Here is a 72,089-nt window from a genome sequence, read left to right as displayed (position 1 = left end):
TCCTTGGTGAAAGCCCTACTCTGCGTCTATCTATAGGCCATTCAGGAAACACAATCCGATTCAGGCTTTAGATTCCAGGAAAGAAGGAAGATGCCAGACTCTCATCACCAAGGAGCCACCCTCTTCAAAGCCCATCTCTCAAATTATCATCTTTGAGAAAAGCCATTGTTCTGAAAGCAAAAATATATATATAATGTTTTTTCTTGCAAAATTCTTTAAAAATGGTTACATTGGCAATATTGAGGCTCCTGGAAAAGACCTTTAAAGCAGCACATTTTTATATCTGGATCTTGGAAATCATTTAGACCAACACCTTAGTTTCACAGTTGAAGGAACTGGGGCCACACAGGGAGGTTAAGACACTTGCTCAAGGTCACAGAGCTGGGTCAGAAAGTTGTACAAGCTCTGCCTTTCAGCCCGAATCCCCAGCAGGTATGTGAACAGTTGCTTCCATTTAATTTCTTCATCTAATTAAGAAAAGGTATTCATGTGTGTCAGTAATGCAGAAACAAAGGAGAGAGGAGGCTGGTTCCAGAAATGATTGCCTCACGTGACTTTTCCAGTCTTAAAGGAAAGAGCCTTCAACTTAGTTCTCGGGTCTCCAAGGTAGGAAACTACCCAAGGGAATACGGGGAGGGTCCATCTTCCATAGAAGCATTCCATTCTACTCACAGCCCCATGGCTGCCTCTCATCTTCCACACCCCAGGGATCCAGGGGAGGTCCTTATTGGCCAGATGCGCCGGAAGAGTCTGGGGGGCTCCAGACCACCAGACCCCAGGGCAGCTGACACGTCTTCATCCTCCCAGTTCTGGGGTGGAACAGGAGAAAGAACAGCAGACCGTCGGGAGAGCTGATGCCAGGCCCAGGCCAGCCATGGCCCTCTGTGTCGCTGGGGCCCCTGACCTCCCCCCTCCAGTCCACAGTGTCCTCCGTCACAGTGGGCCGGCTGGCCTGGTGACCTGTGCTGACCAGCGAGCTCCGTGATGCTCTGTCTGCGGGGACAGACTTCCCCTGTCTCTACACCAGAGAGAAAGGCTCTCAAGAAGGAGAAGTGTGCACAAAAGAAGGCAGTGGGGACAAATTATGAACCACAGTGGGAAAAACAGGCAACGTGGCTCCCGGCGTCTGGCCCTGCCGCCGTCTGGCCTAGCGGCACGTTCACCCGCTAAACGCCAGCAGCTTCAACTGAAGTGTGGGCAGTCCCTTCCAAGTCCAAAACCACATCGAGTCCACAAGCCAAGCCCTGAACTCAGGTGAAGACCTGGATGCAGGGATTACACTCGATCAAAGTAAGGGCACCGGAACACGCTTCTAAAACACAGGGATTGGTAAGTGCTCTTGCAGGTTTCAGTACCCCCATCTTCACGGTCCATGGGCGCCCATACCATCATCGGCCGGCTGAAGCTCTGCCCCCCACACTTGGGTTCTCCCTTCAACAGCTCCTCTTCCAAGCAGCCTGACACTTGAATCAGAGCTTCTTTAAACAAACTCCCAAACCCCAGTGGTGCTGGATCTGGAAAAGGCCCCTCCCATTAAAATTAGGTCATCTGCACCTTGTTTTCTCCTGAGGTTCTGAATCCATGCCTGACCTTTCGTAAGGGGCAAGGGCACAGGTGGGAGCCCACGCTGGGGACTAAAGGCGACACATCACACACTGGACAGTAAGGTGCGGTCCCCATCCTTCAACCCCGCCTTCACCACTCTAAATCCGGGCCCAGCTCACTCTCCAAAAGCATCAGTGGCTCCCACTGCCACAGGATCAAGGCCAAAGGAGGCCTGGAATTCAGAATTTCACGATCTACCCTCATCTGACCACTCTAGGCATAATTCCTTTGCACTCTCTAAAAAATAATAAAAGCAAAAATTAAAAAGGTGCCGGAAAACTGCACAAGACCAGGTCCTGAGTCTCAGTACCAGGAAAGGGAACACTTGGGCTGCAGGCCTGTGGGAAAGTTCGAGGGTCACACTTTGTGTTCCTTCCCCCTTCCTCCGCTGGGCAGTTCCTTCTGGCCTGGGGCCCTTCCTGTCACCTAGAACCTGCCCCTCCTTCAAGCTCTGACCCAGTACCAGGCTCCCCAGCAGCTGGGACCCTCCTCCCCCTGCCTCTACCTCCTGGGCACTCACAGAGCTCACAGCTCTTCAGGCAGGTGTCCACACACAGCACTTTCCTTCTCACACTTTACTATCCGCACAGCTTATCTGCCAGCTGCCCCCGGCCAGATTCACTGGAATGTGTCCTTATCAGATCCCCAGGCCCGCTCCTAGAAAAAGGCTTTCCTCCCACAACAGTTCAAAGCAAGATGTGAGGTCCGTTTTTAGTTCAGGGACCAGAGCTCCCTCCCCCCGCAGGGCAGCAGGACCCTCTGGGGATACTCCCCTGGGGCTCCCTCACCCCGCCTGCCTTAGGCCTGGCACAAGGCCAGCATGGGATACTTGTTGAGCGAGATTTTTATTATTATTATAATTGTTCACTGGGAAAAAGGGCAGGCAGAGAGAACTTCTGGAGTGCCCATCCAGAGGTCTGCCTATGGAGATCAAAGGGTGCACGAGGCACCCGTTCCTCCCCGCGACCCTGAGCCTCCAGGCTCGCAGGAGCGCCCAGAGCTGGGTGCCCAGGACAGTACGGGGAAGCTGGGGAGCCACCGCCGGAGGGTGGGGTGGGGAGACCCACAGGGAACTTTCCGCGCGCCCCTGGGGAGGGGACGGCTTGGAGGAGCGAGGCTGGCGGCCGCGGGCATCGGGCGCCGGGATGTGCCCCGCGGAGGACGCGGCGCCGGCCCACTCTGGCCGGGCTGAACCTTCCCGACGCCCCCACCCCGCCCCGCGCCCCGGCGGCTCGCCCTCGCCAGACCCCGTCCACCGCTGTCGTCCGTCCCGCGGCCCCCAACCCAGGGCCGCTCCGGGACCGGCCGGAGCGCGGGGACGCGGCGCTGCAGACCCGGCGGACCGGGGAGGCGGGCGGGGTCCCGAAGGGGCCGCGGCACTGGAGCCACCGAGGGGCAGGGCCAGGGTGGCGCCCTGGGCGCGGACCGGCCCTCGCCCCTGCCCGATCCCGGCGCCCGAGGCCAGCTCGGCACGGCCACCTCTCTCGGGCCCCTCGGCCGCGCCCGGCTCCCGCGAGGCCGACACAAAGGGGACGCGCGTCACCCACCTGGTCCCGCGCGGCAGGGGCCCCGGGGCCGCCGCTCCTGCTCGGCCACAGGCGGGGCTCCGCGCGCCGTGCCTAGGTCCGCGGTCCGGGGCCGGGTGTCCGCGCTGCGCGTCCGCCGCCCCGCCCGGAGTTGCCCTTTATTCCCGTCCGCCCTCCAGCCGGGGCGCACGGCCCGCGGGGGGAGAGTGGGCGGCGGCGCCGAGTGGCACAAAGACGCGGGGAGCACAGGCTCGGCCCGAGCGCCCCCGCCCGGCGCGCAGCGCCCCCTGCCGCCCGCCCGCCGCGCCCCGCCCTGGGCCGCGCAGGCCCGCAGGGAAACCCGGTGCCCGAGGACCACCCGGACCTCACGCCGCCAAGAGGCACACAGGGCATGTCGTCCGGCGGCAGCCAGAAGACTGCCCCAGATGCCGATGCGCCGGGAAGAAACGATCAGCAAGACAGGAGAGAAATGGGTGATCCCAAAACACTCTTAGCGCGGGTGATACAAAGAGCACTGCCTCAGAGCAGATCGGGGCTCCCAGAACCTGGGCTCGATGCCCCGGCGTGTGGGGACATTGAGATGAAGGCTGAGGGCCTTTCCACGCCAGCGTCACGTGAAATGTCTTTGCATCCCACTACCTGATTGCTTGGACGGACGGAGAACTGGAGGCAACTTGTCTGGTCCTTCCTTCTGGGGATTCCCGAGATCCAGGCACAGCAGTTTACTTCCTATGCTTAAGGGTTTCTAGCTTGTTAGAGCCAAAGATCTTTGAAGGTAGAATTTTCCTGTAAGATTTCTCTTTGCCACTCCCTCTAGTAGCTGGAAGTTGCACCAGTGCTAAATTATATGTCTCAGGCATGCGTATCTGAACAAAACCTATTGGTGCGTATGAAAGAATGCCTCCTTCAATAGACAGACTCTTTTCTCCAGAAGTATGGGAAAACCCACCACCATAGCTTTCTTCAACACGAATTCTAATGCCATCACCTACGGGCCCAGTGACCTTAAGCAAGTTACTTAACTTCTCTGTGCTTTGATTTTCTTATCTGAAAAATACAGATGGTCATCGAGATCTTGGCAGGGGTTAATAAGGCAAATATGCATAAAGCAATCTCAACATAACTGGAAAATTGTAAGGATTCCATAATCCTTAGCTGTTATTTGTCTCATTTTCCCCCAAACTACAAGATTCTTAACTATCTTGACACCGCATCATTTGTCTTCCTCTACTACATAACCGTCTTTTTAAAAATCATAATCATAATAAATCTTCTCATCTACATTGAGAAGTTATTCCAGTAAATATTTTTCCTCCCCAAACATGAATGAGCACTTCTGATGTCTTTGTCTAATTCTTTGTACAAATGTCATCTTTCAAGGAAAAGGCACAATGGGAAGAATTCTAACAACGCTTGGTTACTCCAGCCTCTCACCAGAAGATGAAAATGATTCTGCATAAAGGCCTGAGCTTCACAGAAAATAGATTCACCCCTTCTATACACTGGTTGTGGTACCAGGAATGTACTGGTGCAATACTGCTTATGAATGAATGATTAAATGAATGAAAGGATGACAGCAAATAGCAGGAAGGAGGATGAATGGGCCCATACTGAGATGCAGATGTTTGTATGGTTAGCAGGGGCATGGGAATGGGGATGGGGGGAGGGCTGGCAGGAAGAGGGCTGAGGTGCAAAGCCAACTTCTTACCCAACTGAGTCACTGAGTCCTTAAGCAGTGATGTGTGTGTGTGTGTGTGTGTGTGTGTGTGTGTGTGTGTGTGAGACTTCATTCCCATGTTTGTTTGTTTGTCTTTGTTAACATAATTTTTGTCGGGAAGATGGGGAAAAAGGACACCATCATTGACAATATAGTTTGCAGCAGGCCATACACTGCATCTCAAATGTCGTTTTTCTCTGTGAAGTCTTCCCAATCCATCACTGCTTTCCCCACATCCAGGAGTCTGAAGTTGTATAATATGCTGATCATGGCATCTCTTAGACTTCATGCTTTGGATATTTACTGCCTGATTTTATTAGGTCGTGAGATTCTGTAGAACAGCAGTGAAGTAATTCTGTATGGAATTTCCCAGAGGGCCTTGAGCATAGTAAGTGCTCAATAAATAAAGACTAGAGTCATCTGTTCTGAGCTGTGCCACTGAGCAACCTTCCTGGTTCTTTCCAATGTCTCTCAAGGTCACGTCCACCCATCACTGGTTGGTTTTCTGTCCGACTGACCCTCTGCACAGGTCAGGGCTCTCAGCCATCTCACCCAGAGGTTTGTCAGGTCAAGATCACTTTAAAAAATACCCTTTGTTGCTAAGTGTTTGTGCCTGTGGGCAATGTGACTCATCATTCACTCTCTGAACAAGCCCCTTTTTGATTACCTACTAAGGGCAAGATTCTGTGCTAGATGGTTACAGGCCAGGGAATCAGTGCCACAGTAAATAAATGGTCCAGAGGCTGGAGAAATGGAAGTCCATTATGAAGTTCCTCCTTTACATAGAAAATTGAGCGAAGCTCAAGACTCACACTGGTGGCTTAAAACAGAACAATTTTAGACAATGGAGTTTGTATGAATTCATAGTCACACATTCTGAAAGTAAAGAAAATTCACATTTCTTTAATTTTTAAAATTAACTTAAATTCAATTCCTCATTTCTAGAGTAGCAAGTAATCAGAATGTCAGTTGTTGTTCTATTTCTCTCTCCCTAGAGGCGCACAGGAATCTGGGGGATTTTACAGTACTGAAATATGGGATGTAACCTGTCCTCTTCAGCCCATCACCCGGTCCATCCAGCAGTCCCTTCTCCAAGCCCTGCAGTCCCTTGCAAGCAGGCTGTGCTCAGCTTCTCTTCCAGGTACACAGGAAGCTGAGATGTTCCCCACCTCGCAGGGTGATGCCAAGTCTCTGCCGTTCTCAGGGCTTCTTGGGAAAGCTTTCATCGTCCCACCCCTGCCTCCCTTCCCACAAAGACCTCCTCTCTTTCCTTCCCAGCCTAGATGTCCCAAATAATCTCTTCCGCAGGTGGAGCATCCGCATAAGGAGCCCGGAGAGGCTGTCTTCAGGCAGCTCTGCCTTCTGCTGTACAAAGACCCCTGGAGCTAGAAAAAGTGCAAGGCTCCAGGTATTTTCCCAGAACACGTGGAGAGAAAGTGCAAAAAAGCAAAACTGCCTTACCATCACAATAAAGTGTGTGGTCAAAAAAACAAAGCATGGGGCTTCCCTGGTGGCGCAGTGGTTGAGAGTCCGCCTGCCGATGCAGAGGACATGGGTTCGTGCCCCGGTCCAGGAAGATCCTACATGCCGCGAAGCGGCTGGGCCCGTGAGCCATGGCCGCTGAGCCTGCGTGTCCAGAGCCTGTGCTCTGCAACGGGAGAGGCCACAGCAGTGAGAGGCCCGCGTACCAAAAAAAAAAAAAAAAAAAAAAAACGCATGATAGCTTAAGGAAGAAAAACAGAACTTCAGGAAAGAAAGTACAAGTGAAGGGGAAATTCATCCTTGCAATCACTTAACAACAGCACTGCTAGGGGTGAATTGTGTCCCCCAAATTCATAGGTTGAAGTTTTAACCTCCGCCACCTCCTGATATGACCTTATATGGAAATAGGGTTGTTGCAGATGAAGTCGTACTGGAGAAGAGTGGGCCCTAATCCAATACAACTGGTGTCCTCATACAAAGGGTAAATTTTGAGACAGACAGGCACACAGGGAGGATGCCATGGGAACATGAAGGCAGAGATGATGTGATGCCTCCACAAACTAAGCATCACCAAAGATTCCAGCTAAGCCCCAGAAGCTAGGAGAAGGCCTGGAACAGATTCTCCCTCTCAGCCCTCAGGAAGAACCAACCTGGCCGGTCCCTTAATCTCAGACTTCTAGCCTCCAAAACTGTGAGAAAATAAATTTCTCTTGTTTAAGCCACTCAGCCCATAGTATTTTGTTTCAGCAGCCCTAGCACACTAATACAAGTAGCTAGAAAGTGCCCATGGGTGACTACGATTTAGAGAATAATTTCATAACAAAAATAAAAATGTCATACCAAAGTGATAAAGAACATGCTAATAAGCAAGAAGGCTACCATGTTAATAAAAAAGTAAAGATAGTTTTCTGGCACTCTCTCAGAAAGTAAAATCATTTTCTGTCTTGTTCACCACCAACCCCAGCACAGTAAGAACAAGTTCTGGGCACTTAATAAATATTTGTCAAAAGAAACAGATAAATCTTGTCTTCCAGGACTCTCTGCTACCTTGTACTTCTATATGGCTCAGATGCAAAGGCCATAGGTTCTACACAGACGTTTAGACCAGAGAGAAAGTTTAATCTCATCTTTTCATTTCACACATAGAAACACAGAGGTTTAAAGTGGCCCTTGAAGGTCCCAAGATCGCTGCCAGTTGGTGACACCCACGGTACTATTACTCAAGGTTCTGGCTGATCCAGTTATTTTCATGTTTTATTATATTGCTTTTCTAGAACAATCAATGGGATCTGACCCTTGTGGCTTGACAGAATTTTAAAAGGCTTTTCCAGTTCTGAAGGAATGACTGTTATATTCAACATTAGATGGACTTAATTGTGGGCAGACATTTGATGCTCACTAAATATCTACGTACTTCCCCACATCTCCCAGCCCCTTGCAGGTAGGAGGGGGCACGTGACTCATTTTGTTCACCAGACTGTGCACAGGACTGTCACTTCTGAGCTGAGGCAGAGAGAAGAATTTCAAGACCTCTAACTGGCCTGGCCTGGCCCCATCACAGTGAGCACACAGCCACCTAGTGAGATGGTTGGACCCTACAGTGAAATCAGTCTGGGTTCCTGGGTTACCTCCTGTTAGGTGATTCTTCTGGTAATTCCCAGAACAATGTACACTTGCACGTGTTAAGCTATGGAAACCTAGTCTACACTTACTAATGCCTTCGTTCTAGACTTGCTGTCGAGTCACAGTAATGCACTGTGGGGCTTAAGGAGAGTCAATGTGCAGTCCCAGGTAAGTAGAATGAGTCATCAAGTCTTAGATGCGAGAGCACGTTTGAGGCAGGTGGCCAGGAGCCAGAGAATATGGGAACCTGGAAGAAATGGAGGTATCCGAGAGGCAGAAAGGCAACACCGTGAGGAAATCAGGCGAGAATCAGAACAGAGATTGTGGTGCCCGGAGCTCATTCCTCACGCGTGTGGCCATGTGGTATAACGTCTTAAAGGTTTACAATAAAGGCTGAGAGGGGAACAGGACATGAGCTCCGTCCAGTGGACAGGGTTTGGGTGAGATCTGACAGGTCGATGCAGCAGTGCCTTTGCACAGACCCGCCTATAGAACCTGCGCTCTTCCATCCTACCATGGAGCCGTGGTTCCAAGCAGCACTCACTCCCCAAGCTGCCTGGAGTGAGGGGGTGTTGACAGCTCACTTCCTGGGAATTCTCCTCTGCCAAAGGAAGCTGCCTCACCCAAATGTCTGGAGGCAGTGCTTCCAATCATCGGTCCATTGGGAGTTAAAGGCCTGCTCAACTGCATTAATTTGGCACAGTCCTGAAGGGTCCCAGCCAAGTCCCATCAGCTGAAGCTCTATCGCAACCTCCTCCCAGGCCCTCTTCTCCCCACTCCCTATGAGAGCCATTCAGAGAGAATTCCCTGCCAGGAAACATCCATGGCAGAGCCTGCCTCCCAGAGAGCTGACCCGGACATAGTGAACAGCGGGAAGAGCCCCAGCACAGCCACAGAGGGGAGAACCAGGACACATCAGGCGGGGTCAACTGGTTGGGCGAGGCAGTGGGTTTGTCTACCAGAAATGAGGGTGGAGTGTGGGTCCTGGACAGCCAGGATCCACGGGGCCTTGGGTACCACCTGTGGATGGACAGTTCTGAGGGACCATGGGAGTAAGAATAGAACCGTGGCTGCAAAGACCCTTTCTGGATCTAAACAGACCTGGAGACCCCTTTGGAGATTCTTGTTTCTGTTTGTTTCTAAGAACCATTTGCTTTCTTTGTATTTAACTTTTATTCTGCTATGATTTTAAGGGTACTTTATGTTAAGGAGATGATTCAATCTCTTTAAGTTCTCCAACCCCAGACAAGCTGGGAAACTTCTCATATTTCAGACCTCAGTTCACTGCTGTTGCCTTTGGTGTCGTTAGGTCACCAGCCTTTGGGCCTGACCCGAGCTCTCATACTTTCCTCACTCTCGTGGTGTCCATGGCTCTGACACCACGGTTCCATGTTGGGATGAAAGAATGCAGCTTCCTCTTCCTCCGTCCCCATCCTGCATGTGTAGGAAGGTCTGTATCAATTCTCTGTCTTCCCCTTTCCTCCCTGTCTTATTCCATATCTGTGTATGAATGCTGGATGCCCGGCTGCATTTCTGAGAACTTTTTCTTATCACAGGATCTCAGGGTAAGGCCACGTCTCATTTCCCTGAAAGAAGATGCACAGTTAGAACATCTAATCATCAAGAGAAGGCTCCACAGACTCAAGCAAACAAACAAATAACAACCAAGCAATACCTGGAGTTGCTGAGTCTGGGTGTCCCGGGAGGTGGGGAGGCAGAGGGAATACCCCCCTCCCAGAGCCTGGAGCCCAGGCGAGTCCTCCCCAGTGTTACCGACCGGTGGTCTCTGCCACGTGAGGGCAGCAGGAACGGCTTACCCGGCACACAGTCAGCCAGCACCTTGGTCTTGGACTTCCAGCCTCCAGAACTGTGAGAAATAAATGTCTGTTGTTTAAGGTGTATTATTATGGCCACCTGAGCTGACTGCAACAGGTCAGTTCAGTGCAAACAACACTTGAATAAAGTGACATCTGTGTTACGATGGAAGGAATGACGAGGTATCCCTTGAGAAAATACACAGCTCCTGCTTCACACACACACACACACACACACACACGCACACACACACACGTCTTGTGACTCCTCAGTAACAGCTTATGGGGAGGAATTCTTGGAAACTTATTACAACCCAAACTCCAAGAGAGAACTGGTAGAAGTCAGTCTATTCAGACATGGAGCTAAGGGGGTTCAGGGTGACAGATCATAATTTATAATAAGAAATACATATTTGGTCTTCATCCTCATTCCTGGTGCAGAGCTCCTAAAACGCTTGGACTTTCCTAAGTGATGATATTACTAGGTTCTTGGATCACTTTAATCACTAGAAATTGATTAGAGGTCAGATGAGGAATTGAGGCAAGGCTTTATTGGGACTCATGCTACAGAAGGAGGGAGTGAAAAAAAGTAACAGGTTTCCTTGTTTGCTCCCCAGAGGGGGCGAGCTGGTCCCTTAACTGGGGTGCGGGGGCATAGATGGGTCCAGGAGGGGTGGCTTGGATGGTGTGCCCACCCCTTTGGTGGTGCTGTGTACAGGGGGCACGTGCGGTCCCCTGCTTTTGCTCCCAGCACCTCAGAAGTGGCCGTTGGGTTTTAGCCTTTTTGTATCTTGTTCATAATTTGCCCCAACTGTGCGAGTGCACAGTTACTTTTAGCCCCTATAGTTTCTTTTTATTCCATTGTTGTAGGAGACATTTGTGCAGGTGCAGGCATTTAGGTAAGGGGGTCCCAGGTCCCAGGTCCCAGCCTATCTCAATGACATCAATATGGATGTATTTGCTACACTATTGAGGGGACTTTGGGAAAGCCCCTAGGCCACCTCTGGTGGGGGGTGATTGCCAGGGCACCAACCATGTGATTAGGGGGTTAGAACTTTCAGTCCCACCCCCAGACCTCCAGAAGGGGAGTTCAATCACCAGTGGCTAATGACCTAATCAGTCATGCTACGTAATGAATCCTCCATAAAAACCCAAAGGGATGGAGTTCAGAGAGCCTCCAGGTTGGTGAACATGTGGAGACTGGGAGAGACTGGTGCCCCTGGAGCGGCCATGGAAGCTCTGGGCCCTTTCCCCATACCTGGCCCCCTGCACCTCTTCCGTCAGCTGTTCCTAAGCTATATCCTTTCACGGTCCACTGGTAATCTAACAAGTAAAATGTTTCTCTGAGTTCTGTGAGCTGGTCTAGCAAATTAATCCAATCCTAGGAGGGGGTCCTTGGAACCTTCAATATAGCTGCTCAGTCAGAAGCACAGGTGACAACCTGCAGTTGTGATTGGCATCTGCATTGGGGGGAGGGGTGGTGAGGGACAGTCTTGTAGGACAGAGCTCTTAACCTGTAGAATCTGATGCTACCACCAGGTAGAGAGTGTCAGACTTGAGTTGAATTGTAGGACATCCAGCTGGTGTGGGAGAATTGCTTGGTGGTGTGGAAAAACTCACACATGGGAATTAGGAGCAGGATCAGACAAGGACGGGACCTCCCTGGCGGTCCAGTGGGTCAGATGACATGCTCCCAATGCAGGGGGCCCAGGTTCGATCCCTGGTCAGAGAACTAGACTTTGCATACATGCCTCACCTAACAGCCCTCATGCCACGACTAAGAAGTCCGCGTGCCGCAACTGAAAGATTCCACGTGCCTCAAGGAAGATACTGGAGTGCCACAGCTAAGACCCGGCGCAGCCTAAAAAAAAAAAAAGGAATCAGGCAAGGACAAGCCGAGATGGCCCCAGGTGAAAAAATAAATCACTTTTGGGCAGTTCCCTGGATCTTCCTGGAATGAACTTGCGCAGAGAAGCTTTCTTTTCATTATTATATGTATATTTTCTAGATAAAGTGAATTCCCAGAGCACAAGTTGCACTCACATTCATAATCAAACACGTAAACAACTCAAAAACGAAATCCAGTGATTTTTTTTTCAAATTAACTGCTTTTTTTAGAATACCATTGAATCTCTTCTCATCTTTTTGTGTGAATTGTTAAGAACTGGCTGTTCTCATTAAAGTGTAAGAATGCTAATTGGCTTTAAAACCCTTCATAAGATATTAGTGGAAAATAAAATTGAGTAAGAGCTCAATTCTATTAAAACTATGCATTACTGGACATATGCATGAAATTAATTAGCAGTTGCCTCTGGGTGATACAATTATGGGTAATTTTTATTTTCTTCATTTTGCTTTACTTTGTTTTTCAGATATTCTCCAAATGCATACTCTTTTTAGAGTCATGGGGGGGGGGAAAATGTGGTTAAAGTCTTTCTGGTCTTTCAAACCCAGCTCAATGGCATCTGAGTTGAAATTGCTATGTGGGTTTTCTGCATAATTTCCCATCCTTTTCCCCTGACTGGTACAACATATGCCAGCAGTGGCTTGACACTGGGTTGTGTACCCCAGATGTGGCTGTCTGTGTCCCAGCCACGATGACAGAGGACCTTGGCTGCCCCTTGAGTCTCTTTCACTGTCTTCAAGCCCCTGGATTTGACCTCTGTCCTGGGGGCTGGAGCCCAGTGTTGGCCTGTATCCAGGATGGGAAAAGGTAGTGAGGCCATATCCTTCTTGAAGAAGTGAGTGCTTTTAACCAGAGATCAAGTGCAAGTACATGTCTGGGAAATGCCACATGTCCGAGGAGGACGAGTCTGCGTCTGGAGGATGTGAGGTGGGCATTGGAGCTAGGGATGTGAAACTCTTAGCTCCCACAGCCAGGAAGCAGGTGGGAGGGAGAAACAGGCTGACAGGGGAAGCAGTGGCAGGGCCGGCCTGATGCATCTGAGGTGACTGAATAGACCGCTTGGAACTGGGTGTTCGGGGGGAGCTCTGCACGTCCTTGGACTCCAGGGTGCCAGACGCCTGCCCTTTGGACTGCTGACCAGGTCACACTCAGAATGGTGGTTCTACGACCACTCGTACCCTGGGCTGGTACTATTCCTGCTGCCTGTCTGCAGGAATTCATTCCTTCAGAAGGGATCAAGTTTTGGACACTGGGCCCCCAAGAGGCTGGCTTTTATTTTAGAACACAAGGAGTTTTTTCCCCAGGGGCTCACCTCTGCTCCATCTTGTTGCCCAGTGGGTTGGTTGAGATGTGCTTATTAATTATTGATAAGCTTCTTGCTTATCAAGAAGCTTGCCTTTAGCGAGGGTGGTTTGTAAAAGCATGTAATTACTTTAAAACACACACCAAGGAGAGACTTCATTACATTGACCCACTGAAAGTGAAGGTAATGTACAAAAAAATACTTTAATGTATTATAACATCTTACAATACAACAGACCAGTAGTCAAGAGCATCATATATGGAGAAAAAATATACATATTTACATATATTTCTCTAAAATTAAGAATGTCCTAAATATACTCAAGAAAAAACCTTAAAATCTTATTGCATGATTAGTCTTCAACGAATCGCAGTGAATGAAACAGTCCTTTCAACAGAAGAGCAGCCTACGGGATGAATTATTGCCTGATGGAGCCTCATTGAGAATTTGTCCGCCTGTTTTAGTATCATGATTCTCGTTACTGATCCAACAGTTAGACTCCCAACTCCAGATTGTCATAGAATAAGAGCTGACATTTCAGATGATTCAGCCAAATGATCTCATTCATCTTCAAACTTAAACAGGCAACTTTCATAGCATTTATCACTAAATAACAGAGATGGTTCATCCTTTCTAAACCAGTACGCTGCTACTAATGTCTGATCTTTCTAGGTTTCTTAAGACAAAATTCCATTCATAGTATCACAAGCCAAACTAAGCAATAATTGAAAGCACCACGGAATACTTGCCTTTAACACTTAAATTGAGACACCTCACTTAAATTACCTTTTATTTTCCTAATAAAAAGGAATATGTCTCACAAAGCTAATACACATATTTAAAAACTGAAACTATAAAGCAAAATGTTATATAATCCAAACTTGAATTTTACTCTAATGATAAATGTCCTGACTTCTCCCACTTAAGAAAAATGAACATTTGAATATTTTAAACATGAAGGCTTTGAAAATTCCCTCAGTGCACAAGAAAGGGGGTTGTGGTGTAAAAACAGCTGGAAAGTGCATTTAAAATAGCTTATTTGTTTTTCTTTTTTTCTGATTTTTGTTCATTTTTGTATTTTTTTTTTGTTTTTTTCTCTTTATATATATATGTTTGTTTTTTTTTTTCCTCAAGTGTATTGTTTTGTTTTATACTTCCCTTTGGGGAAAGAGAAATGCAGTTTCCTTCAACTCGAGAGAAATTCACTTCAACTCAGAGGATTTGGGCTTCAGATTCAGATTTTGTTTCAGATTATAATAATTGAGCATCTACTGGATACCACACAATGTCTTCTGTGCTTTCACATATGTGCCCTTTCTCTGTGGAATAATGTAATGGTCAGCAAAGTAAACTCATGTTAAGTAAGAAACAAAAAACCTGTTTTATGGTTATCTGATTATATTAAGGTCGTCATGGTTTAGATACTATCAAGACCCACAGAGGAAAAAAACTTTCTAATTCTTTTTTTTTTCTTAAAAACATAAAATAAAATGGAAAATACATGACAACAATTCTATCACAGAAGACACACAAACATATTTCAGTTGAATTACAGTGATTTAAAATTTGAAGTAGGAATATCTTTTCTGGGAAAAAAAAAAAATCACATAAACCACTTTCAAAAAGTGTTGAAAAAAGATTCTGAAGCGGAATTTCTGCATGGCTGCATAGCAGAATCAGGCAACATTTAAATGCCACCTAGTGGCCAACTCTGGAACTGCAGCTGGATTACAAGAGTTCTTTGAGCAAAAAATTGTCCATGATTTTGCTTTTGTAAAACAGTGATAGGAACTTATTATTTCCCAGGAAATGGTATATTGTCTAGGTTGCATGAACAAACTGAATGTGGTATTTCCAAGAGGAGAATTTTTTTTTTCTTGTCCCAATTCAGTGACATTTTCCCTCAAGCTCTTTCTTAGCCTAGCAAAGGAAGGCTCTGGATCTTATATTGACCTAGATTACATTCTTATTCCAAGTGATTCAGAGTTAAATGGGAAATATTATATTGTGCCACAGCTTCATTTACAGAAAATTCTGGTTCATCCTACACTCTTCGCCACACCCTTTGCTCCACCTTTGCCTGCTGCTTTTGCAGATGAGTTCATGCCAGTCCAGGAACGTGTCGCTTTTCAGGGACACGGGGACGACCAAGCAAGTAAACTCATATGCTGTTGCCTGACAGACTCAGCAGATTCACACCGCAACCCAAGCCCTGACCCCATGTCAACTTCCTCACTAAATTTAAAGCACACCTTGGTTTTGTTAAGAATCTTGGAAGAGAAAGGGGAGCAGCAGAGATCACTCACATTCCTGGAATAGTCGGCGTGGGTCAGGGCCATGCAGAGCCCCAGGGAGAGGAGTTATCTCCTTCTAGGTACTTATCAAAGCCTGGTAAGATGAGCATTTCTTATTCTTGGAAACATGTATGGACTATTTCTAAACTTCTGGGTAAAAAGTCCAAGATTGCAGTGATATAAAGGCCGAAAAGGAAAGAGCCTCACCGCAAGCAGAAATAATCGGGGGAGATAATTTGTAATTTTTCCATATGGGAAAATAACTATCAAATGAAAGGACTAGAAAAATAACTTCAAAATGGAAATACAGGAGTCAGTAAATACTACTCAAAAATTAAATCCATAATAAGCTAATTAACTAAAGTTAATGGTCTTGCATGTTCTAAGGATTTCAATTTTCCCAGTTATTTATCTGTTCAGTTACCACAGGCAATCAGATTCCACGTACGACTGAAAATCGAATTTGGGGCCGCTGGCAGTGCCTACGGGAAGCAGGGCAGCCACGCGCTGAGTGCCAGGGCGGTCCCCACAGATGCGCTGAAGGCTGTTCAGCCTTCAGCTTTACCAGTCCAGCTTCAGGTCCGCCTTGCTCCATACGTATTTCCCTCCTCGCTTGAGAAACATCTTTTCATCAAAGCCGCTGAATTTTATAGCTTCTTCTACGCCAACATCCAGGATGGACGTGGAAGGATCCTTCCGCCCGTTTCTGCAGTTCACGAAGCGCATCTAGGAAATTCATGACAGAAATTGGGATATTTCCTGTAAAACTCAATTTGAGGGATCAACTCAAAATGACTTTTGATGTTCCAATCATTTCAACAGATGTTTGTGGAGAGCTGTGAACCAGATGCTTCACTGGGGACGTTGAACTCTGGGGACATCATCTCTGTACTCAACCAGCTCCCATCACCCACGTGAACACCTGAGACCAGGTAAGGGCACGATAAACAGAATTATATACACATGCCTGTCCCTCCACTGGGGGGCGGGGTAATCGGGAAAGGTTTCCAAAAAGTGCTGCCATCTAAGTTATGTTTTGAAATTGTAAACTAGAGAGAACAATATCGTAAAAGCCCAGAAGCGTGAAACAGTACTGTGAGTTTGGGAAATTTCAGGTAGATGATATTCCTGGAGTGAAAACTGTGTGTGCAGGAATTTAAAAAAAAAAAAAGTGTAAATAAAAAAAAAGTGTAAAAGCTTCTTTTACGAAAGGGAGATAGCATGGTAAGAAAGGTGATACAGAGGCGGGCAGGTCCCACATCAAGAAGAGTAGCACATGCCCTGCTAAGGGTCTTGGTTTTTATCCTAGATTAAGCATCTTACAGACAGGAACCAGATCTTCACACCTCTGTGACCTACCATGGCACACAGCATTTTGTAGTAACACTTGTTGAATCAAAATGTTCTTAGATTGCCAAAAGTAAATTTTGCTCCTACTCTATTTATTCCAACTGTACAGAAACCAGAGAGTTTGTGGAGGAACATTGGTCAAAATCCCCAGCCAGTCATGGTACTCCAAAAATAAATTCTGTTTGACTTTTCCTCTCTACCTTGCACCCATTAACTGAACATTTGTGTTACCACCTTTTCCCCTCTGCTCCTTAAAGAAAGCACATATTGACAACAAATGAATGACTGTGAATCATCACTATTTAACTTGAAAATAATAAAACATCAAAAGTCACAGTAAGCATTTCTCGAAACACCAAATTCAGTTTAAATATAGAAAAGCCATGGTTCTCATTGGAGCTCATTTCTTAAAAACAGATCTTTGAATGGAATTATTTGTCCAGTGCTAGAAATATTGGCAAAAGTTTATGAATTGGGACAGAAAAAGAAAAGAAAAAGACACAAGGAAAGGGAGAAGTGATTTGTTTTTCAGTTTGGAGAATGATGGCATATCTCTTCCTTTGGAAGGCAGTGGGGTAGGAAGGTACCAGTGGCTTTTGGAGAGGAACTGTAACCTCTTCTCTCCAAAGCCAAGAGCTATCTGTCAGAGGACAAGCTGGCAGCATCTGAGGTATTAAAGGCAATAACGTCAAGTGTGACGTGTCCTTCCTGCAAAGATCCCTGGGTGCCCCTTGACCAGAGAACCCAGCCGAAGATGGCGTAACAAAGGACACTGCTTTGTGTGATGTCAGCTCCGTGCGACATCCGTGGATCCATAGGCATAGGGAAAAGACCCTCGAGTGCGGGTGTGTGCAAACACTGGGACCAGATTCACGCCATTGCCTGCCCACCCCCTTAGCTCAGAGATGGACACAGCGAAGTAAGGGCTCTATAATACTAATGTTAGTCAGTGACAATAAAAACATGAAATGCTGGCCAGAAAGAATGAATATGGACTAAATGGTTATGCTGATTATAACTCAACCCTGACCTTGCCGCTTAATGAATTTTTAAGGGATCATTTTATAATGCATTAGACATACTCACATATTCATCCAGAATAAGGTAGGAGTCTCTCATCTGCAAAGCAGAAATCACATACCAATTTAGTCTCGAGCATATTTTTCAGTACGTATGCTCAACTGCCTGTCTTACCACGTTTGTGCGTTTGTGCTTTATTATTTCTGGAGGCCACATTTCTTACATCTCTTGAGTGTCTTTAGATGCGTCCCTTACAAGGTGAGCCATCTGCCAGTGCCCCATACCCACCTAACACCCATCTCCGAGCCATCTGTTTGTGTCCATTCGGATTCTAGCAGATTCTAGCAGGCTGGCTTCTGTCCCATGCTGGAAGGGTCACATGCCACTCTGAAAGCTCCTCTGACAGTGAAACCCCCAGGCTAATTTCCCCATTTCCTCTAGCTCTGGGGAACCCTGTCCTTCATTGTTCAATATTCCCTGTGTCTGCCATGCCTCTGATGGACCCCCTTTTCAGTGAATAAAGCAGAATCCCTTTAATGCTATTACCTGGAAGCTTATCTGAGGATTTTAATATTACTTACATTACTTGTAACTAGTTATGCCTTCTATAGGTATATAGAGAGTGTGCCTACACTCTCATAGGAAGGTATACCCTCTATACGTACCCCATCTAGGTAGGAGTCTGCAAACATTTTTCTGTAAAGGACCAGAGAGTAAATATTTTCAGCCTGGTAGACCATGTGGTCTCTGTGGCAACTGAAAGCCACTGTGGACAATGCTTAGAGAGGAAGCATGGCTGTGTTCCACTGAAACCTTCCTTATCGACCTTGAACTTGCATTTCGTATACTTTTCATGAGTCACAGATGTCATTCTTGTTCTGATTTTTTTTCCAACCGTTCTTGGCTTGCATTCTGGGTTTGTCCCACGGGCTGTGGTTTGCCAATTCCTCCTGTGCATGGCCAGTTCGAGACCTTGTTCCTGAATGTCTGGAGGTGGGCCAGGCATCAGCATCACCTGGGAGCTGGTTAAAATGCTGAATCGTGGGTCCACCTCAGACCTGCTTGCTGGTTTGCAAACTTGGGAGTGCCCTGAGTGAAACCTTACCCACGTCAGAGGTAAAGTGAGCTGACCCCACCTATGTCAGAGGCAGAGTTCACCGACCTCATCTACATAAGAGGCATGGTTAGCTGACCTCACCTACATTGGAGGTAAAGTTAGCTGAGCTCACCTATGTCAGAGATATAGTTAGCTGACCTCACCTACATGAGAGGCAGGGTTCGCTGACTTCTATGTCAGAGGTGAAGTGAACTGACCTCACCAAAGCAAGGGAACCGACACACAAAGCTTGTCTTGGGTGACCTGCAAGACAAGAAGACCTCAGCACCCTCTGCTCGTCTTAAAAGTTTATAGAGAAGCCTGAGCTGGGTTCAGTCACATGTGCCATCCAGATGGTCTCACCGTGGGAGTGTACATCCTGAAGACAGAGGAGGGGGTCAGGAGCCTCCACTTGCCCCAGTCCAGCTCTGGGTCAAATAGTGGTCACCTCCTCTCAATAACTTCCCCAACCCTGCGGACTCTAAATCTGCATTTTAGCAAGACCCTGCCTGGGGGTGGGGGGGGGCGGTGTCTGTACAATGAAGTTTGAAATGAACTGACTAGTAAGCTTCTCAGGCTTTGGAGTTATCCAAACCCCAGTTTGTCCCTTGCTGGGCTCTAAGGGAGGTGAGTTAACTCTGCCTCTGACATGGGTTAGGTCAGCTAACTCTACCTCTGTCACAGGCGAGGTCAGCTAACTTCACCTCTGACACAGATGATGTCAGTTAATATACCTCTGACATAGATGAGGTCAGTTCACTGTACCTCTGACACAGATGAGGTCAGCTAACCACGCCTCTCATGTAGGTGAGATCAGCTCACTTTACCTCTGACATGAGTGAGGTCAGCTAACTCTTTCTGTCATGTAGGTGAGGTCAGTTAACCCTATGACCCAGCCTCAGAGTTTCTAAAATGGGGGTAATATTTCTGGCTCATGAAGCCTCTGTGAAGTGCTCAAAAAGCAGTAATTTATGACATATTTTCTTTGATCTCACATTACCTGTGTAATTAAGACAAATTTTAAAAAGTCAAATAAAATAGTGTAGAGATATGAATATTCTCCTCTGTTCTCTGGCTTCTTTTCAAAAGCTGCTCTGACCCCATTCAGGAATTTTCTTATTCGTACTCTGGTCGACATTACTCTGAAGTATAAGGAATGAATCCTTGTTCTCAAATTTCTAATATGATGTAAGCATATGAGGGAGAGATTCTTTGGCGGAAGATGGGGAAAGCTTTTGATTTTTAAATACTTTAAAAATAATAAAACTACCTATTTTAGAAAAATTTAAAGTCCAAACAGTTATCAAGGTAAACAAAAATGACTGATAATCCCATTATCCCAAGATGACCATGGGACGTGTACATACACACCTTTTTTGCACATTAGGATTAAAGGTCAAATGAATTTTGCCTATAGTTCTTCATTTGTACCTAATATCATATCATGCAAATTTATCCTTGTTCCCTAATATTCTTTGAAATAGGTTATATAGTCAGTATAACATTCCATACAGGGAACATGAGCTTACCTGTTCTCTGTAAGTTGAATATCAGGCTACTTTCAATTTTTTATTCCTGTCCCTAACACTGCAGTAATGTAGCTTTGAATAAGTTCTTTTTTTTCTTTAGCTTCTGAGAACACACTGATTATTTACTCTGTCTCTGATAACACCTGGAAGCTCCAAACTGTAGACGTGCTTTGGCTGACACTGTTTAAATTACATGATACATACACTTGGACTGACAGGATGGATCCAATTTTTCACATTGGAAACCTAAAGATCTAGTGAAACTTCCACCTCAGCCCTGAGACTACTCCCATCTCTCCACGCAAACCCTCCAAAGCTGCAGTGTGTGCAGCCCTTGGTGGAGACACTTTCCTGTTTGGAGCTAAATGTGTGATGGGGAACAAAACAACATTTGCTTCATACAACCTTCTGGTTAGACTCGGGCACCAGGCAGGGCACGTCTTTGTGGCGGTCCAAGAACGCTTCAAACTCTTCATCACTTATCACGAACGGTTCTGCTTCTCTCAGAGCATCTTCTCCAGAATTCTCACCTTCAATTATGAGGCATTGGAAGACCTGAAACACAAGTGTGGTGTTGACTTTGTGAAGAGCTTTCCATCTCTTTTTGCCCCACATCTCATTTCTCCCTGAACCTCTCCTGAGCAAAGAAGACTCCTCCAACTAGGGAACATTCTAGAAAGACACTGCTCTGGGGAAATGAGAACATGCCCTGAAATTTAGGGATATGGTACTAGAAGCCCAAACATTCCCAAAATATAATTTTTTAAAAACTGGTCTAGATTACATTTGATCTAGTCTTATAACCTAATATTTTCAGACTACAAAATAATGGTTGCCTGTAAGCCCAGGGCCTCCCGCGGAGGAGGCTGCCTGGAGGACCAGGTTCTGAACCACGTGAGCAATTGCATAACAGTTGACACCTGATCCAGGTTTACATCAAATTGCATCCTGCAGACCTCAGTGATCTGATGCAAAAACTGTTTTCTAAATGGACAGCAGCTAATCCTCTCCCTCCAAAAAAGTCAGAATTTTGAAAAGGCAATTCTGGAGTGAATCAGGCAAGTGGAAGCCAGAGTAGGGGTCGAAAGATTGGAGAAAAGAGATAGAGAAGAAGTGACAAGGAGCCATGAGCAAACCAAAGCTATGAGAAAAAATATATATAATATGTATTTATAATATATAAGTATAGTACATGAGTGATGACTGGCAGGGGGCTCTAGAAGGGAAATCTAAGAGCTTGGAGCTTAGCCCTCTGGCTCTCCTCTGACGCCTCCACACAGTGGGCCATAGCCTGGGGTCCTCCCATCACCCCTGTTTCTGTAGCTGTTTTCAGTTCCTCCTGGACCTGGGAGAGTGGCTGATATTCCAGCTTACTTACATATATAACCAAACATCAAGTTCAACATACAAATTAAAACTTTTTAAAGTAAGAAACATTTCTTGTTTGCCATAACCCATTTCCACATGTTACAGGATAACCTCAGGAAAATAATACATTAATCCCTTTCCCATCTCCACAACCCTTCTCTGAATGCTAACGTGGGATTAACAGCACATCCCAGGCAGCTTTGATAGGAAAGGTTTTCTTGGTGTCTAGACAGGAATTCCTTCCCTAGGTCTTCTCTACCTGTGGAAATTCTATCCCTCTGTCCAAGCAGGAGCCAAATACCTCCTCCTACACGAAGTCTTCCTGGCTCTTCGGCAGAAATAAAGCTTGCCTGTTTCACCCTGCCACATTATCCCAGCACACATAGCTTTATATTACAAGAGTTTTCTTTAACTCTTTTACTTGCTAGAATTGAATTCTACATCTTATCTTTAGTTGCATTAGTCTGGGGTTCAGGCACAGACTTTGGATACCTGCATAGTAATCATCGGGGCAGCTTGTTAAGAATACATATTCACATAAACCCTCCTGCTAATCTGTTTCAGGATAGTGGGTATAGGATGAGGCCCAAGAAGCTGATTTGAAACAGTTCCCTGAGTTCATTCTGAAGAACAGCCAGGGGCAGAAACCTTCAGTTTATAATTCTTTGTAAGCATCTGTGCATGGTGGGTGCTGTAAGTCACTGTGAACTGGCTTACGAGTATTTGAACCTTAGACTTTTTAGTAGCTGAGAGTGGGACTAAGTCCTAAAGCACACATCTGGGTGAATGAATCTTGGGAATGAATTTTGCTACCACTTGGGGATGGCCTTTCTCCCAAAAGCTTCTAATAATGCTATGAAAAATGAACTAACAGAATTTATGAAGAACACATACCCATTTATAAATAGGCCAAGAGTTTTTAAGACAAATCAGTCTTATTATTTTAAGAAACACATAAGAGTTAGACTTCCTATGAACATATTCTTCAGAATATCTCCAAGCACTTCTCATATTCTTTTATATTTACTTTCACAATTTCCCAGAAGGAAATCAGTTATAAGGGGGAAATTGAGGCAAAGAGAATGTAAGTCGTTAACGTTTAGCAGAGCTGAAAGAAGGACCAAGGGCCTGCTTTCCCAACTGGCTCTCTGAGTCCATAGTTCTCTGTATCCTTCTCATTTCGGGTTTTGCCGAAGCAAGTCTCTCCTGACCGTTCTCTTAATTACAACCAGCAAAAGCGACTCGGTATGTACCTTCCAGCGGATGGGGTTCAGGGCTTTAATCTGTTCCGTCATGTCCTCATCCACATTGTATCGATTGATGACAGAATTTATCTTGAAGGCCACTCTGTAATCTTGGCACCACGTCCTCAATTTTTGGAGATTTTCCACGTGGTTCTTGTTTCCTTGACCACGGCCAATAAGGACATTGACCTGCTCGTCAAAGCTGTCGCAGGAGATGGCGAGAATGTCCAAATATTCCCCTGAAGGAAAACCGTCACCATTAGGCTTTTCCATCCAAGGATGCAGACACAGGCCTTTAAGCCAGAGGTGGAGAATTGGAGTCTTACGGACCATAGGTAGACATAGGTAGGTAGATAGGTAGACATAATGTTTTGTTTGTTCCTCCAGACATCTAAAAATATTTCAAGCTGTTTGCAACTATTTTGGGGGGGATAGATTTAACACAGAATGTAGATTGATGGTGTATCTTTAATAATTTGAGCATATGGCAGCACTAACCTTGAACTCCCATATAGGACCAGGATCAACGGAAGTTCATAAATGACTGTCCGCGTGTCCGCTATTAATAATCCTTACACTTTCTTTTTGTCTCCCTATCGCTAATGATCCTTTTTCTTAGGCACTTCCGAATTCACTAATTGGCACCACCTCTCCCGTACAACATTTGAGCTTTTGACCCAAAGGTGCAGCAACCCTCCTGGTCCCTACTCTTTACACCATATTGACAGCATGTAGAGCCCATCCCGGAGAGAGCACGCTGCCCTGGGGACACAGACAGCAAACCCAACCAGTTCTTCTCTAATCACACAGCTCCCTAACCCTGTCTTATTGCTCTGAATCTGGTTCCCAAAGCTTACTTTTGAACTTCTGAACCCCCTCTTTCACTGAGTGACTCCCTTCACGGTCATTTTGATGTTGACTCATTGCCCTGTGGTCTTCCTGTTAACCGTCCTCAGGTGGGCTGTTCTACCCACATCCACACCCAGATCCACATCCAGTTCTTCATCATCTTGGAAGGAGGATTTTATCAGAGATCTCCTGTGAGTGTCCTCAACAGATCACAAGTGCAACTACCCTTTGGATGATTTCAAGGCTCAAACAACTTACACAAAGCAAAGCACACTCTAAGAGTTCAGTTAGAACTGTTTCCCAAAATGATAGTAGTAATAATAGCTAACATTTTTCAAGTGCCTCCTAAATTCCAGGTACTGCTCTCTGAATATTAACATCTATGTAAAACTTAGCTTCCCAGTCTTAGGACCAGGGGTTCGTAACCCTGGGTCGTATAGTGGAATCCCTCGGAGCACCCCAACTTGGCCTGTCCACATACCACGAGGCTCTGATATAATTAGTCTGGAGTCCAGTCCCAGCACAGATATTTTATAAAGTTCCTCAGTAGCCAAATATGCAGCCAAAGGTGAGAACGACTGTTCTAGTCTAATCGCTTAATTTGTACACAAGACTACTAAAATAGAGTTATTTCCGAAAATACTTTAAAAATTAAACATGAATAGCAAACGATAAGGTCAGGGCTTGCAAAACTGCACACTGCGTTCATTCTCCCCACTAGCGGCTCAGCTAAAACTAGCTACGCTGATAATGGACAGAAGAGTTCTGGGGCTAGTCTGTTCTGCTATCTGCCTTGCCATACTTGTTGACTTAGAGCCCTACCAGCTTGAAAAGAGTAAGCCCACTTGTTTCTTCCTCCCTTTGGATTCCCAGCAGGCCTGGCCAAAAGCCCGGGATGGAGGGAAATAGAGCAACAGACCGTGACAGAGGCGGCCGTCCCATGCCACGTGAGGCTCTCACCGTAGTTCTGGAACCACCTCTCCCGGATCAGGCTCCCGTTGCTCACTATGCTCACGCTGGGCAGTTGCAGCTCCTGTTTGCAGAACTTCACCAGCTGGCCAAGGTATCTGCCCCGGTCGTGGAGGAATGGCTCCCCACCGGAGAAGTTGATCTTTTCCATACCTGGGACAGACAGAGCACGGCTTTTCCTTCTAGTTTTCCACTTCACCAACATCCATTATTATTTTAATGGCAAAAGTAGTATATTCTCAGTGTAATAGAATGAGATGAGAGAAAAGTGGCACTAGGACGTACGCCCAAGCTCCAAAGCCTTTGGTCTTTCTAAGTGTGCGGGGTCGCCCTCCATCCTAGCTTTCCCAGGACAGTCCTGGTTTATGGAGGACCAAATCTCATCAGTTAGTTTTTTCTAGCACCCTCTTTTACTCTCAGATGTTTCTACAATGGGGCAGTGGTAAATTATAACACCTCACTATTTATACGCTAACATGCTAGCAGGTGGCTTGTACGATGAGCATTATTATCCAATAAAAATACGATCCCCTAAAAGTGTGGTTAGATAGGGGCAGATAACTAGAGAAAGTGAAACAGTGCATTGGCCAGTGGTGTAGCCCGTGAGGAGTTTGAGGATTAAGTCAGAGGTGATGAAAGAATGAGAAAACTGAACGAACAGGATGTAGAGATGTTGCTAAGAGCTTAGACGAGGAGAAATTAATTCACAGTGGTGCCAACCTACAAGCCATCCTGTCACGGCACACGGATCAATAGCTGATGCTCATAATGCTTGAGTTCTATTCAGTCGCTCTGTTCAAAAGCCGAAGACGTGGGCTTCCCTGGTGACGCAGTGGTTAAGAATCTACCTGCCAGTTCAGGGGACAAGGGTTCGAGCCCTGGTCTGGGAAGATCCCAGATACCGCGGAGCAACTGAGCCCGTGCACCACAGCTACTGAGCCCACACACCTAGAGCCTGTGCTCCACAACAAGAGAAGCCACCGCAATGAGAAGCCTGGGCAGCGCAATGAAGAGTAGCCCCCCTCGCTGCAACTAGAGAAAGCCCGCGCGCAGCAACAAAGACCCAACTCAGCCAAAAAAAAAAAAAAAAAAAAAAGCCAAAGAAGTAAATAATATATTTTAGAAGCATCTGCAGCCAGAGCAGTAATTTTAAATGTAATGTACTTTTATTGTTTAAATTTAAAAATAAATTTAAAATTTTAATAGCTACCAAAATAGATTTTCCTCTATTTGCCAGAAATCTTACTTACAGGACACATCACCCATACTATACCTTAACCATTTTAACTAACTTTGGTTTTATTTACTTAAAACTGAGAGGTCATGATATAAAAGTATTAATTATAACTGTAATTGTTTATACTCTATTAAAAAACATATGAGCATTTATTTATTTGTGCCTTGTAACAACTTTTTAAGGTTGATATATGAGTTATCAATATTGTCTGTATTTTAAAGAATATTAAACTGATATTCAGAAAGTTAAATGTCTTGACACATTGTTTAAGTGCTGGAACAGGAACTCAAATCCTGGCTGTGTGAATCAAGAGGCTAAGTTTGTTCTATAACCCCAGACCTCTCTTCATTTGTTCATTCATGCACTAATTCATCCATTCAAAAACATTCATTAGATTCCTATTACCTTCTAGATACTTTGCTAGGCAGCAAGATAAGCAGAATGCTAGGTTTCAACCTTGGAACTCAAACTCTTTGGGGACCCAGATATTAAAAACAAAACACAAGAGCACAATTTTAAATATGCTGCAGTAGGCACTTAGGTTGCTTCCATACCTTGGCAATGTAAATAATGCTGCTATGAACATTGGGGTGCATGTATCTCTTCAAATTAGTGTTTTTACTTCTTTCTGATATATATCCAGAAGTGAAATTGTTGGGTCATATGGTAATTCTATTTTTAGTTTTTTAAGGAACCTCCATACTGTTCTCCACAGTGTCTGTACCAATTTACATTCCCACTAACAGTGTACGAGGGTTCCCTTGTCTCCACACCTTCTCCAGCATTTGTTATTTGTGGACTTTTTGATGATGGCTATTCTGACTGGTGTGAGGTAATACCTCATTGTGGTTTTGATTTGCATTTCCCGGATGATTAGTGGTGTTGAGCATCTTTTCAAGTGCCTGTTGGCCATCTGCATTTCTTCTTTGGAAAATTTCTATTCAGTTCTGCCCATTTTTTAACTGGGTTGTTTGTTTTTTGATGTTCAGTTGTCTCAGCTATTTATGTATGTTGGCTATTAACCCTCTATTGGTCATATCATGTGCAAATATCTTCTCCCACTCAATAGGTTGTCTTTTCATTTTGTCAATGGTTTTCTTTGCTGTGCAAAAGCTTTTACATTTTTTTAAAAGTGTCCATCAATAGACGAATGGATAAAGGAGATGTGGTATATATACACAAAGGAATACTACTCAGCCATAAAAAATAATGACATTTTGCCATTTGCAGCAACATGGATGGACTTGGAGGGCATTAGGTTAAGTGAAATAAGTCAGACAAATATTGTATAATATCATTTATGTGTGGAATCTAAAATAACACAACAAACTAGTGAATAAAACAAAAAAGAATCAAACTCACAGATATAGAGAACAAACTAGTGGTTACCAGTGGGGAGAGGGAAGTGGGGAGGGGCAAGATAGGGCTAGGGAGAAAAAGGGTTATAATTAGGATTATATGAAATCATGTGTGTGAAACTTTTGAAAACTGTGAAGCATTACAGGATTTAAAGAATCTTTCATTCAAGTAAAAAAATAAAATAAATAAAACATGCTATAATACATGCATTTGTAACAAATGCCATGGGATCACAAAGGAAGGTGAGAGGGCATTCATTCTGCATGACGAGGACCAGGGATAATTCTAAGGAGCTTTGAAAGTTCACCAACAGAGACCGAGGTGACAAGCATTCCAGGAAGAGAGAACAGTGCGATCACAGGCTCCACGATGCAGGTGTTGTGGGAGAACTGTGTCACATGATGTGTCCACAGCTTGGGGCCCTTCAGGAATTGGGGTGAAGGATGGCAACACTGAGCTTGAAGCCTGTGCTGACAAGTTTGGGCTTGGAAGCCATGCAAGAGAGCTAAGTGGGGGAGTTAGCCATCAAAATATATATTTTAGTAAGATAACGTGCTTTCAGAGGGGACCCAGAGACAATGAGATGAATTGCAGCAGTCCTAGTGAGAAATAATGAGACCCTGTACCAGACCCCAATGGGAACGGCAAGGTGGGTCAGGCATTGGATGAGCTGTGGATGACTGGGCAGGCGTATGGGAAGCAAAATGAGTCCGATCCAGTAAAGTGCAAGCCTACGATCTCACCATATCAAGCACAAAATCCGGCAAAACTAGTGTGTGTGTTAGAGTAAGAGCTAGTGGTTATCCTGGGCAGGAAGGGCAGGGGCTGAAGGTAGCGTGCGCTTTGGGTGCCCTGCTGTTTTCTGTCTAGAGTTGTGTGCTGTTTACTTGGGTGTGTGCAGGTCTGTGTAAATGTATGTTACATGTCTGTAAAAAAGGCAAGCAAGTTGGGGCTTCCCTGGTGGCACAGTGGTTGAGAATCTGCCTGCTAATGCAGGGGACACGGGTTCAAGCCCTGGTCTGGGAGGATCCCACGTGCCACGGAGCAACTAGGCCTGTGAGCCACAACTACTGAGGCTGCGCGTCTGGAGCCCGTGCTCCGCAACCAGAGAGGCCGCGATAGTGAGAGGCCCACGCACCGCGATGAAGAGGGGCCCCCGCTTGCCGCAACTAGAGAAAGCCCTCGCACAGAAGCGAAGACGTAACACAGCAAAACTAAATAAATAAATTACTAAAAAAAAAGGTAAGCAAGTTGAGAAAAAAGTTGGCCATGTGGCTGAACTTGCTCTAGGGAAGACAGGAGGACAGACCTGGAGCGGAAGATGTCACCGTAGAACTGGACAGGCTGGGGTCTCTCTGAGATGCCTTCGAGTTACTGACGTGGTGACACCGAGTGAGAGTCTCCAGAGCAAAGGCATTGCCTTGTCTGAGTCGTAAATAGTTTCTCTAAAGTTTCATAGTAAGAACAGGTAAATAATCCAAAATAAAAGATTCAGCTATCGCGTTTCTTAAGTCAAAGTGTCTGAATTTGTTTGCAACCTTCCTCATTAACTGTTTCTGGGAAACCCCAAGTGCTTCGGGCCGACTCAGAGTGCAGCACGACCTTCCCGACCTGCCTCGCTCCGCGGGCTGGGCGGACCGGGACCCTGCAGGTGCAGGCGCGCCTCGATTAGCTTAGCAGCGTCAGGAGGATGGGTTTGCTCCACTTACACCCAGGTCAGCCGACTCTGCGGGCTGGGAAGGCCTAGACACCCATCCCCAAATTCACCTCCACATCCTCTGGAGGGAGAGCATCCTCCCTGTGCTGTGGGAACCGCTAGGATTCTGGGGGAGCCGTCCAGTCCATGCGCGCTCCCAGCCCCCTCCTGTCAGCCAGCCACGTACCAGCTGAGCCCCTGATCTCGTACTGGGTCCGGACTCACCCGCTTCCTTCAGCAGCAGCAAGCCTCTCTTGGCCTCCGCCAGCGGCAGCACGAAGGACGTTTTGGCCGTGTGGAAGCAGAAGCCACACTTGTAATTGCACTGGCGGGTGAAGTGATAATTTACGCTGATGGGGGTGATGGGCAGATCGCGGTCCTCTTTGTCTTCCCTGCTGGGCTTCCTTGGTTTTCTCCTGCCCCGCTGCTGCTGGCTCTTCTGGCCCCCTGCCAGCCAGAATGCTGTACTGAGCCGGGGGAACAGGGTCCCCAGGCTGCTCCACATGGAGCCCAGGTGCTGCACGAAGGCGCTCAGCAGCTTGAGAGTGAATGACACGGGTACCAGCATCCACATGGTGGCCAGGTTCCCTGAGGCCGCCCTGCAGCTGCAGGCTCACTTTATATGTGCCCCGGCAACCTGTCACACGGGGAGGAGGGACACACCTTCCTTGACTAACTCTCAGCGGAGCACAAGTTTCGATTTCTCTCTTTATGAAAATGAAAGTTGGAACAGGGCCAAGACTGAAGGCTCAAGGCTAAGACTAACATCTGCTTTCTCTGCCCCGCTGCTTCCCCCTGTCTATAAATAATAGGGGTATAAATAATAGCCTCCTAACTGGATACAGATGGAGAAGGTGTTGCTATCTAATCTCTATCTCCATCTAGCAGATAGCAGTAGAATTAGACAGAGACTTAGCCACGTCTGTAGCTGTTGCATTGCTTGTGCATGACATAACATGTAGAAGCTTCCATTCCAGCACCCTTCACCTGGGGGCACTCAGCAAGAGTTCGTTAGGAGAGCCAAATAGTGAAAGGAATGAATGACCCTTGGAGGATGAGACCCTACTCCGTGAGCCTCAGCATCCCCTTTCAGATCACAGTCAAAACACATAGGCAGAGCTTCCCTGGTGGCGCAGTGGTTGAGAGTCCGCCTGCCGATGCAGGGGACACGGGTTCGTGCCCCAGTCTGGGAAGATCCCACATGCCGCAGAGTGGCTGGGCCCGTGAGCCATGGCCGCTGAGCCTGCGCGTCTGGAGCCTGTGCTCCGCAACGGGAGAGGCCACAACAGTGAGAGGCCCACATACTGAGAAAAAAAAAACAAACAAAAACAAAAAAACGCATAGGCACATAATGACACTGATGCCTGAATCTTTCTTTAGTAATTTATCTTAATGTACGCATTTTTACATATTCAAATTTAGACCTTGTATTTCCCTGCATGTCTATGCATTTCTATACCTTTTTTAATAGACAATAGGAAAATCAGATGCTTTTCTAAGATGCTTCCTTTTTTAAAAAATTGAAGTCTAGTTGATTTACAACATTGTGTTAGTTTTAGATGTCTGCAAAGTGGTTCACCTATACATATCTATCTGCTCTTTTTCAGATTCTTTTCCATTATAGGTTATTACAAGATATTGAATATAGTTCCCTGTTCTATACAGTAGATCCTTGTTGATTGTCTATTTTATATATAGTAGTGTGTATTTGTTAATACCAAACTCCAATTTATCCCTCCCTGCCTTTCCCCCTTTGAAAACCATGTTTTTTCTTCTGTCTGTGAGTCTATTTCTGTTTTGTAAATAAGTTCATTTGTATCATATTTTAGATTATACATATAAGTGATATCATATGATATTTATCTTTCTCTGCCTGACTTATTTCACTTAGTATGATAATATATAAGTCCATCCATGTTGCTGCAAATGGCATTATTTCATTCCTTTTTAGGGCTGAGTAGTATTCCATTGTATGTATATACCACATCTTTTTTGTGTGTGTCTTAGACATTCATTTATTTATTTTATTTTATTTTTATTTTTAAAAATTTTTATTGGAGTATAGTTGCTTTACAATGTTGTGTTAGTTTCTACTGTACAGCAAAGTGAATCAGCTATATGTATACATATATCCCCTCTTTTTTGGATTTCCTTCCCATTTAGGTCATCACAGAGCACTGAGTAGATTTCCCTGTGCTATACAGTAGGTTCTCATTAGTTATCTATTTTATACATAGTATCAGTAATATATATATGTCAGTCCCAATCTCCCAATTCATCCCACTCACCTCCTTTTTCCATTCATCTGTTGATGGACATTTAGGTTGCTTCCATGTCTTGGCTCTTGTAAATAGTGCTGCTATGAACATTGGGGTGCATGTGTCTTTTGGAATTAGGGTTTTCTCCGGATATATGCCCAGGAGTGGAATTGCTAGATCATATGGTCATATCCTAGATCATATCTATTTTTTTTAGTTTTTTGAGAAACCTCCATGCTGTTTTCCATAGTGACTACACCATCCAATGTTTCTTTATGCAAATACAAGTAAGTACGAATATATATAAAGTTTACACAACATTCAGTATATAATATCCACATTCTATACTCTAGTTTTTTAAAGGAACTGCCATACTGTTCTCCATAGTGGCTGTATCAATTTACATTCCCACCAACAGTGCAGGAGGGTTCCTTGTCTCCACACCCTCTCCAGCATTTATTATTTGTAGACATTTTGATGACAGCCATTCTGACTGGTGTGAGGTGATTCCTCACTGTAGTTTTGATCTGCATTTCTCTAATAACCAAGATTCTTCTTAGTTGGCAAGAATTATTATGTTTTTTTATTATCTATTTTCACAGTTTTCCTAGTAAGTGTTGAGATTTGTACTGAACTTTTCTATCCTTTAGCCCTCTTTAATGGGAATTGGGTTTGATCTTGAGTGTGTGGTTTTATGTTTTCATGAGACTTGTAGGAAGTTGGGATAGTCCTAGTGGTTAAGTTTATGAAACCACAAGCCTAGCTTGTCACTTACTAGCTGGGTGACTAAGTGACTTTATTTCTCTGGATCTTCAATTCCCATCTGTAAGACCAGGTATCTCAAGGGATATTTGTGAAGAATGAAAATTCTAATTTATGTGAGTCACTTAAAACAGTGCCAGGAAAATCATTCAATTAGGGTCAGCTTTTGTTATTCTACTCGTGTTATGTTTTGAATAGAAGCAAAGATGACTTTTATTTCACTGAGAGGGAAACTGAAAGCAAATTCAGCACAATAGCCAGTGTATGCTTAATGATTACCAAGCCTGCAGTGAGAAATATGACTTAGTCAAAAGTATTTTATAACCTTACCATGGCCTGGCTCAATTAAGAAATACTTTTGTTTTGTTTTTTCTAGATCACATGTGTATGAAGAAACGAAAATCAAATCAGTTTCCATTTCAAATCAAATATCAAATATGATTATGACAAATACGTCATAAAGGGTAAACACACAGACTTTTGAAACCAAACATTTTAAGGTTTGAATCTTTGGTCAGCCAGTATTGTTTAATTCGGGGTAACTCTCTTTACCTGCCTGATTTTGCTAACACACCTGGGAAATATGGGTATTAATGTCTATTTCACCCAGGGCATTTTAAGGATCAAATGACATGAAGTTTATTAAGCACTGAAAGTAGAGTTCATAATCAGTTAGAAATACTAGACATAATCAGTTAGAAATATCTAGCATGTATATAACATTATGTACCAGGCACTGGGCTATATTTTGCAGGCACTAACTTATTTTACAGCTGGGGAAACTTATGTCACACAGGGAGTGAAGATTTGAATCGGGACTTAAACACTTGCAATACTGCTCAATAATTGATAATTACTATCACATTATTTTATTATTACTTCTTTTTTTTTTTTTTTTTTTTTTTTGCAGTACGCGGGCCTCTCACTATTGTGGCCTCTCCCGTTGCGGAGCACAGGCTCCGGACGCGCAGGCTCAGCGGCCATGGCTCACGGGCCCAGCCGCTCCGTGGCATGTGGGATCTTCCCGGACCGGGGCACGAACCCGCGTCCCCTGCATCGGCAGGCGGACTCTCAACCACTGCGCCACCAGGGAAGCCCTATTATTACTTCTTAAGTCTGTTCTATCCAGGCCAGTTTCTTTTATATTCATTCATTTGTTTATTCATTCACTTATTCACTCATTCATTCAAGGATTCTTTCTTTCCTTCCTTTCTTCTTTTCCTCAACCATGGTTTATTGAGAAGCTCCTATGTATCAGATAAAATATTAATAAATATGAATAAAATAAATAAGTCCAAGTCCCTTCTGGCAAAGAGCTCACAAAAGTCAACGTCACTTTGATATCCTCTGAACATATACTTATTCACTCAAAACCTGTCTTCCTCCATGCATCCAAGAGTAAGGCTCAAGAGAAGTAGACTTTCTTATTCAAAGTCATGGCTGACAAAGGCCAGGGAGGGATTTCTTCTCCCAGCTGCTCAAGATGGGTGTGGGCTGGAGGGAGGTCAAGGCAGCCCCTTCTTGGTCTCTACCTCTCTGGAGTCAGCCATCTCTAAAGACATCTAAATGCAAACAGGTAACAGCCAAATGTCACTACCATTTTTCATTAGCCACAGGGACTTTTTTCTTTAAAGACTTGCACATCCCCAGGGTACTCCCTGCTCCCTGATGTGGACCATCCTGCAGTAACATCAAACAGCGGCTGCCACACACTAGCAGATTGCAGAATCGGTTCAGTTACTTGCAATCTTCATATTATTACTTTGGTAAGTCTTTTTCTGAAGCATCTTGTGCATAAAGAAAAGTGCACAATTCATACACATACAGCAGAACAAATTTTGGACCGAATGAGCACACATGTGTAACAACCATCTTGATCAAGAAACAGAACTTTGCTCAGACCTTCACGTGTCCAGTACCTTCCCCCAGGCCCTAAACCCTACCTCTGGCCCAAAGATAACCATGTCCTGTTTTCTAAAACCATCCTCTAGGTTTGCCTGCTTTTGAAGTTCCTGTGGATATAATCACACCTTATGTACTGTTTTCTGTATAGCTTCTTTCACTCAATGTTATATTTGTAGATTTACCCATTTTGTTGTGTCTACCAGTACTTTGTTCATTTTCATAACCATCTAGGATTTTATTGTTGGAATATACCACAATCCATTTAATCGCTCAATTATAATGAGCATTTGGACTATTTTGCTATTAGGCTATGAATTTTCTTGTACACGTCGTTTGGTCAACATAAGTATGCATCTGTGTTGGGTATACACCCAGCAACGGGATCACTGGTTCCTAAAAAATATACATATAGGGCTTCCCTGGTGGCGCAGTGGTTGAGAGTCTGCCTGCTGATGCAGGGGACACGGGTTCGTGCCCCGGTCTGGGAATATCCTACATGCCGCGGAGCGGCTGGGCCTGTGAGCCATGGCCGCTGAGCCTGTGCGTCCGGAGCCTGTGCTCCGCAACGGGAGAGGCGACAGCAGTGAGAGGCCCACGTATCAGAAAAAAAAAATATATATATATATATATATATATATATATACACATATATACTCCCCTTTAGCACATAATTCCATAGAGTTTTCCAGAGTGCTGGCCCGATTTACACTCCGACCAGAGTAATGTAAGTATAGCTCCACATCTTTCTTCTCACTTGGTGTTGTCACTGTAAGATGCTTGTTTTATCTGGTTTAATTTTAGCATCTCAGTGGCTGTGGAGTGGTGTCTTGTGGTTTTACTTTCCAGTTTCCTGATGACTAATGATGTTAAGCATCTTTTTAATATATTTATTAGCTATTTGGATATTCTCCTTTGTGATGTGCCTATTCAAATCCCTTGCCCCTTTTTGTATTGGATTTTCTGCATTTTTATGATTGATTTATAAGAATTCATTGTATAGATGTACTTTCTTAGTTATATGTTTTGCAAATATCTTCTTTAACTCTTTGTCTTTCCTGTTCACTCATTTACTGGTTGTAATTTAATTCATCCAATGAGCGCCATTTCACTAATTTACAGAGTTGTAATTATGTGTGTGAGTGTGTGTATTTAAGTAAATAAAATGGAATATCAAAGCACTTCAAAGTAAGAGTTCCTTGAACTTTTAATTTAATTTCCGTGTGTGTGTGTGTGTGTGTGTGTGTGTGTGTGTATTGGGTTGTGTTTTAGGAACCTTAAGACCACCCACGTGTTTGCTAATCGGCTATAAGGACTCCTGGGACAGGAACAGGTCACACTCACAGGTGGGCTTTATTCCAGGGAAGAGATGCAGAGCAAGGATAACAGGAAAAAGATGAACATCAGAGGAGTCTGGAGAGACAGGCACAGCTTCTGAGTCCTTCACCATCTAGGTTGCATAGATAGATGTGCTTTCTTTCTAGAAGCACTCCCACCCTGGGTACAGGAGTGAGATGGCTGGTCAGGGAAGCCCGCTTGGGTCTCAGGTTTGCCATTACGTGGTGGGCTGGACACGTAGGCACATCCAGCTGTGACCAGTCTTGGTCACCTAATCTCAGGACCCCATCTGTGAATGAGATGCCCATCACCAATCTTGATGTTTGTGCGAAGCAACCCTGACAAGTTGCTGTGGCGTGTCCATTGTTCCTGGTGCAAACACAGAACCATCAATGACTGATATAAAGAAGCTTGTGAGGGCATATTTCTAGGATTTGGCCACGATGAATCATGGCTCCAGGCTCCCAGTAGAGATGCCAGGAGTAAGTATCTGCACCTGCTGTGTTAACTCTCTTCTCACAGGGAGCTGTATAAACTATATTTCTTAGTGAGAAAATCAACTCCACAATATGATAGTGTACCCTTCAAATCAGAAGCCCACAACCCAGGGGTCTGGCCCCCAGAGCGGTTTTATGTGGTGCCAGCTGGTCTCTGGAGGCCAGAGCCTGGCCATGGAAGGGATCCCCAAAAACCAATCTCTTTTTCAAAATAAATGTTATTTTCTCATTTTATTGTTTATTAATTACAACATTTATATTAGTTAATTCTCCCTTTCTGCTTTCTTTTCCCCAGGAGCAGAATGACTAGAATCTTTCATGTTTTCCTGGTTGACGTTGTTAGTGTTGAAGACTCTGGCTTTTTAAATGAATAAAGCTGTGCTATTCATTCATTCAAGGACCTCTTTCAGGTGTCTTTCCAGGCCCAGCTTCTTTCCTCCACACCCACTGGATAGGTTACTACAGGCAAGTTTATTCAATCTAAACATGCACCCAAGCTGGGTCCATCAGATTCTCTGTCCTGGGAATTTGAAATTGGAGCTCAAAAATATGACAGAGATTTTTTTCACTTCATGAATGAAGACATTGTATCTTCAATCTTCGACTCCCAGTTAACATTGAGCGAGACCAGATCCTGCAGTGTCACTAATTTCACAGTCTTCTGGTAGGGAGGAGGGTGAGTGAAAATGGAGAGGAAAACTTAAATTAAGAGCAGATATGATTGGGGGGGGGTCATGGAAAAAAGGTCAAGAAAGGCTCACGGGAGGATGCAATCCTGTCCTAAGGAACAAAAAGGACTTTGTTCTTTTCCTATTTTCTTATGTTCCACACAGGTGACAACATCTCTGCTCCCTAAATGTCCAAAAGTCAAATTGCTCACAGAGTATAAAAATGATCCTGTTCTCAAAGAGCTAAAAACATCTTAATCTCAGAATTATTCCTTGCCTATTAACCATACTTCAACCACATATCTGTAATAGTTCATGTCTATCATAAAGGGTTTTCCTTTCAGAATTAAACTTAATCCCACGCTAAATGCACATTTGATTAAATCATAACTATATGCTTTCAGTTTATCTAATGGTTTCCATCTTTGTTTCAATTCTAACTTTTGGGTCTGCTGGACAATCATCTTCAAAGATATCAGTTAATGAGTAAAAACAAAATAAAACACCCAAATAATCTTGTCCATGCTGCTTTACTATACAAAGGCAGCAATACATCTGACGCCGGCTGCTGGCTGATAAGGCGCTTCCAGGCCGTCAAGCTGCTGTCTCATTGGACCTGCGTACACGACTTTAATTTGGCGTAAGTCAACTTAGAGGTGCCAGTCTGGGGACACTTCTCAGTTTGAAAGTCAGCAAAAGGAGGGGTTAATTCCAAAAGAGGGGAAAGCGTGTGCAATGTGGGGTGAAAACGCTCCAGCGGCTCCCAGGCCTGGAGTCCGGGCGCGGGCGGGGCGCAGGGCTGGGGTCGCGAGCGGCCGCGTCTGCGAGGCCCGCAAGGCGAGCCCAGGTGAGGCGTCGGCGGTACCAGAGAGCGAGCAAGAGCCGGTGGTGGCGCAGGTGAGACACACACACACACACACACACACACACACACACACACACACTCCCAGGAATTATTCAAACGGGGCCTGGCACCCCGTGCCCGCTCCCCATCGATCGCAGCGCAGGTCCCCATCGGCGGCAGCCTGCGGCCCGGCCCCTGCGGGAATCCCCTCCCGGCGGCTGCCTGCTCCCGGCGCGACCTCGCGGCGAGGCGGAGGCGGAAGCGGAGGCCGGGGAGGGCGCCCCATCCAGGGCCCCGCCCGCTTCCCGCCACCGCCCCCGCCGCCGCCGCCGCTGCCGCTTCACTTTCGCTTTTCCCCGCGGCGCCGCCCGCCGAGTCCCGGGTTTCGATTTCGACGCGCGGGGCGGGACCGGGAGGCGCCCATGGTCTTTGGCCGCCGCCCGCGTGCCCCACTGCTGCTCGCGCGTCTCTCGGGGCTGCGGCGCGGGGCCTGCGGTCGGGCCATGGCGCCCCCGCGCTGCTTCGCGCTGGAGCTGCCCGGCTGCACCCTGGCCCATTTCGCAGTGGGCGACGAGGCCCCGGGCGCGCGCCCCGACCCCGGTGTGGCCGCGCTCCTGGGCCCCCCGGGCCGCAGCTACTCTCTGAGCGTGCCGGTGGCCGGGAGCGCGGGCTGCGCGGCCCGGGTGCGCGCGGCCCGGCTGCACCAGCGCTTGCTGCACCAGCTGCGGCGCGGCCCCTTCCGGCGGTGCCAGCTGCGCCGCCTGCTGTGCTACCGCCCGGGCGGCGGGGCGGGGGGCCTGCAGCACGGCTTCCTTCTCCGCGACCCCCGCGACAGCCCCGACACCCGGAGCGCGCTGCTGGCACTGCTGGATGCCTGCCCGGAGGCTCCGCGCCCGCGCCTGGCCGAGTTCTCCGGCGACCCGCTCTGCCGGCTGTGGCAGCTCCCGTGGGAACGGCGGGACGGCCTGGGGTGGCGGCAGGTGGGCCGCGAGCTTGTCGTGCCCGTGCCGGAGCCCGCGCTGCACCCGGTGGTGCTGGACCTGCCTAGCTCCGGGGTCTTCCCCCGCCGGGAGGCCGCCCGCGCCGTTCTGGAGACGGTAAGAGTTGGATCTCTTCCCAGCGCTCAGGGTGGATCCCCCAGGCCAGGGAAGTGGACACCGTGCGCTCTCCGCGGGGCTGGCCTGTCCAGACCTCCCTTTGCCAGGGAGTTGCTTTACTCCCGAGCGCAAATCTGGTGGTTAAGGTCGCCGGTGGGCCAGCCTCTGTTTAGACACCGTGGCTCTTTCCAGATTCTTGCTCGCCAGGGACCCCCAACCCCATGGGGGAAACTGACATCCCAACAGGAGCGGTGCGGCTCCCGCGCTGGCGGTGCCCGAGGTGGGGGAGTTGTGCCGCTGGGTACGGGGGAAAGCAATGCCATCTTGGAAGTGAGGACCCTGTTCCGGGAGGGAGGTCGGGGTGTAGAGAAAGGGCGTGAGCTTTGGGGTTTTAAGAAACTTAGATTAAGCGGTGCCTGCTTGCTTACTGGCTGCCACCCAGACACTCGGCTACTCCGTGTTGCTTTGTGCCTTTTCATCTGTAAAATACCTGCCTTGCAGTGTTAGGACAGGGAAGCATCTGACCCACAAGAGGTGCTCGGTGCGGGACAGCTAAGATTCTGCCTGAGCGCAGCCTGGGCAGGTCCCTAGGCTGGACTATGGGTCTTAGATACCTTGTATGAGCCTTGGGATAGTATTTCCGAGTGGTTAAGATTGCAAGACCTGGGTTCGAATCCAAACTCTGGCATGTATTACCTGTGTTACTTTCAGTAAGTTTATTAAACATTCTTCTTTGCCTTGGTTTCCCTGATCCGTAGATGGGGTTAATAACGGTAGCACACTCACAGGGTTCTCTTCAACAGGGGCCAAGTTAATACTGTGAAAGCACTTAGACTGTTGCCTGGCTCAGAGTAAGCACGTAAGAAGAAAATACATGTCTGGGCCTCTCTGTAGAGGTGCTGTGAGTACACGTGAGGTCATGCACAGTTCAAAACCTGGAATCTCCCGGAGACGCCGCCCTGCCCGCTTGGTGATTGCAGTGCTTGGCACTCTTCTGAGCCCCCAAGAGCTTAGCAAAGGACGGGATGCTGATTGCTTTCTTTGGAGCCTACACTGTGGCTGATTTCCCACATTTGTGACACACAGGGCCCACGGTTCCACTGTCGCTACGTGACACTGCTTTGCAATTATACATCTTTTCTGCCCTTCCTCCTCTGGGGGAAGCTGGTCAATGAGAGTTGCAGGCTGGGTGGTCCCGACAGTTACGGCCTTTTTGAGCCTCAGCTACGCGGGACAAAATAAAGCAAGGCAGCCCTTGCTCAGGTTCAAAATACTTCACATTTTGGCGTGGTGCCAAACATAGCTCATGCCTTATTAGCATTGTGCTGTCTTCTTCTCAGCAATTAGACATGGCTTCTGCCAGGGCCCCGTTGCTTTGCTGCTGATGCACGGACATTCTTTTACAGTGTACATCCTTCATTCCTGAAGCCCGGGCTGTGCTGGACCTGGTTGACCAGTGCCCAGAGCAGGTCCAGAAGGGAAAGTTCCCCGTTATTGTCATTGAAGGCCTGGATGCCACAGGTAAGAGAATATTACCTTCTAGTTACAGGCAATGAGTTGTAGGAATAGACAATTCTTGACACACAAAACTTTATACAGGGTTCAATTCATAAGCCTCCTGTGAGCCTCTGTCGTGTGCCAGGCATGGAGCAAGGCTGGCCTGGGACACAAAGATGGATAACTTCCGTTATCCATCCCCGTAAGGTGGGGGGAGCCTCAGGTGCTCCGGTGAACATGGGAGGGCACTGGGTACAGCCTCGGTGTGGGAGGTGAGGGGCGGTCACGGTCCGGGAGACCTTGGAAGGATGGATCCTGGACTGGGCTTTCAGTAGGACAAGAATTGGTCGGGTGAGGAAGGCGGGAGAGAGCCTCCAGACAGAAGGAACAGCAGGGTGAAGCTGGGGACCCGAACCGGCCTGGTGTGTCCAGGAACTGCAGGCAGTTCAGAGGCCCCTGTGGAAACAAAGTGTGGAAGAGCTAGGGAGTGGAGGGCAGAAGCCTTTGGAGCTGCCAGATAGGCATCAGAATACAGTGGTCGTGCCCACACTTAGTCCAACACACGACAGCAGGAAAAGGGTGGCTCCAAGGGCCACAGGGAATACCCAAGGACAGGGTGGATCTGGGAGAACCACAGGGTCACGGGGTTCCCTGTGAGTCTCCTTCCTGAGTCAGGTGAGGTGTGGTGGGAGGAGTGAGTTCCTGGAAGCTGATAGCAGAGTTTATCATTAGTTTGTAAACGGGATGACCATTTGTTTTTTACTTTCAAGCATTCTCACACCAAACAGGAATCCTGAATTCCCAAGGATTGGCAACTTTTTGTAAAGAATTGTATTATTTAATCAACTCCTTCTGGTAACAGGGGGAAAGAATGTCTTTGCTCTGACATCAATGTTCACTTTTGGGAGTGATACCGTGGCTGTGGTTAAGATGTGCTGCATTTTGTATCCGACCTGCAGGTAAAACCACTGTGACCCAGTCAGTTTCAGATTCACTCAAGGCTGTTCTCTTGAAGTCACCACCCTCTTGCATCAGCCAGTGGAGGAAAATCTTTGATGATGAACCAACTATCATTAGAAGAGCTTTTTACTCTTTGGGCAATTATATCGTGGCTTCTGAAATAGCTAAAGAATCTGCCAAATCGCCTGTGATTGTAGACAGGTGGGTATGAAGACGCGTTGAATTCGGCATTTTCCTCCTAACATATGAGTAGTGTGTGTGTGTGTGTGTGTGTGTGTGTGTGTACATATACATGCAAGTACACAATAGTGTTTAAGACAAAGTGTATTATGATAATAACAGGAATGATGTCTATGATTTCTTAATCACTTACACCACTGGCTGGCATTTTGCTAAAGACATTATACATACTATACTAACATCTGGAACGACTACTACATAGATACTAAAATTACTGGTGAGAAGCACAGGTCTTAGAAAAGTTAAGTAACTTGCCAAAGTGACAGAGCTAGAAACAGCATATGGGGGATATTAACAAAAGTCTCTGCTTCACAAATCAAGCTTTCTGTGGTTCATTTGTTTATTGGCTTATTCAACAAACATATATTGGGCATCTACCATTTGCCAAAGACAGTTCTCAGTTTAGAGGATTCGGTGGTAAAGGAGCTAGGCAGTGCCCTGCTTTCATGGAGCAAACATTCTGTTGAAGGAGAAGGTAATGATCAAGCATATAGATACATAAGGTAATATCAGAGAGTGATAAATACTATAAAGAGGAGAGATCAAGGTCGTGTGGTGGAGGATGGCTAACCCCCCACTAGATGTGACTTAGGAAGGCCTGCCTGAGGGGGTACCAGTGGTCTGAGCTCTGAATGACCAAAGAGAGACACACCTGAAAATCCTGGAGTAAAAGCTTTGTGGGAGAGGGTTCAGCAAAAGCAAAGTGTAGAGACGGGAAGACACGAACACATTCCAGGTCTAGAAACAGGCCATCGTGAGGAAAACACGTGGACGAGGGGCTGCTTTCTGGATGGATAAAAAGACAGAGACAGGTCAGCAGGGTCTGTAGCTGTGATAAAAGAGTGTGGATTTTATTCTGAGTGCAGAGGGGGGCCTTTGGGAGGTTTCGTATAATGGAGTGACAGAAGCTGAGTTGTATTTTGAAATTTCATATATAAGAAGTAGCTTAAAAGTGCTACAAAAATGGACAAAGGGAACGGCAGGCAAGTCCTACTAGGAATGGAAATTCAAACGACGATGAGAGCCCGTTTTACTCTCATCAGGTTGGTGAGAACTCATTAGAAAAGTCTGATAGCCCAGAGTTGGAGATGATGTGGATTGATAGAAACTCACATGGTGCTGGTGGGAGTGGGCACCTGTAGGGTGTCTTGGGGAGCAATTTGAGAAGATTGCTTCCACTTCCTGAAGAAATACAGTTTGTTTCAGCTTTGTTCATAATATTAAAAAACTTGAAAAACCAAAGGCATCAGCAGAAGAAAGGGTAAATTAATACTGGCATATATTTATGAAATGGAGCACCGAACAGCCATATGCTCTCATAGGATGCATCAATGTGCCTAAGTTACAAAACTATAATTTCAAATGAAAGAAATCAACTTGCAGAAAGATATTCAGTAGAACACATGCAAAAGAATATAAAACATAATACCAAAAAAGGGATGGAAGGATGTTGAACACCAAATTTAGGAGAGTGCTGTCCCCTGGGAAAGAGAGAGAAATGCAGTTGGTGGGGAGTACCAAAGGGCTTCAGTTGCAGCTGGATTCGTCCTTAACATGACTCCAGTGTACATCTTGTTCTTGCTGCAATTTGACTTATTTTTGGAAAGATGAGCAGTTGCACTGAAGCCTGACAAGTGTTCAGGGAAGAGCACTAATTATAAATGGAAATCTCAAGGAATTTTAAAAAGTGAACATGTTCAAGTACATCCTGCACCCAGGTCGTGACTTAGAACCTTACTCCACCCTGTAAGTTCCTTCCCTCCCAGTCACGACCCATCCTCCCGCCCGTGGGAACCATGACCCTGACTCCGTCACCGTCACCGAAGGTTAGTTCTGCGTGTTCTTGAACTGTCTCTACAAGCAGCTAGACATTGACTGCTGTTTGCATCTGCCTTCCTTCACGCCACCTGTGAGAATCGTCCCTGTTGCCGTGACCATTCTTTTACACAACTTTGGTGCCCACGTGTGTTACCAAACCAGGTTCGACGTTCCCCAAGCCAAACACTGAGACTCTTGTTTGCAGCAGAGAAAGGGTTCATTCATAAGGCCGCCAAGCAAGGGGACGGCAGAGCACATCTCAAATCTGCCTTCCCCAAAGCAAGGGGCTTGATATTTATGGGACGAAGAAGCAGAGTGGTCTGAGGCGTGGGAAGCCTGGGGAAAGGTGACTGGACCTAAGAAAAAGTGTGTGGTGGTGAGTGGTGGTGGGGAAGATGAAAACCGTACAAAGTAGTTAGAAGGCCTTTGCTGTCGTCTAAGCTATAATGCCAGTGGGTACTCTTAACTTTGGGGATGGCAAGATAGTGATTTCAAAGTTGGCAAGTTACAAGGAATCCTAGACAAGGGTAAGGCATTGCTTTCCTTTGTGGGACTTCTTTACCTGTGGGATCCACCCTATTGTTAAAGTCCTTGGATTTACCATATTGAGATATATATATATATATATATATATATATGTAGTTAGTTAGTTAGTCTTTCTTTATTTCAAGGAGATAGACTAGGCTTTTCCTAATAAAGTGTGACTTCATAAGGCACATTACTTCCTAGGATATCCAAAAATCCTGGAGCAGCACGGGTTTCTGCATGTAGGTAGACACTTATTCTCTGCATCCTAATCTGTTCAAAGATGGTATTCTTTATCCCTTCCCTGCTGGCCAGAATTTGAAAAAAGAATAGATATATGTATAACTGAATCACCATGCTGTACACTTGAAACTAACACAACGTTATTCATCAGCTATACTCCAATACAAAATAAAAATTAGAAGACTTGTGGTGAATATCCAATGAGTTGATGAAGGTGGACATGCTTTGAAAACAGCACATTGCTATAAAAATATAAAGCGTTATTTTATAAGTGATGTATAATGTGTCAACAAATTGCATTTTATTTGAGCTAATGTGGTTTCCCTGATGGCAGCAATGGAGAATACTAAATAATGAGTCTGAAATTGATGGCCAGAGGGTATGATTATTTAAAATGAGCAGCAGTGTTGTCAGTGAGAGAACTCTGGCTTTGCAGAACAGGGCTCCCATTCTTCCCTGATTTTTCTTCTTTATGTCTGTGAATTGTGTGCAATTTTGTTTCTTTAAAGAGATAATGCTAGATCACCTTGTCAGATGAGAAGAAAAGAGCAGTTATTTGTTGTCTGGATGGGTTTTGTTCATGTTTAAAGATTTTAAGGAAATCCATTTTAGACAACACCATCATCTAGCTGAAAAAAGAAGGGAGATGGAGTAATTTTTGATGGTGACTGCAGTTAAGGTTGGCAACTTAATCACCCTCATTACCTTTAAAAAATCTATTCTTGCTGATGGTTTTTCTACAGTAAAGAAGGCTTTTTACATTTAGATGATATCAGCCTCTGTATTCATAGCTAAGTATTTAATTCAGTGAACACGGAGCATGTGCAAAATGCAGTGCAAATTGTAGTTTTGTTGCCAAGAAGAAGAAAACCTGGACCTGCTTGGGTTTATTCGGCTTGGGAGACAAGATCTATCTGGTGGAGAAGGTGAAAATACAAGTTTGTGAGTGATTAAAAGTCTGGTAAGTGAAACATAGGAATGGCCCCAGGCAGAATTCAAGGTGCTAGCAGCTACACTGGCCACGCTTTTAGAGGTGGAAAAGGGCTTTGAAGAATGAATGACATTAGAATTGATCAGCCCCCAAATTAATTTTTTACCTTTGTTCTTTTCAGTATTCTCTGTATTGTATTATCATAATTTGAAATCTTACAGTTTTAGTGTCCAATAAGAATTAAATATTGCCTTATAATGACAGTGTGATACATTTCTTTTTTGAATTTTATTTTATTTATCTTTTTATACAGCAGGTTCTTATTAGTTATTCATTTTATACATATTAGTGTATATATGTCAATCCCAATCTCCCAATTCAAGTGTGATACATTTTTAAAAAGCACTTGACTATTTTTGTAAAAACTATGGGAGGAAAACAAAGCTCTCATGATTTTCATTTTCCAGAAGAGGAAATTGAGACTTAACCAATGTACACAAAGCAAGTAGGTGGCAGAGAGTAAAACAATACCCAGCTTGGATAACACTCTGCATTTATTTTTTAGATAAAGGACCAGTATGTCCTTTTCACTGTGAAAAGCAGTTCAAATCTAAAGTGATTAAGAATTTAGGATTTTAAAACAGTACAGGCAGTAAATGGAAAATACAGACAAGGATGGGGTCTTGGGTGCCTCTCGACATTGGGATGTTTATAGTTGTTTCATAAATGTTTTTGTAGGTGTTAGTCCTTTGATACTGGATTTGGAGTTTTGCATTTCGTCACTTAAAATTGGAATATGACATGAACAGGGCAAGAGTATAATAAACTATGCCAATCAATAAAATAATTCTAATTCATTTACTCCTACATCCAAAAAACATTGTTACTTGCATACCTATTGTGTGCCAGATGCTGGTGTCAGATTTTGGAATACAGAGATGACTAAAAAATGAATTCTAATGGAGGAGATGAAAGAGGGAAACTTGTACACAACTGGCTCTAATTTAGAATAAGTCCTTCAGTGGAGCTGAGTATGAAGGACATTGAGAGCCCAGAGGAGGAAACAGTGAATTCTGCTGGGGGCTCCCTCTGCATGACCTGTCGAAGGAAGAAGAGGCACTTTGCTGCCTGAGACCCTCATTCCAGCCGGAGGAAAAGTGTGAAGACAGACCCCCATGGAAGAGCGTGCCTGGGTCCACACTGGGAAGAGGCTTGTGTCTTAGATGGAGGCTGAATGTTTTCTGGCAGGTGGTAGAAAGCCATTGGGCTTTTTTTTTTTTTTTTTTTTTTTTTTGCGGTGTGCGGATCTCTCACTGTTGTGGCCCCTCCCGTTGCGGAGCACAGGCTCCGGACGCGCAGGCTCTGTGGCCATGGTTCACGAGCCCAGCCGCTCCACAGCATGTGGGATCTTCCCGGACCGGGGCACGAACCCGTGTCCTCTGCATTGGCAGGCGGACTCTCAACCACTGCGCCACCAGCGAAGCCCCATTGGGCTTTTTGAAAGAGCGGGCTGATTTGATTTTCCTTGATGGTTGTGATTTTCCTCTCTTCAAAGCATTTTTTAAGATCAGCCGGTCAAGAGTGACGGCTGTCACTCAGGGAGGACATTCAGAGTTTCAGAGATTTTATCTGGGTTTATTTCTCTTTCTGATCCATACAGTTGCAGTTGGATGACTGGAGAGCTGGGAAAGACAAAGGCCTCCTATCCAGGGTTCCTAGAATGCAGATTTCATCAGCAAGTCCAATTTTTTTATTTTTCATTTATTTATTTTAAAAATTGAAGTCAATTTACAAGGTTGTGTTAATTTTTGCCATACAGCAAAGTGATGCAGTTATACATATATATATATTTACATTCTTTTTTTATATTCTTTTCCATGATGGTTTATCACAGGATATTGAATATAATTCCCTTGCTCTACAGTAGAATCTTGTCGTTTATCCACCCTATATATAATAGTTTGCATCTGCTAATCCCAAACTCCCACTCCATCCCTCCCCAACTCCACCCCCTTGGCAACCACTAGTCAGTTCTCTGTGTCTTTGAGTCTGTTTCTGTTTCATAGACAGGTTCATTTGTGTCATATTTTAGATTCCACGTATAAGTGATATCATATGGTATTTGTCTTTCTGACTTACTTCACTTAGTATGATAATCTCTAGTTGCATCCATGTAGCTGCAAATGGCATTATTTCATTCTTTTTTATGGCTGAGTAGTATTCCATTGTATATATGTACCACATCTTCTTTATCCATTCCTCTGTTGTTGGATGTTTAGGTTGTTTCCATTTCTTGTCAGCAAGTTCAGTTTTTGTGTGTGTGTGTGTGTGTGTGTGTGTTACGCAGGCCTCTCACTGTTGTGGCCTCTCCCGTCGCGGAGCACAGGCTCCGGACGCGCAGGCTCAGCAGCCATGGCTCACGGGCCCAGCTGCTCCGTGGCATGTGGGATCTTCCCGGACCGGGGCACGAACCAGTGTCCCCTGCATCAGCAGGCGGACTCTCAACCACTGCACCACCAGGGAAGCCCAGCAAGTTCAGTTTTAAAACATTGTAGGAACTGAATGGGCCTGCAGATTTTTGTTTGGCCAAGATACAGCATTAAATACCAGTGGACTACCGAACAAATCTGCCATCCCATGCCAACCTGCCATCACAAAAGAAAGCATCCTGCAAGGCCAAGGCAACAGAGTAGTCTCACAATACATGCAGTTTTAACTGAGTAAATGGAGCTCTGGGTGGTGTGCACTGGATTCTTATTGTGGTTGTTGATTTTAACTTATTTTTACATTTTATAAATACTTTAAAAAATAAGATTATTTTTACCTCTTTAATGTGTACAGTACTAGGACAAGTTCAGCAGAGCCATCTCTGGTTTCAACGTCCTCAGCAGCTGGTTTTCAGGTGCTCCCTTGACTTCCTCTGCGGACGGGGAACTCACTACCGCTTTCCTTCTCAGGTACTGGCACAGCACGGCCACCTACGCCATAGCCACTGAGGTAAGTGGGGGTCTCCAGCACCTGCCTCCTGCCCATCACCCTATATACCAGTGGCCCAGGGACCTGCTCAAGCCCGACCTGGTCCTGTTGCTCACCGTGAGTCCCGAGGAGAGGATGCAGAGGATCGAGGGCCGGGGCATGGAGAGGACCAAGGAGGAGGCTGAACTGGAGGCCAACAGCATATTTCGTCAAAAGTAGGTATCCCGATGCCGTGTGAGGGGCAGGGGTCCCTGGCTGTGGCGACGATCCAGAAACTGCACTGACTCTGGCAAAGTGGAGGACATGACACGGTTCCCATTTTCCAAACCTGAGAGGCAGTATCCTCCAAGTTAGATTCACTCCTTTCAATGGGATTGTTCCATGGGGCCACTGCGTGGTGGCTTTATAGCCACAGGATATCTGACTGGGTATCAGACCTCCTTCCTAGTCTTTCTAGTCCTGGCTGTGCCAGCACCAGCGTGAACCTGAGTGAGACAACACGCTTTTCTGGGTCATCGTAACAGAATGGTCACAAGCACTGTCTGACGGCCTCACAGTGACTTTTACCCATTAGGGGCTCACTGTGTGTCAGGCATTTTACTTCTGATGCTCTGTAACCCTTGCAAGGGCAATGTTAGCTGTACTTCACAGTTTATAAAACTGAGGCTCAAAGATTAAGTGATTTGTCTATAACTTGCGTATCTACTGAGTAGTAGAACTGGGTTTAAATTCAAGACCTTTCTGATTTTAAGGCAGTGCTTTCATTTTCATTAGAAAGCTATGAATACAATAGCAGGAGTGTCCGGACCATCTTACTGCTTCACCGCTGACTAAATTACTTCTGTAGGACTGGTTTGAAAAGCCAAAACAGAATTGTTTATATAAGTAAACACTGATAGCACTGTTATCCTAACTTAATGCTGTTATAACATAAATAATTAACCACTCAGCTGTGTGCAGAGAAACCATGTCAAAGGATTGACTGGTTGGTATTAATTCAGTTCAACTTCACGGCAAACTTGCAAGGAAGGCATTATTTCCGTCCTCGCTTCACAGATGAGGAAACTGAGGCACAGGTGGGAAAGAAATGTGGCATGTTCTCCTAGCTGGTAGGTGGTGAGGCAGAGCTATGGCCCCAGACCATTGTCGACTAAAAAATACTCACAGCCTAAAAGTTGAGAGTTATGTTTTATTTGGCGGGAATTTTTAGGACTTCAAGCCCGGGAGGCAGCATCTCAAGTAACCCTGAGAGAACTGCTCCGAGGAGGTGACAGGAGAGCTAGGACACATGAGAGTTTTGCAACAAAGGACAGGTAGTCTGAACGTCAGAAGATTACTGTTAACTAAAGAAAACCAGATAAGTCAAGTTAAGGAATTTAGCGTTTTTCTGTGTATGGGAAGATGGAAGAGTCTGGGGTCACTGAAATCATTCCTTTGAAAGCACCTCAGTTATCTGGGGCCAGTATCCTGTGCTTTCCCATCCTGAGTTTCCTCAGGGCTCACCAGCTCACCAGCCATGGTGGCTGCAATCGCTGATGACTGGGACATCCTTTGTTTACTGATAATGGTGGGAAATATTCCACTTCTTACCATCTACTCTGAGCACTTTTTAAAAAAAAATAATTTTTATTGGAGTATAGTTGATTTACAATGTTGTGTTAGTTTCTGCTGTACAGCAAACGGAATCAGTTATGCATAAACAGATACCCACTCTTTTTTAGATTCTGTTCCCATATAGGTCATTACAGAGCATTGAGTAGAGTTCCCTGTGCTATACAGTAGACTCTTATTTTTTTTTTTTTTTTTTTTTTTTTTTGCGGTACGCGGGCCTCTCACTGTTGTGGCCTCTCCCGTTACGGAGCACAGGCTCAGCGGCCATGGCTCACGGTCCCAGCTGCTCCGCGGCATGTGGGATCTTCGCGGACCAGGGCACGAACCCGTGTCCCCTGCATCGGCAGGCGGGCTCTCAACCACTGCGCCACCAGGGAAGCCCTTGTAGGCTCTTATTAATTATCTGTTTTATATATAGTAGTGTGTATATGTCACTCCCAATCTCCCAGTTTATCCCTCCCACCCCTTACCCACTGGTAACTATAAGTTTCTTTTCTACATCTGTGAGTCTATTTCTGTTTTGTAAGTAGGTTCATTTGTACCATTTTTTTTTTAGATTCCACATAGAAGCGATATCATATGGTATTTGTCTTTCTCTGTCTGACTTACTTCCCTCAGTGTAACAAACTCTAGGTCCATCCATGTCGCTGCAAATGGCATTATTTCGTTCTTTTATATGGCTGAGTCCGGGTGCTTGTTTTAACTGCAAAGCTCTAGAGCTTTGGTCATATAATCTGAAACCATGCACCTCAGATTGGGATTTGAACCCAAGAGGCTGGGACTCGAACCCGGCCAAAACCCACAGTCTCCAACTGAGATCACACACCTGGTTTCAGGATTTAATGAAGCTCAGGTTCTTGATGTCTCATCACAGAAAGAATTCAGTGACAGACAGAGTGATGGGTAAGAAGTGGATTTATTTAGAGAGAAACACTCCACAGTCAAACTGTGGGCCATCTCAGAAGGTGAGAAAGGCACCAGGATATGGGGTCGTCAGTTTTTATAGTGGTGGGTAATTTCATAGGCTATGAGTGGGAGGAGTATTCCAGCTATTTCAGGAGGGGGCGGGGATTCCAGGAGCTGGGCCACCACCCGCTTTTTGATCCTTATGGTAGACTTTGGAACTGTCATGGCGCCTGTGGGTGTGTCATTTAGCCTGCTGATTTGTCACAGTGAGCGTATACTGAGGTCCAGTGGAACTTGACTTGTCTGCCGTCTTGGGCCCATTTGGTTCTAATCAGTTTATGTCATGTCCTCGGGCTATGTCATTCTTTCAAAGGCTGTGCCCTGCCCACTTCCCTCCTGTTTCAAATCAGCCCCGGCTATTCTGTACACACCAAGGCTAGCTAAGACTGGAAGGAGAGGTAGAATTCTAGTGCGATTGTAGAAGACTCCTAAGTGAAAACAATGTATATGCCAAGGACCTCTGGCTTGTGTGAAATCCTTCAGGGCACAGACTCTGGAGGAAGTTGCCATTGGGCAACTTAGTTAACCTCTTTGAGCCTTTGCTCCTTTCTCTGCAAAATGGGGGTGGATGACATTGATTCTCCTCCTGAAGTTACTCTGAATATGAAATGAGAAGACCATGCAGGATGCTAATGCTTGGCAGATAAAAGGTTTTGAGTAAATGCAAGCTATTAAATATTATTATTAATTTCTCATTTATGAAACTAAATGTATCGGATGTCTCCTGTATGCAAAGCGAGTTGCCTGGGGTCGGAAGTGCGATAAACCAGATGGGGACCTGGCTTCAATCTGTCTATATTATGGTAGGAAAATAACATTTGCGTAAAGAGCCGTGTGAACAAATGGGCCAACTCTTTTCATTCTGCCTATCTCCAGGGTGGAAGTGTCCTACCAGCGGATGGAGAACCCTGGCTGCCACGTGGTTGATGCCAGCCCTTCAAGAGAAAGGGTCCTCCAGATGGTGTTAAGCGAGATCCAAAATAATTGCAATTAATTGTAGTTCCTCTGGGCCAGGAGACACATTTTACTAGATGTGATGTTGTTTGATACGTCTAAGCCCACGACTGGTTATGCAGTTTTCCCAGATTTCAGTTGCATGAGCTTGTCGTGTGGCAGAAGGTGGGACATTTCGATTTTACCTGAACCACCGTTCTCACTTCTGCCCGATGACCCATCGGGACTGAGACTGGTCACATTCCAGTGAGAGACGGTGATGGCTTTCTGCCAAGTATAACAAACGTTTTCTTGGAACAGATTTTCAACTACACCCCTACCAAATCCTTCCAAGGTTTGTCTCCCCTAGAAAGCATGAGGTGGACAGAAGCAACCGAGAAGACCTTCCAGATCAACAGAAGCTCCTCCAGCCTCTCCTGCGCCTGCACTGCCGGCTCCCGGGTGAGATCTTGGGGATGTGCTCGGAGCTGGTTTCCTCCCAGTCTAGCCACACTCCGTCTTTGTGAGCTCAGCCCCGATTCTTAGAGCCAGCCACTCCCGAAGAACGTGTCTGTGTGTCCCGGCTGTCGGAAGACCCTCCCACAGACCCATCTTGTGGGTGGGCGACACTGACCAAGAAGGCATCTGACTTCTGTCTGAGGCTTACAGCCCCTGAGAGGCCAATGCTCTGAATACAAATACACCAACAGTCCTTGGATTCTATTCTGCTTGTTTACTTTCCTCTTCTTTCCTCTGAAAACATGGCTTTGGATAGAATGAGTGTCTTGCACTGAAGTAGATGCATTAAACTTAGCGAATCCAGCAACGTACTTATACTGCTGTTTATGTCTTGTTTGTCCTCAGTGTAGGGGCTGTGCTTTACTAATCAGAATTGAAGACAAGAATGCTTGTTGTGTATTTTCATCAGACAGGTTTAATTTATCTTACTGAGTAAGCACAGTGGATCCTGGAATGGGATTTCTCAGTGAATTATCTTGCACTTGAATGTCTTACGGTTACACATGAAATCAGTGTTGAGATCTGTTTGGCTAGAAAAAAAAAAAGAGCTGAGAAAAGAGGAAACTTAATAGTTACGGGGCCTTGGATGAGTCATTTAGCATCATGTAATTTGATCTAAAAAGTGATAGCGATTATTCATTTGTCTTAAGGAGTTGACTGAACCAGGTGATTACTTAAAATTCCTTCCAGTTCTAAGATAGATTGAATCTGTGAATTATTTTAGGGAAATGTGTAAAGAAGACATTCCCCCAAAATAATTAAATTTATGGCATTAACAGGTTTATCACATGGACTCTTAAATTATAAAGTTTCTATTAACTCTATCATATTATTTTTCAAAACAACTATAGGTGGTTTGTACATAATATATGTACCTATGTAAAGATGTACTTTCAGTTGAAAATATTTTTTAAAGCTGATAAATTGTGTTTGGGTTCTTTAAGATGTGATATCTAATTATGCTCTTGGTGTTATTCACTTTAAACACTTTGAAAAGTTTATGCTGGCAGCCTAGAAACACAAACATTTAATGCTTTCTTTATGTCTCTTGCCAATGAATAAACTTGCTGTGATTTTCTAACCTATGCTGTTGTCACAGTGTGTGTTGGTTTTTCCGAAGGGGCTCCCCCAATGAGGCTTTTGTACAGGCTTTTGTACAGGCTTTTGTACTTCTTTAGAAGTGAAAAGGTGTGAATTTGTGGTCAAAGTGCTTTCAGAGGAAGAGGAGGGCATTTTTGTTTTGTTTTAAACGTCATTTCAAGAAAGTGCACTTCCTTCCTCATTGCAGATATTAAAGGGATTTTCTTCCCTAATCCAATAAGAAAGAATTCTTCATACACTTGCGCTCTCTATACACTGTAATACGTATAAGATTACTGAGTATGAGAACAGACAGCGCCTCCTACCCAGAAACCGATGACAAGGCATCATTTGCTTGGCTTTGTTTCATTACCAGGTTTGTTTCTGTTCCTGTAATAGACCTTTAGTGTCCCAAATATTTATTCTTCATCTTTTCCACAGCAATAGAACTTTGAGCCTGACACGTGGCTGCCAAGAATTATGAGTACATTTCCAAGGCTGCCTTACAGCTGGAGTGGCCAAGTGACCACTTACAGGTTCTTCCTGTGAGCAGAAGGGACATCAGGAATGTCAGGGGGAGGGTGTCCCTCTCTCCTTTTAACCTGCTTGGTATTCAGCGATGGTGGTGAGGCATTTGGGGACTGAGTGATGAGGGTGACACTATGCAGATGGAGAATGGGGACGGCCTTCACTTAGGAAAAGTCAATAAGGAATGGGTATGGAAGTGTCTGGAGTTCCATCCTAGAGGGCGTGTCCACCTGGGGACACAGCTTCTGTGCACAAAGCTCAATATCCACCTTCTCCGTTTGCTTCCCCTTTCAGTGGCAGGTGTCTGGGTTTTTTGCTCATTTTGTTTGTTCCATTTTCTACAGTACAATCCCCCTTTTTGCTGACTCTTCTTTCTGTGAAATGTCTCTCTTTTCTAGAAGCAGTTGTGAAGCATCTTAAAAATGTTCAGACCCTGGTATCTTTTTGGAATATATACCGAGGAAATGATCAGTGATGCACATAGAAATGTTTTATCATATCTGCATAATGTCCTTCATAATGTGCAGACAGATACACCTTGTTTTGATGCCCTTTGCCTTACTGAGCTTCACAGTACAGTTATTTACAAATTGAAAGTTGGAGGCAACCCTGCGTTGAGCAAATCCATCGGCACCATTTTTTCCCACAGAATTTGCTCACTTTGTGTCTCTGTGTCACGTTTTGGTAATTCTCACAGTCCGTCAAACATTTTCATTATTATTATATTTGTTTTGGTGATCTGTAATCAGTGCTCTTTGAGGTGGTTATTGTCATTGTTTTGGGATGCCACAAACCACACCCACATAAGACAGTGAACTTAATCAGTAAATGTTGTGTCTGATGTGATTACTCCACTCACTGGCCTTTCCCTCATCTCTCTCCCTTTCCTTGGGCCTCCCTATTGCCTGAGACACAAAATTATTGAAATCAGGCCAATTAATAACCTTGCAGTGGCCTCTAAGTGTTCAAGTGAAAGGAAGAGTTGCATGTCTCTCACTTTAAATGAAAATTTAGAAAGGATGCAGCTTAGTGAGGAAGCCATGTCAAAAGGCCAAGATAGGTCAAAAACTAGGCCTCTTGTACCAAACAGCCAAGTTATGAATGCAAAAAAAGAGAAGTTCTTGAAGGAAATTAAAAGTGCTACTCCAGTGGATACATGAAGGAGAAGAAAGCAAAACAGCGGTCTTGCTGCTACGGAGACAGTGTGAGCGGTCTGGATGGAAGATCAAACCAGCCACAACATTCTCTTGAACCAAAGCCTAATCCAGAGGAAGGCCCTAACTCTCTTCAATTCTATGAAGGCTGAGAGAGACGAGGAAGCTGCAGAAGAACATTTTGAAGCTAGCAGAGGTTGGTTCATGAGGTTTAAGGAAAGAAGCCATGTCTGCATAACAACAAAGTGCAAAGTGAAGCAGCAAGTGCTGATGTAGAACTGCAGCAAGTTATCCAGATTTAACTAAGATAATTAATGACAGTGGCTATATGAAACAACAGCTCTTCAATGTAGATGAGACAGCCTTCTATTGAAAGAAGATGTCATCTGGGATTTTCATAGCTGGAGAGGAGAAGTCAATGCCTGGGTTCAAAACTCCAAAGGACAGGCTGACTCTTTTTAGGGGCTCATGCAGTTGGTGACTTGAAGTTGAAGCCAATATTTATTTACCACTCTGAAAATCCCAGGGCCCTTAAGAATTATGCTAAATCTATTCTGCCTGTGCTCTGTAAATGGAACAACAAAGCCTGGATGACAGATCATCTGTTTACTGAATATTTTAAGCCTACTGTTGAGATCTACTACTCAGGAAAAATCTTTCAAAATATTACTGCTGGGAATTCCCTGGCAGTCCAGTGGTTAAGACTTGGTGCTTTCACTGCTGTGGGCCCAGGTTCAGTCCCTGGTCGGGGAACTATGATCCCATAAGCCACGTGGCTTGGCCAAAAAAAATAAAATAACATAAAATAAAATAAAATTTATGCTCATTGACAGTAAATCTGGTTATCCAAAGAGCTCTGATGGAGCTGTACAATGAGATGAATGTTGTTGTCATGCCTGCTAACACAACATCCATTCTGCAGCCCATGGATCAAGGAGACTTTCAAGTCTTATTATTTATTTATTTTTTAATATCTTTATTGGAATATAATTGCTTTACAATGGTGTGTTAGTTTCTGCTTTACAACAAAGTGAATCAGTTATACATATACATCTGTCCCCATATCTCTTCCCTCTTGTGTCTCCCTCCCTCCCACCCTCCCTATCCCACCCCTCTAGGTGGTCACAAAGCACCGAGCTGATCTCCCTGTGCTATGTGGCTGCTTCCCACTAGCTATCTATTTTACATTTGGTAGTGTATAGATGTCCATGCCACTCTCTCACTTTGTCCCAGCTTACCCTTCCCCCTCCCTGTATCCTCAAGTCCATTCTCTAGTAGGTTTGCCTCTTTATTCCAGTCTTGCCCCTAGGTTCTTCATGACCACTTTTTTTTTTTTAGATCCCATATATATGTGTTAGCATATTTGTTTTTCTCTTTCTGACTTACTTCACTCTGTATGACTGACTCTAGGTCCATCGACCTGACTACAAATAACTCAATTTCGTTTCTTTTTATGGCTGAGTAATATTCCATTGTGTGTATGTGCCACATCAAAAATATGGAACGCTTCACGAATTTGCGTGTCATCCTTGCGCAGGGGCCATGCTAATCTTCTCTGTATCGTTCCAATTTTAGTATATGTGTTGCCAAAGCGAGCACAAGTCTTATTATTTAAGGAATACATTTCATAAGGCTATAGTTGCCATAGACAGTGATTTCTCTGATGGATCTGGGCAAAGTAAACTGAAAACCTTCTGGAAAGAACTCACCATTCTCGATGCCATTAAGAATTCATGAGTAACGGGAAGAGGCCAAAACACCCACATTCACAGGGGTCTGGAAGAAGTTGGTTCCAACCTGCATGGATGTCTTTGAGGGGTTTAGAACGTCAGGGAGGGAAGCATCTTAGGATGTGGTGGACACAGCAAGAGAACTAGAATTAGAAGTGGGGCCTGAGGATGGGACTGAATTTCTGCAATCTCGTGGTAAAACTTGGGTAGATGAAGAGCTACTCCTATTGGTGGGCAAAGAAAGTGGTTTTTTGAGATGGACTCTACTTCTGGTGAAGATGCTGTGAAGACTGTTGAAACTACAACAAAGGATTTAGAATATTACATGGACTTAGCTGATAAAGCAGTGACAGCGTTGGAGAGCATTGACTCCAATCTTGAAAGGAGTTCTCTTGTGGGTATAATGCTATTGAACAGAATTGCATGCTACAGAGAAATGGTTCATGAAAGGAAGAGTCAATCCATGCAGCAAACTTCATTCTTGTCTCATTTTAAGAAATTTCTGCAGCCACCCCAGCCTTCAGCAAACACCACCCTGATCAGTCAGCACACCAGCGTGGAGGTAGGACCCTCCACCAGCAAAAAATTAGACTCACTGAAGGCTCAAATGAGGGTTAACATTTTTAGCAATAAAGCTCTTTAAAATTAAGGTCTGTATATTGTTTTTTCAGATAGAATTCTATTGCACACTTAACAAACTACAACATAGTATAAACACACTTTTATATGTCCTGGGAAACCGAACAATTTATGTAACTGGCTTTATTGTGATACTCACTTATTTGAGTCTGCAATATCTCCGAGGTGTGCGTGTATGCATAATGTGTGCTTAGGTATAATATGTACTGATTAAATACATTTGGGTAAATCCTTTTAATGAAATGCTAAGCGGAATGCACCTGAGAAGGTGTAAATTATCAAAAATACTTTTCTCTCAGTGATAGCCAGTGATTTAAATTTCAGCAACAACTGAGGATATAGCTAAAACCCTTTTAACCAACACAAGTTTGGCTGATTCAGAATGGAAACTCCACATAGAGCAGAAGTATGGCTTCAGGTATGCTGGGAGACAGGGTCTTTTATGTCTTTGGTTTGTTTCACATTCAAGCTGTTCTTTTTCTTTGAATTTTGAACGCAGAGGTCAGGCACTACACTATGCCTCACATGGGCCCATATATCCACTAGCAGACTCATTTAATCTTCAGGCTTCTGTAAATGCAGCTTTGTTCATATACTTGTTTTCTTAGTATGAACAGGGAGAGCAGAAATCGATGTTGGCCTTTTTTTTTTTTCCCCCAGGAAGGTTTTTTTTTTCCTTTTCTCTCACTTTAAAAGCATAGAAATTTCATGAAACTCATTCAGCCTACAGCTGCAATCTACAACTAGGAAGAAACACTGTCCCTTTATATTGCCTATAAATAATCTGGTCTTTCTCTTGAGCAGCCTAACTGGTCCCTAGACACAAAAATATTTAGTCCTATCAGGTTTAAGCCTTAATATCATTTGATCTTTTAACAGGCCCTTTAGGTGATGCCTGCTCTTTTTTAGAGAGATCAGGATCTCAGATTTCTCAGTCTTCAAAGGCCATGCTGGCCTCTCCCCAGAATGGCATCTGCCTGGGGCCAAAAGTGTCAATTTAGGCAACCTTGGGGCTGAGCGGAGGGTGGGTCTATGGTCACATTATCCTCTCTCTAACTGGATGTGGATTGCCCCGCCCACGTAGGCAATTGAAATTTGTTTCTTGTGGCTGTTTCTGTCGAACTTGACCTCGGGTCTCCTTGGTGCTGGGATCTCTTGAGTGTCATCCTTCCATGCAGGCCCACCCACAGTCCCCCTCCAGCTCTAGTTTCATGGGCATTGGACCCACCCCCGGGGACCACATACTCTGAGGGCGTATTCAAATGTCCCGGAACAGAGAACAGTCAAGAAAGTAGATGTTAAGACCTCCTCTGCTTAATCATTCTGCCCAGTCTGGTTTAACCTGACCTTGTTCCAGGTTAGTTCAGAGGAGACGGATGCTCCCCATGTCCCCCGCACTGAGCTGTGGCTCTGTGTTAAAGCCTGGAAACAGGAAACTGGGGGACACGCACCTCACCATCTCACACTTCAGTTTTTTCCCCTTAGAAAGCAAATAGAATCTTCCATCTGCCCACTGGGTTCTGAATTTCACAACAGTGTAATTTGATGTGGGTCTGTTTTCATCCATTTTCACTGGGCCCTTGATAGGTCTGGTAACTCAAGTCGTTGAATTCTTGGAAATTTTCTTGGCTTGTTTCTTTGACGAATTCCACTCCTCACTTTTTTTCTTTTCTCTCTGTATTGTCTGCTATTCAGATGTTGGACATATTGGACTGGTTTTCCAATTTTCTTGTCTTTTCTCTCACATATTTCCTTTTTATACCTTTACTACATTTTATAATATTTTTTCAACTTTGTGTTTTCAACTTGTTTTTCAACTCTTTTACGAAGACTTTCATTTCTGCTCTCGTTTCTAAGTTCTAAAAGCATCCACTCTCTCCCATTTTTTCTTTCTTCCTTTCTTTCTCTTGTTATCTAAATATTCTTTTTTTTTTTTTTTTTTCGGTACGCGGGCCTCTCACTGTTGTGGTCTGTCCTGTTGCGGAGCACAGGCTCCAGAAGCGCAGGCTCAGCGGCCATGGCTCACAAGCCCAGCTGCTCTGCGGCATGTGGGATCTTCCCACACCAGGGCACGAACCCGTGTCCCCTGCATCGGCAGGCAGACCCCCAACCACTGCGCCACCAGGGAAGCCCTAAATATTCTTTTTAAATAATATCTTCTCTTTTTTATTGGATGCAGTGTCTTTACTTACTATTCTGAGACTTTAGTGATGGCTTTGTTTAAAGTTCCTCATGCAAAATCTCCATTTCCTCTATGGTGAATTTTTATTTATTTGTTTTTTTGGAATTTTTAAAATTAATGTTTAGTTGATATACAGTGTTTCAGGTGTACAACAAAGTGATTCAGTCATATATATGTATATGTGTGTGTGTATATATATATTCTTTTTTCAGTTTCTTTTCCACTATAGGTTATTACAGATATTGAGTATAGTTCCCTGTGCTATACAGTAGGTCCTTGTTGGTTATCTATTTTATATCTAGTAGTGTGTTTCTGTTAATCCCAAACTCCTGATTTATCCCTCCCCCCTTCCCCTTCAGTAACCATAAATTTGTCTTCAGTGTCTTTGAGTCTATTTCTGTTCTGTAAATAAGTTCGTCGTATCATTTTTTAAAGATTCCGCATATAAGTGCTATCATATGGTATTTGTCTTTCTCTGACTTACTTTCCTTAGTAATGATCATGCCTAGGAGCATCTGTGTTGCTGCAAATGACGTTACTTCATTCTTTCTTATGGCTGAGTAATATTCCGTTGTCTATACAGACCACATCTTCTTTATCCATTCATCTGTTGATGGACATTTAGGTTGCTCTGTTTGTTTTATTTGCACCTTCCAGGTAGGATGCTCCCCTCAGATTCTGGTGATGCCTGGCAGTGGCTCATGATTGGTGTGGAAGATTAGCTACACATGATTGGTGTGATCGCATTGAGTGACGCTGTCATCTTCTGAATTACTGCTGCAGACATCCAGCCGACCTCCTTAGTGACCGTCCTTTACCTTGTTCACTCTTTAGGGTGTGTAGATCTTATTACAGCTTTTACTTGGGAAAGAGGACAAACCAGGGCTCCGGTTGGATTGGCTAGCAGGCTGAATGGAGCCTGCACAGTGTTATTTGATTTTATCTTAAAGAAAAAATAACTTTTCAGCACAGTGATTTTGAGTCAATTGAATGTGAGTGCCTTTGAAGTCACAGTCTCTCCAGCTGTGTCACTCGATTCTCCAACCGGAAGAGAAACACAAGGAGGGTGAGAAGCTTCCTGTAAGGGGCTCCCTGTCCAGATGGGAGGTGGACATGCACACACACCATTGTCCACGTGCTTTCTGTGGCTGGAGGAGGTGTTTACGACAAGTCAGGGCACAATTTACTTTGCCTGGGAAGTCAAGAAAGGTTTCACAGAGATGGAATCAGAAGATACATAAAATAAGTACCTACACGTAAACTGGATTGAAATGGACATTTCTTGCCCCAAAGCCCTGTCTTTAGCCCTCCTGTCTTAGGGTTTGCTTCACTTGTCCTGTTTAGTGACTGTAATTTTCATAAGTGAACTGATTTTAACATTCTTGGGGGCATAAATTAAATACAAAATATCTAACTTGGACCCATGTATTTCATTTGCAGACCCTGGGTGGGTCTAAACCTACTTTGCAGGCTTTCATTGTTAATCTTGAATTGTTTTAAACAAGTGAAATATTTAAGACATTTGTGTGGGACAACACTGTAGCAAATTGTGTTTGTTTGATCCCGTATTAGGACTCAGTCATGCTAGCTCTTTTTCTCTGTTTTGTTTGATGAAAACAAATCAATTTCGTTTAGAGTAAGTACATGGCATTTCCACTAGAGGGAGGAGAAGTGCTAATTTTAAACATTGAGGGAGGAGCTGTTCTTTTTGCCGAGATAATCACTCCCTTCATTACACACAAACTGTGCTTGGATAAACAACGGTGGTTCCTTTCTTTTTTTTTCCTTTCATTTTTATTTAAATGTATGCTCTAATGGGAGAACAAAGGACAAACCGTGGAACATTTCTAGGTCAAAGTAGCAAGTATTGAAAAGTGGCTAATTTCTTGCTTCAAGAATTCTAAACACAGCCCTGGGGTCAGAAACATTTTCAAAAGAAGACCTTAGTGATCAGAGAACTCCATCTCTTTCTTTAATAGCTCTGGAAAATGAGGCCCAGAGACCTGCCCTGCCCAGGTTGGAGAATTTGCTAGTAGCAGATGCAAAAATAGAAATGTTGCCCAGTTCTTTTTCTTGTGCTCTTTATAATGCAATAGATTTGGTCAGCATATCTGATGCCATAAATATTATAGACACATACCTACATATATGTTTTTGTACATGTATATGTATGCATATATTTTCCTCCCTCTGATGTTTATGATTTGAGATCTGGCATTAAGAAATATTCTGGGGCTTTTATGTGTCCTTGTTTACTTGCTCTTAAAACCTCCCCACCCCAGCTCCCCTCCTTGTATTACTCTAGATGCAAAAAGCATTGCTTATGTAGGGTATGGCTAATGGATTCAGCATGGTCCAAGAGCTGGTAATTACTGACCAATCACCAAAATACCCTGGTTTAAAAAACACACTATAAACTTTCCTGTGAAGTCTCCAAAAGTTTTATTAACATGCATGACATTAGTGGCTGTACTTATTTTGCCATAATTGAGGGTGTGTCCCGTTTCTCTAGAATAATAAGGCATTTGAGGGAGTTCTCATATTTCACTTCTGCCTGAACCCGGTCTGTAAGCTCTTACAAACAATGCATTTTGTGCTCATCTTTGAGGTAGGAAAGAACATTTTCTGAGTTTTAACTGAAAAAACAACCATACGCACACACCCAAATTTTCTATTCTGAAGTTTTTAAAAAAAACAACAAAGCGAGGCCATTAACCAATGAGTGCTTTTTGAAGCCATAAAAGATTTTTCAACATTTTCTCTAGTCAGAACTTTCAAGAAGGAGTTTTCCCCTTACCCCTGAATAGTCTGACTAGCAGTTCTGGTCTATTTCTACCCGAGGAGAGCGTCATTAAAAGTGAGTGTTAGGGGCTTCCCTGGTGGCGCAGTGGTTGGGAGTCCGCCTGCCGATGCAGGGGACGCGGGTTCGTGCCCTGGTCCGGGAGGATCCCACATGCCGCGGAGCGGCTGGGCCCGTGAGCCATGGCCGCTGAGCCTGCGCGTCCGGAGCCTGTGCTCCGCAACAGGAGAGGCCACAACAGTGAGAGGCCCGCATAACGCAAAAAAAAAAAAAAAAAAAAAAAAAAAAGTGAGTGTTAGGCTTAGTGTTGGGGAGTGTGGAGATGCATGTATAAAAACTGTGATCATTCTTTCTTCTCCCTTCCATTTTTATTGAGATATAATTGACACACAGAGCTGTATATGTTTAAAGTATACAGCATAATGATTTGACTTGATACATCATGAAATGATTATCACAAGAAGTTTAGTGAATATCCATTATCTCTCTCTTTTTTAAAAATTAATTTATTTATTATTTATGTTTTGGCTGCGTTGGGTTTTCATTGCTGTGCGTGGGCTTTTCTCTAGTTGTGGCGAGCGGGGGCTACTCTTCTTTGTGGTGCACGGGCTTCTCATTGCGGTGGCTTCTCTTGTTGTGGAGCACGGGCTCTTGTTGCGAAGCACAGGCTCTTGTTGCAGAGCATGGGCTCTAGGTGCGCAGGCTTCAGTAGTTGTGGCACGCGGGCTGTAGAGTGCAGGCTCAGTAGTTGTGACGCACGGGCTTAGTTGCTCTGCAGCAAGTGGGATCTTCCCGGACCAGGGCTCGAACCCGTGTCCCCTGCATCGGCAGGCGGATTCTTAACCACTGCGCCACCAGGGAAGTCCCATCCATCATCTCTTATAGGTATAAAATTAAATAAATAGAAAAATGTTTTTCCTTGTGATGAGAGCTCCTAGGATTTGCTCTCTGGACAACTTTCATTTATAACGTACGGAAGTGTTAATTATATTTATTGTGTTGTACGTCACATCCCTAGTACTTACGTATCTTACAGCTGGGAGTTTGTACCTTTTTACCACTTTTATCCTATTCCCCTCCCCTCTCCTCTGCCTCTGGTAACCACAAATCTGATGGTGGCCACTCTTTTAATGAAAAGATGTATCATCTTCCACTTTTTTGTGCATAAATATAAGTGAAGTAATGAGTGAAAGCACTTCTGGCTGTAAGCGGACGTAGGTGTCATTCCCAACTGGGTGGATCTGTGACCGTGCGTAAGTTACTCTCTCTGTTTGCAAACCAAAACCATCAGGCTGGAAGAGGACCAAGGGCCCTCCACTTCCATTGGCCATAGTTTCATAATTGCATAATGAATGGAATTCACCTATGACCCTAAATCCCTTATAATTTTTAACAAGATTGTAACACAGGGTTTGTTGTTTTTATACCATTTTGTTACTGTTTTAATAACTTGGGAAAGCCTGGTGTTGGTATGTAATGTGTTACACTGTGTGTTGGTTCCCACAAAACGTCTAGGTAAATTAGTCTTCTGTAAAAAATTACCTTTAAATTCCTTAGGGGAGTCTAGTGTGACTTACAGTGTGACTAAGGAGGATGCAGTTGTCACTCCCGCTCAGTGGAACCTCTGTTTTCCTCCTAAGAACTGCAGCGGTAACCTCGACCCTGGTGTTTCTGCTGACACTCTGCTGTCCCCTATAGCCTGCTCTTTGTGCAGCACCCAGTGTGATCCTTAAAAGTCACCTTGTTCATCACACTCACGGGTCTTCCTTTAAGTCTCTTTTTGGTATTTCTCCTAAAAGGCCTTCCACATTACTTGATCTGAAATACCTTTCATCATCCTCTTCCACTTAGCGCTAACTCATGACTACCTGTGTCTCTCCATGTCTGTGTCCGTGCCTGTGTGTTTGTCTACAACTATCACATTTATATCCATACCCATAACTATATATCTGTACTCATAACCATATCTCTATGTCCACACCCATACTTATAGCTATATCTCTGTGTATAGTATGTGCGTGTTTACCTGTACTTTTGCACTAGAATGTGCCCTCTATGAAGGCAGAGGCTTTCTTTTTCTCATTGCTTTAATCCCAGTGCCTAGGACAGTGCCTGGCATATAATAGATGCAAAATAAGTATTTGTCAAACCGAGGAACAAATATCCCGCTTGTCAGGATTTGGGTTTTGGCTTTTATTAGCTCTGTGGACAAGTTACTTAACTTCAGTGTGACTTTATTTTCTCATTTCTCCATCAAGGACGTCATCATTTCCCTCAGAGATCTGATGTGAGAATGAAATGAGATGATACAAGGAAGAGGAGCTGCTGGTCCTGGCCCAGAAAAGGCACCAAGTTAAGGTTAATTCCCTACTTCCTTCTTCTGTCTTGCTGAGCACATTCTGACTTTCACAAATCTGTGGGCTCAAAGGGAAGCACACCTATTAGTATTCACTGCTGAGTCATTTCCAGAGCTGGCAAACTGAGCCTTTCCAGCTCTGGAAGATTATAAACATAAACACTCTTTTCCACAGGAGAGACTGCCAAAACACAGAGCTGATTTGCCCACGAATTTAAGCATGGCAGTGGTAAATATATATATGTATATAAAGTCAATAACAATGGCAGCTTATTATTTAATTTTATTAACAGACAAAAATTGAGAGTTAAGAGCTATACTTTTGCTATCTAGGTGACATGAGCTTAAGCATTTACCCCATCACCCAGCACAAGAGATCATGTTTCAAAAATGAAAAACTTTCAGGAAGGCCTCTTTCCATTTGTATTTAAAAACCAAATGTTTCCAACAGAGAATTATCTCCCTTAGAAAGAGAAACCACTTTAGTCAATAAAAATATTAACCCTAAACATCTGCTAAGAGTCTCACATGCATTATTGCACATATTGTTCACATTAAATCTATGAATCATAATACTGTTATAAACTTATATCTATTTTGAAGTGATTTAACCAGCCCGAGGTCACAGGGCTAGTTAATGGTGGAGCCAGGAACCATGCTATGTTTGCCTGACCCTGGAACCAGCGAGGGCCCCTAAGCACTGTACTTGAAGGCCTCAGGTGACAGCAAAGCCAGTCCCAGTGACCGTTCAATCTAAATATATAATTAAATCAAAACCAAAGACGAAAACTGAAAAACAAATATACCCAGATTTGTACGGCTTTGTATTTGTATAGCTCTTTGTTAGTTACAAATGGTCCCTTTATAAGTTGTCTCAGTCCATCCTATGTAGGATTGGGTGAGACTTTATATCACTTTATAGGTGAAGGAGGAGAGGTTATACGACTTCACTGAATGCCCCCAGGTAATAACGAATAGAGCCTGGACTCCACCTTCTGACTGTAGATCCTTGTTCTGTCCCCTGCTCTCCTTGACTTTCTAGGAGAAAACCTCCTCTTCTATACTGAGAGACTTGTTACCCATTGACAGAGTATCTTCTGAGTGTCAGTTACTCTGGTAGCTGTTGTGAGCACACGGGTCTTAGACAAACACAGACACTATCCCTCCTCTCTGGAGGTCAGAGACACAGATAAAAAACAAATAAATACATACGACGTTAGTGCCCTGGTGGTGTTCGTGCCACAGACGAAATTAAAAAATTAAAATATGTGCAGTAGGTAGGGAGAGTCAGGTTGGGGAGAGGGTTGAAGTTTTAACTTGGGTGGTGTGAGGAGATTGCTCTGCTAAAGAGATACTTGAATACCTGGAAGAAGTGAGACGTTCCAGCCGTGCGCTTACCAGGAGTGACTGCACGTGCCAAGGCCCTGAGGTGATAGGAGGATTCTTGACGTGTATGAGGAATAAGAAGGAGGCCATGGGAGCTGCATCAACCAGGCAGCGGATGAGTCTACAACTCCGAGGGTTGTGTCTTCCACCGTGGAGGGCAAGGACCGGCAAGTTCAGCAAATCCGAGGCTTTGGTGCTGACAGACAGGCACGTGGAGGGAACCGCCCTCGGCAGGTAGAGAAGGGGCCCTGAAGGAGCGGGAACTCAAAAGTGATTCAGGCACAGATTAGGTTCAGCCTCTCCTTAAAGGAGTGAACTGTGCATCGTAAATGTGACGAGCATTCCCTGAGGACGGTGAAGCCCGACTGGATGAGCACCAGTTACGAGCATTGGAGGAAAAGCCCTCAGCAGGAAATGGCCGTCTCTCTCCACAGACTGAAGCCTTCCTGGCAGAGACCACGCGTTTTTATCCTATTTCCCAGAAGAGCTCGGCTGCTCTGGGTCCGCATATATGAATTATCTAGAGTGAAGTCAGATGGGGCAAAGTCATGCGCGTCTTTTTAATTAATAGGATTCATAAGTTCTCACTGGAAGGCAGCCCTGTGGATCCCATTTTTTCCCTATTTGACATTTATGTAGCCCTCTTTACCAGGTAAAATATCTTACCCCTTTTTATTGTCACAGCAAAACTGTGAAGTAGGGGAGTACGAGCGATACTGTCTTTCTCTCTTTCCCTCCCTCCCTTGAGGAAATGGAAAGTGAAATGGTATTTGATATGATGGGAAGTGCTGGAACTCCAGAGACCTCAGTGGCTTCCTCTGTGTGGCCTGGTCAGACCCCGCCAGAAGGGGACACGGTGGCAGGTCAGGCTGTGACAGTGTGGGGCGGGACAACGGGGGCCCTTCTGGAATCTGCAGGCCCTCTGTGCGGCCCTGTCGGCTCCCAGGCCACGTGGGTGGTGGACGGAGCATCTGGAGACCAGGGTCCAGGACCCGAAGAACACAGAGCATCTGAACAAACTTGGGGAAATCACGCTCCCGCTTCAGCCTGCCCTTCTCTCATCTGTAAAGGGGGGAGTTAACGTTACATTTATTTAAGTAACATTTCTATAGGTCTTATTTCCGGCCAGTTGTGGTTATAAGCACTCTACAGACATTAACTTGGTTAATTCTGCAGGCGGCCCCCTGAGGTAGGTCATACCATTATCGGCATTTTGCTGGTGGGGAAGGGAAGCCGCGGGAGGGTGAAGCGGCTTGCTCAGGGCCGCAAGCTAGTGCCTGGTAGGGCCGGAATTCAAATCCGAGCAGGCTGGCTCCATCTTCTGGCTTTAAGCTCTCGCTCTGCCGCCTCCAGTGCAAGATCTCTACGTTCCCTCTTAGCCCTCCCATCTGGCGAGGGTAATTTTATGAGCTGAGATTTCAGCCCATACGGGGAACTCTTGCTCTAATCCATTACACCAAACTGCACGCTCTGATCTGATCACCCGGCCTTCCCTTGAGGCAGTGTTGGCGTCGGAAACGTCCACTGTGTGAGTTGGCCGGGATGCTGACTTACACAGAGGTGAGAACTCAGGGCCTCTGTGTACACTGATATCACCAGTGATTTCTACTTTTAAGCTAGGAGACTGTAGGTGCTGATGTAGGTGAGGTGCCTGGCCCTGGGACCCCCTCTCCTTTCTCATGAGGTCACCTGCTCCCCTGTTGGTTCCACTCACCTCTGCTGGGATGACCCCAAACTGTGTCGTTAGCACTCACTCCCCTCAAGGTTAAGTTAGGTTAAGGAGGAACCACAAGCACACCTCCTCTCCTGCTGCCCGCTGGCCCTCTCTTCTCCCCCGGAAGCTGGAACACGCTCACAGCGCCCCAGAAAGAAGTAGAGCCCCCTGCACATAAGTCTGCAACCCACACTGAGGCCGGACCTGCCGGGGGTTCTTTTCCAGCCCCTACTTCAATTCACCTCTTGAGGGGCCCACGGGAAGCTCCACCCCTCCTCTGGGGACCTCTGGAGACAGTTCTTGGGGTTCTAAGGGTCCTTTTTTTCTTTTTGCAGACAAAAGTACATCTTATTCCTGAACCGTAGCTGCAGACTTGAATTTCCTTTGTACTGCCGGCCTCTTTCACCCGCAGCTCTGACACAGCTGAACCTCAGCCTCACCTCCTGTCAGGCCGACTCAGGTCCATGTGGTCAACGGCCCCTCCGTCCTTGGAGTCCAGGATGCTTTGCCCGTGCGGTCCTGGATGTCTGTGATCATGGTCCCTGACGTTCCTCCTCTGAAGTGACCCTGTGTTTCTCTCTCACTCTCTGTCCCCTTGTCCTCTTTCCCGTGTTTTCCATGGAAAAACGAAGCCACTGTAGCCTCTTCCCAGTTACAGGAATAATCTCTCTGTAAACAGCTTCACTAGTTAAGAGCTCTCATCAAAGCCCTTTTCTTTTCTTGTTCCTCAATAGCTTCTGTCTTTGTTTTTTTTTCTTAAACACATTATATTTTCAGAGAAGTTTTTGGTTCACAGCGATATGGAGAGGTGGGCACAGAGGCTGCTCACATAATCCTCCTGCCTCCACGCAGGCACAGCCTCCACCATCATCAGCATCCCCTGCCAGAGTGGTCCGTTTGTGACAACCAAGGGGCCTCTGTCGACCATCGTGATCACATCAAGTCCACAGTTTACAACAGGCTCCATTCTTGGAGTTATACATTCCATGGCTTTGGACAAATGTATGATGACACATATACACCGTCACAGTATTCATCGGAATAGTTTCGCTGCCATGAAAGTCCTCTGTGTTCTACCTCTTCATCTCCCCACCCGCCTTCTACCCCGACTTGTGACAACGCCTGATCTTTCTTTCTGTCTCCACAGGTTTGCCTTTTCTAGAATGTCACATAGTTGGAATCATACAGTAGGTAATCTTTGCATATTGGCTTCTTTCACTTGGTGATATGCGTTTAAGTTTCCTTCATGTGTCTCATGGCTTGATAGGTGGTGTCTCTTTAGTGTTGAAGAACATTTCACTGTGCGAATGCACCACAGTTTATTTCTCCACTCACTTCCTGCGGGACATCTTGGTTGCTTCCAAGTTTTTGCAGTTATGAGTAAAGCTGCTATAAACATCTGTGTGCTTCTGCCTTTCTTGTTTTGCTTTGAAAGTTTTTCTCATTTCCAAGATAAATTAAAAAAAAAATTAACATCCTGATTTTCTTCTATTTGCTTCTATTTTATAATCCATGTGAAATTATTTTAGTGTTAGGATATATATTAATGTTTCTCTTCAGCTGTCTTTCGAGTTATTTTGACGGCAAGAGTTACATTTTGCACTTCTTTGAAATTTACCTAAGATGTACCAAAATGCTTGGCATGTACATAGCACTAAATACTTATTAGCTGTAATGATACGTATTTGCTTTAATAAGTATCAAGCAGAACCACTAACATGTAAAGGCTGCTAATATAGTAGTAATAGCTACCATTTGTCGAGCAGTTGTTATGTGCTAGGTAGATTCTATAAACTTTACCCATTTTAAATCCAACAACCTGGCAAAGTATGTATTATTGTCTCTATCTTATACATAAGAGAACTGATGATCTTGAGGTCACACATCTTAAAAGTAGCAAAGCTGGGGCTGGAACACAAGTTGATGTATCTTCAAAACACCAAGATTTTCCAACACCTATTGCTGTCAATAATAGTGGAGAGAGGAGGTGAGTGATGTATGGACATACAGAGTAACCTCTTTCTGGTCCACTAACTGGAATTTATAGTCCTAAGGATTCAGTCTTAACATCAAATATTTTATTGAATTGGATTTAAACCCCTTTACCATCTACTGAGCCCAATGAGGTAATACTTAGCAAATGCTACATGTTGGCTTTTGGCCCAGTGCAGGGGATACGAGCACTTCGCAGTGATAATTTTCTCCTAATTGGTTGTAACTAATGCACTGCCATCCTGGAATTTGTCACTTACCTAAATGTACCTTCGCACATGGACCATGGTCTCCACATAAATGCACACTTACACACACTAGAAACAGCTTGGTGAGAGGCAGGTGGGATGAAGAAGGATGTGCCTGAGTGGGCAGTAGGTGACCTGGTGGACCGCCACCTTCTACGAAATCTCTTTTGGATGAGGGAGGATGGCTGGAAGAACAGGAATTGGGACTCGAGAGGCCAATGGAGAGGCAAGGCTGAGCCAACGTCACTGTGTCTCCTGGGCTGGTCTTCCTTCTTCAGAGGCTTATTTTCTCATAAGTAAAATGGAGAAGCTTGGTTAGATCTGCCACGTCAAGCTGTGCTCTGTGGAGGTCACTTGGGGTCATCGTAAGTAAGAAATGAGAGCCAGAGGGATCTGAGTGCTCTGCTCCCACTCAGGCCCATAGCTCTCTGCTTTGCCCATCTTACGGTTTCTGTGGCGAACAACATGCAAACCACTGAAAGTGAGCCTGCCCCAGAATGGCCCCAGGGAGGACATTCTGAGAGCTTACCACTTCTCTCCCATCTCCAAGAGCCCCCAGTGCATGTGCTCTGATGAAGGTTGGCATGACGAGCACAGAGGACGCTGCCTGTGTGGCTTCCCAGGAACTCCCACTGGCCAGCGCACAACAGAAGGTAGGGAGGGTGGCAAAAAAGAGAAGCAGGTGGAAGTAACCTGGATTAGTCTCGGCCCCCATGGGAGGAGGTAGACAAATGCTCACCAATAGCCATCCAGTCCCCTGTGAAAGGAGCTAATGTAGTAGAGGGTGGTCAGGGCATCTGTGTCCCCATGAGGAGCTCCCAGGGCTGGCAGGGGCTGAGGACATATGGAGTGCCCACCCACCTGACCAGCTGACCCGCTTCAGGCAGTGCCACCTGCAGCCGGGGGCAGCTGTCCTGGGCCAGGGGGACATCTGAGTCCTGGAAGGGCATACCAGGAGCCTCAGAGGGAAGGCATACGAGACAGATCCAGGGATTGAGGTGACAAGAAACTTTCAGAGGGAGAGGCACCTTTAGCTTTCTTTCTGTTAAAATATCAATGACTTCATCTCCTGCGTATCTAAGTCTCCCCCTTCTTTCTCTGTCTCTGTCTCGCTTTCTCTCTGTCTCTCATCTATATTCTGTTGAGCTGTGATTTTCAGTACTCCAGGGATCTTAAAGTTTCCACAACAGCTGTAGTAAAATTGCATAAGATGTCTTGATGGTAGTGTGAATTCTCAGTGCCTTGGGGCCAGGCTGAAACCCACAAGCTTGAAAGATCTGGACTTTGTAGGAGAAGCAGAATTGGAGAGAGAGAGAGAGAGAGAGAGAGAGAGAGAGAAACAAATGAATTCAGGAAGATCCACAAGGAACCTCATGTCTGTCTTTCTGGAGCTGGTGGGAAATTAGCAAATGACTTAACCTGTCTGAGTGTCATGTTCCACATCTGTTAAAAGAGGATTTGGATTAACTTTAGATTGCTAAAGCTAGTAGTAATATCTACCTTCCAAATTTATTTTGAGAATTATTAGGAAAGAGTTTGAGTAGTCTAATATTTCCAAAATGAGCTCCGTAGATGGCAGCTGTAATTGTACACAGGGTAACACCAGCTCTGATGGCTGTCTTTGTCTGTGTGGCCCTGTGATCATGATCGTATTGTGTTCTATTCCTTCTAGGCAGACGGAACCCACCATGCACATGTGGTATTGTGTCAGCATGTCCCTTTCTTGGGCCTGTTGAAAAGGTCAAAGAATACAAATTTGGAGAAAAAGTTAAAAGATTTAGTTAAGTCTGAAAAAGCAGTTGTCTACTTTCCAATTCTTATCTTTCCTCATTGCCTTTTCCACCAAAATTCCAGCCTTTCCAGGAAACCTTTCCAAATCAATCAGAAGTCAGAAGTGTGCGCTGGCATCCCCAAAATGTGAGCTCCAGAACCATCATTCATTTCTTGCCTAGTTTTGGGCACCACTTCTGGTCTGGACCGGCCACTTTCCTGTTCTGGAAATCCAGCCTATTGGACTTCATGGTTCTGAAGTCCATTCAACCCGGGTAAGTTCTGCGATTCTCTCCCTCTTCATCCTGCGACCACAGTTTCTACACTCAAATTCAGAGACCTGGTCTGATAACTCCAAAACTTATGATGGAGAAATTAAAAGAATATTTTAATTTTAAAATATTGAATATTTTAATATTTGAAATTGAAATGGTTTGTGGTTGGCCCCTTCTCAGAATCTTTCTGATGAAATTTGATTATGTAGATCCAGCATTTTATCAAAATTGAGGAATATTTTCTATTTTATTTTTTTAGTTGGAAGCCCTTTGGCTCTAAGCATCAGAGGAAATGAAGAAGGGACGTGAAGCTGTTACCAGGATGGACTGCATGAAATCTCATTAACTGAGAACACAAGGGACCAGACAAAACAGATTTTGAATTAATTAGTTTGCAGTATGTGAAAGCATTGCTGAGAAATATAGGACATTTTATTGGCTAAGAAATTCCCATTCATTATATTACTCGATGCAATGTTAAGTCAAATGATAAATGGGAATGATGTTTCTTTATTTTTGGGCAAATGATAGGTGGTTTGGGAAATACTGTATTCGGTTCTCAGCTATCTGGATGAAATTTATCAGATTCTTGCTTATTGTCATAATTTTAGGTTGTATCCTGTCAGCTCTCAAGTTCTGTTCTTTAATAAATTTTTTCCTTTC

General features: G+C 44.9%; 2 protein-coding genes across 2 annotated transcripts; one reads left to right on the top strand and one right to left on the bottom strand.

The window, feature by feature from the left end:
* Window positions 1-15,646: 15,646 nt before the first annotated feature.
* RSAD2 (radical S-adenosyl methionine domain containing 2) lies at window positions 15,647-29,561 on the bottom strand (the record flags this gene model as incomplete). Its single annotated transcript, XM_082672855.1, has 6 exons — window positions 15,647-15,996; window positions 17,707-17,739; window positions 20,671-20,820; window positions 22,887-23,116; window positions 24,687-24,848; window positions 29,213-29,561. 6 exons carry the CDS (start codon window positions 29,559-29,561, stop codon window positions 15,832-15,834), a joined length of 1,089 nt encoding a protein of 362 aa, XP_082528981.1. The 3' UTR covers window positions 15,647-15,831.
* Window positions 29,562-37,678: 8,117 nt separating this feature from the next.
* Window positions 37,679-52,657, top strand: CMPK2 (cytidine/uridine monophosphate kinase 2; the record flags this gene model as incomplete). Its single annotated transcript, XM_082672568.1, has 5 exons — window positions 37,679-38,353; window positions 39,760-39,874; window positions 40,810-41,011; window positions 47,525-47,758; window positions 50,997-52,657. 5 exons carry the CDS (start codon window positions 37,679-37,681, stop codon window positions 51,112-51,114), a joined length of 1,344 nt encoding a protein of 447 aa, XP_082528694.1. The 3' UTR covers window positions 51,115-52,657.
* Between the last annotated feature and the right edge of the window lie 19,432 nt (window positions 52,658-72,089).

This window comes from Grampus griseus (genome assembly GCF_964374135.1).
Source record: "Grampus griseus genome assembly, chromosome: 15".
Taxonomy (NCBI): Eukaryota; Metazoa; Chordata; class Mammalia; order Artiodactyla; family Delphinidae; genus Grampus; species Grampus griseus.
This window is presented reverse-complemented; position numbering and strand designations above follow the sequence as displayed.